Source organism: Tiliqua scincoides, chromosome 3 (assembly GCF_035046505.1).
Source record: "Tiliqua scincoides isolate rTilSci1 chromosome 3, rTilSci1.hap2, whole genome shotgun sequence".
NCBI lineage: Eukaryota > Metazoa > Chordata > Lepidosauria > Squamata > Scincidae > Tiliqua > Tiliqua scincoides.
The window spans coordinates 225,222,864-225,294,952 of record NC_089823.1 but is presented as its reverse complement, the minus strand read 5'-3'; the positions used below and the strand labels follow the sequence as shown (position 1 = coordinate 225,294,952).

The 72,089-nt window shown below is 43.6% G+C and overlaps 2 protein-coding genes across 2 annotated transcripts; both read right to left on the bottom strand.

The window, feature by feature from the left end:
• Positions 1-13,445: 13,445 nt before the first annotated feature.
• On the bottom strand, positions 13,446-27,433 carry CLDN11 (claudin 11). Its single transcript, XM_066620568.1, has 3 exons — positions 27,208-27,433; positions 22,661-22,825; positions 13,446-13,678 (listed from the first exon to the last, which is right to left on the bottom strand). The coding sequence occupies exons 1-3, from the start codon at positions 27,431-27,433 to the stop codon at positions 13,446-13,448; spliced, it is 624 nt and encodes a 207-aa protein (XP_066476665.1).
• Positions 27,434-44,985: 17,552 nt separating this feature from the next.
• Positions 44,986-71,558, bottom strand: SKIL (SKI like proto-oncogene). Its single transcript, XM_066620567.1, has 6 exons — positions 69,824-71,558; positions 61,307-61,404; positions 54,565-54,809; positions 54,229-54,470; positions 48,872-49,096; positions 44,986-45,331 (listed from the first exon to the last, which is right to left on the bottom strand). The coding sequence occupies exons 1-6, from the start codon at positions 70,922-70,924 to the stop codon at positions 45,170-45,172; spliced, it is 2,073 nt and encodes a 690-aa protein (XP_066476664.1). The 5' UTR covers positions 70,925-71,558; the 3' UTR covers positions 44,986-45,169.
• Between the last annotated feature and the right edge of the window lie 531 nt (positions 71,559-72,089).

Genomic DNA, 72,089 nt, shown 5'->3' with positions numbered 1-72,089 from the left:
GAATGCATTGGGGGAATAGAAGCGCATTGAGAGTGGATTAAAGCTGTAGGGCAGTCTTTCTCAAGGTTTGTCTTCTGCCATACCACTTCATGTGGTCCACCTATTCAAAGTACCACCAGAAGTAACTGCTGATGACACCATCACCAGTTACTTCTGGGCTGGGAGGCAAGATGTGATGCAACAAACACCATAAAAGGCTCAGGGGGGGAGCAGGAGGGCTTTTTTCAAGCATGGAAAAGCATGCTTTGGAGCTCTGCCTGCTGAGCCTCCTACCGCTGTTTGTTGCATTATGTTCCTGGTCTCGCTGCCAGGCTGCAGGTGTACAGGGGTCCTGTGCATACCACCAGACACCACCTCAAGTACCACTGGTGGTACCCGTAACACGGGTTGAGAACCACTGCTGTAGTGGAAGTGCTGCCCAGGCCTTCTCCATAAGCACCAACGTGTATTAGTACAATTCAAACATGGGAAAGTGCACCTTACACCTTCATAAAAGAGCTACTAGACCCCAGTAGTCAGTTATGTTCATAAGAACATAAGAACTGGATGCGCTTCTCTCTCAATGCGCTTCTATTCCCCCAATGCATTCTGGGGGGAATGTAGTTTGTTAAGAAATCTGGGACCTGTTAGTCCTATCTTTAACAAATTACAGTCTCCAGTCTCCAGTAGTCGGTTATGTTCATAAGAACATAAGAACAGCCCCACTGGATCGGGCCATAGGCCCATCTAGTCCAGCTTCCTGTATCTCACAGCGGCCCACCAAATGCCCCAGGGACCACACCAGATAACAAGATACGTCATCCTGGTGCCCTCCCTTGCATCTGGCATTCTGACACAGCCCATTTCTAAAATCAGGAGGTTGCGCATACATATCATGGCTTGTACCCCGTAAGGGATTTTTCCTCCAGAAACTTGTCCAATCCCCTTTTAAAGGCGTCCAGGCTAGACGCCATCACCACATCCTGTGGCAAGGAGTTCCACCAATTCATATAATTCCCAGGCCCCACCCTTTCTTCAAGTTCAGTGTTTGTCTAGGACGCGTGGCCTTAGATGAAGTCTACATGTGTTTTGGCATTGTTTGGAGGTGAAATTAGCAGTATGGGGTACAACTATAAGTCCAGAGCACAGTTCTAGAAAGCCAGTTCTTGGATGCCCGTGCTTTGGATGTGGAAGAAAAAGCAAACGAGGAGGATTTTGCTGAGGTGGTAGAAAAGAAACACAGTATCTTTTCCACATCTGATAAACGTTTTGGGAAATTTTTTTGGGAACGGGAAATTGTCCCATTCTGATAAATGTTTTCATTTAGTTTCAATCTTGCTCAGGTAAATTAAAACTGTCAAAAACTTGCTTTAAAATGTAGTAACGTCTTCTCTCTGAAAATTTAGGAAGGAGGGGCAATAGGGCATCTTGCCATGGCCCCAAAGCCAGCTCTCAGTGGCCTGGTTTTCATGGCTTACAGCAGGGGTGTCAAACATAAGGCCCGGGGACCGTATGTGGCCCGCGGAAGCTTTTTATCTGGCCCTTAGGCCCTCAGCTACTGAGCAGTGCTGAGGTGTTACTGCTGAAAGGGCAGCCCACATGAAAACTGGGTTCTCCCAAATCTTGAAAGATTATCAAGATTTGTGTATTTTCTCTTCTGTCATTTGCAACTAATGAGTTCCTTAGTTAGAAAAAGTGGTACATATTTTTTGGTTATGACCAGTTTAATGACATCACTTCTTGCCTAATGACATCACTTCCAACCCTCAGAAGGCATCGTGAATGCTGTTTGGCCCTCTGTATGAAATGAGTTTGACACTCCTGCCTTAAAGTCTAGGTCTCCTGGCCTCATCCATTCAAGAAGGTAGTAAATGACACTGTACACTGCCTAGGAAGCTACTTAATACTGAGACAAAAAATTGGACCAGGGATGTCAAACAAGGCCCTTGGGCCAGATGTGGCTCCAAGAAGCTCTTTATCTGTTATAAGTGGGTTGTCCCACAGCAGCTATTTCAGCAGCCCCACTTCTGCTGAGGCTCTGGGAGGGAGAGGTGGAAGGAGACCTCAGAAGCCGAGGAACACTACAGGATAAGAGGCAGGCCAAGAGAGAGAGGAAGACACCCCTGTATTAGGCCATCCAATATCATCAACACTGTCTGGCAGTGGGTCTGCAGGATTCCAGGCAGTGCTCCTACCTGAAGATGCCAGGGATTGAACCTGTATGCAAACCATGTGTGCTACCACTGAACATTTACTGTATTATTACTCATGAATGTTAAACAATTGTTGGAGCACAAAAGAAGATTTTGAAAGGCTTCAGACATAAGAGATCTGCATATACTCCTTTCTCTAGACCAGCCATTTTCAACCACTGTGCCGTGGTGAATGGTCAACAGGTGTGCCACGGGAGTTTGGGGGTAGGGTCATTTATTAATAGGCCTTTGGGGGATGTGGACCCCCCACCAACAGCATGGTGTGCCTTGTCCATTGTCAAAAAACTGATGGTGTGCCTTGACAATCTTAGTCCCTTATCAGTGTGCCGTGAGACAAAAAAAGGTTGAAAACCACTGCTCTAGGCCATGAGAAATGCAATCAGATTTCTTACTGAACCCCAGCTTTGCAATCTCTTGCTCCATTTGCCCTCTGAAATTTATAGGACCAATATGGTCAGCAATGGAGTGTCCATCATTTTTCAAGCCTCTTTACAAATGTTGTGTTCCAGGAACAATTGCTCTCAAGACATGCTCAACCCCATTCCAGCATTCTGAATGGGACCCATTCAGTCGAAAGCAGCATGCACAAAAACAACAGAGTCCACAATCCTGGGCCAGTCTTCACAAAGCTGCACATCTGTGTGTTACACATTCCTTTGTAGCGCCCACATCTCACAATGGCAGTGCTTATTGTTCCTCTTCAGGGTATACAAAAAGCAACTGTACCCAGGGCCTATGATGTAATGAGCACAAATGTTCTGCCAAGGAGCTGTGGAATTACAGTTCACATTGTGAACAGTGTCAAAGAGAGAGGGAGAGAGAAAGAGAGAGAGCAACAATATGAAATTAAGAACATAAGAACAGCCCCACTGGATCAGGCCATAGGCCCATCTAGTCCAGCTTCCTGTATCTCACAGTGGCCCACCAAATGCCCCAGGGAGCACACCAGATAACAAGAGACCTCATCCTGGTGCACTCCCTTGCATCTGACATAGCCCATTTCTAAAATCAGGAGGTTGCACATACACCATCATGGCTTGTAACCCATAATGGATTTTTCCTCCAGAAACTTGTCCAATCCCCTTTTAAAGGCATCCAGGTCACCACATCCTGTGGCAAGGAGTTCCACAGACCAACCACATGCTGAGTAAAGAAATATTTTCTTTTGTCTGTTCTAACCCGCCCAACACTCAATTTTATTGGATGTCCCCTGGTTCTGGTGTTATGTGAGAGTGTAAAGAGCATCTCTCTATCCACTTTATCCTTCCCCTGCATAATTTTGTATGTCTCAATCATGTCCCCCCTCAGGCATCTCTTTTCTAGGTTGAAAAGGCCCAATGATCTAATGATCCCAAGCATAGAATTGGCCTTCTTTACTGCCACTGCACACTGGGTCGACACTTTCATTGACTTGTTCACCACCACCCCAAAATATCTCTCCTGATCTGTCACAGACAGCTCAGAACCCATCAGCCTATATGTGAAGTTTTGATTTTTTTGCCCCAATGTGCATGACTTTACAAGCGCATCTGCCATTTTGCTGCCCATTCTGCCAGTTTGGAGAGATCCTTCTGGAGCTCCTCACAATCACTTCTGGTCTTCACCACTCAGAAAAGTTTGGTGTCATCTGCAAACTTAGCCACCTCACTGCTCACCCCTGTTTCCAGGTCATTTATGAAGAGGTTGAAGAGCACAGGTCCCAGGACAGATCCTTGGGGCACACCGCTTTTCACCTCTCTCCATTGTGAAAATTGCCCATTGACCCCAAATTAACACAACAAATTACAGTGAGCAACAGAATACACATTTTGTTCTAAATCTGCTTGACTCCTGACAACTCAGTACCAATGTGCTCTGTGACAATACACCAGTTTGTAACTCTGTTCACAACAGTTGTATGCTATGCTAAGTTGAGCACACCTACATCCATTGAAATTAGTAGGACCAGGAGCACTTAACTGTGCATAGGATCAAGCAGAGTGTGTATTTCAATCTACTCTGTACTGCAATTTAGTTACTTTAATTAGTCCTACCTTAGAATTTGATTTTTTCCCCCTCCTGGATGTTTTAATTGTTATTGCTTATATAATGCTGGTATCCTGCCCTTTAGATTTAGAGAAGTGAGGAAAGGTGCACCCTGGAATTGCATGTGCTCAGTGAGGTCTTCTTTGTTTTATGATCTTCTGGCAGTGCAATCCTAGGCATGTCTACTCAGAAGTAAGTTCCATTGAGTTAAATGGGGTTTACAGCCAAGAAAGCATTCTAGGATCCACCTGTTGTCAATGGAGCCTGAGTAATAGGTTCTCAGCAGTGGTTCCCAAACCATGCGTTGGGAGGGACCCACTGCTGGGTTGCAGCCTGATTTTTGGTGGATCATGTTAGGGTGATGGCAAGATCAGATAACGAATTGTCTCAAGGCCTGAAGCTATTCAAAAATCAGGTAGCTGCTAACTGCCCTAAAAGGAGCTGAGCACCTGCAGTTTGCCAGCTTGTGTAAATATAGGGAGATAAAGGTTTAAGGGTCTTTTCTGATTATTGTTACTTGTGAATAAATAAATACAACATTTCTTTCTAGATTTCCTTTAAAAAAAAAAAAGTCGGATATACCTAGATGGGTCCCAACAGAGTGTCATTTTAAAAAGTGAGTCCAGATGCTTAAAAGATTGGGAGCCACTGACCTACAGAGAACGAGGGATATTCTGTATTGCTTCTGAATGCTTGGAGGAGACTAGGGAGTACTCTCCAAAGAGTATAATAATAATAATAATAATAATAATAATAATAATAATAATAAAACTTTATTTTTATCCCGCCCTTCTCCCTAACGGGACCCAGGGCGGCTAACAACATATTAAAAAACAATAGAATTTAAAAAACATTAATACAAACAGATAAAAACATTTAAAAACACACTACAGGGCCATAAAAACAGTAGTCAGATTAAAAGAGTAAAAGAGCAGATCACCGAGGAATCAAGCCTGTAAAACTAAAAGATGTATAAAAAGTTAAGAAGGCCAGAAATCAGAAGGCTTGTTTAAACAACAGTGTTTTCAGGCCTCGCCGAAAGCTCTCAAGAGAGGGAGCCATTCTCAAGTCAAGGGGAAGGGAGTTCCATAATGTTGGTGCCACTACCGAGAAGGCCCTATTTCTTGCAGCCACCCCCCGGACCTCCTTGGGTGGCGGCACTTGCAAAAAGGCCTTCTCTGATGACCTGAGATGGCGAGCCGGATTGTACGGGAGTAGGTGGTCTCTAAGATATCCTGGCCCAGAGCAGTATAGGGCTTTAAAGGTCAAAACCAGCACCTTGAATTGGGCCCGGAAACGAATGGGCAGCCAATGCAGCCCCCGGAGAAGCGGGCTGACAGAGTCAAACCGCCTGGCTCCGGTGACCACACGGGCCGCCGCATTCTGTACTAATTGTAGTTTCCGAACCGTCTTCAGGGGCAGCCCCACATAGAGCGTGTTACAGTAATCTAACCTCGATGTCACCGTGGCATGGATCACCGTGGCCAGGTCTGCACGATCCAAGTACGGTCGCAGCTGGCGCACCAGCCGAAGCTGAGCAAAGGCCCCCCTAGCCACAGCCGCCACCTGGGAATCCAGGAGCAGCTGCGAATCCAGGAGGACCCCCAAGCTGCGAACCTGCTCCTTCAGAGGGAGTGCAACCCCATTCAGAGCAAGTCAATAATCCAGCACCTGCATCGAGGATTTCCGAACCAGGAGAGCCTCTGTCTTATCCGGATTTAATTTCAGCTTGTTAGCCCCCATCCAGATCCTCACTGCTTCCAGACAGCGCTCCAGGCCCTCAACCGCCACCTTGGAGTCTGGAGGAAAGGAGAGATAGAGCTGGGTGTCATCAGCATATTGATGACACCTCACTCCAAACCCCCGGATGACCTCTCCCAGCGGTTTCATGTAGATATTAAATAGCATGGGGGACAGAATTGAACCCTGCGGCACCCCGCACCTCAAGGGCCAGGGTGTCGAACAGGCATCCCCCAGCACCACCATCTGGGACCGACCCTCCAAGTAGGAGCGGAACCACCGCAAAACAGTGCCTCCAACTCCCAACTCGGCCAATCGGCCCAGAAGGATACCATGGTCGATGGTATCGAAAGCCGCCGAGAGGTCCAGCAGGACCAACAGGGACGCACTCCCCCTGTCCAGTCCCCGGCGTAGGTCATCCACCAAGGCGACCAAGGCAGTTTCCGTCCCAAAGCCCGGTCTGAAACCAGATTGAAAAGGATCCAGATAATCCGCTTCATCCAAGACCCTCTGGAGTTGGGCCGCCACTACCCGCTCAATTACCTTGCCCAGAAACGGGATGTTGGAGACTGGCCGATAGTTATTCAACACAGTGGAATCCAGGGAGGGCTTCTTCAGGAGGGGGCGAACCACTGCCTGCTTCAAGGCGAGCGGCAATGTCCCCTCCATCAAAGAAGAGTTGACCACCCTCCCCATCCACTCAGCCAGTCCCCCCCGGGCCGCTCTAATCAGCCAAGCTGGGCAAGGGTCAAGCAGGCAGGCAGACGGCCTCACACTCCAAAGGAGTCTGTCCACATCCTCAGGCTGCACAAGCTGAAAAGAATCCCACAATACTGGACAAGCAGTTGCCAAGGGGACATCAACAGACATTGTCAATGTGGCATCCAAGTCGCGACGAATACGATCGATTTTATCTGCAAAGTGTTGGGCAAGCACGTCACAGCGGCTGACCGTGTGTTCCTCCTGGTCCACTGGCGGGGCCTGATGGAGGAGGCCCCGCACCACACGGAACAGCTCTGCCGGACGGCTATCAGCAGACGCAATGGTAGCAGAGAAGAACGATCTCTTCGCTGCTACCACCGCCACGGAGTAGGCTCTATAATGAGCTCTACTCCGTGTCCGATCGGATTCATCATGAGTTTTCTGCCACCGTCGCTCTAGACGCCTGCCCTGCCGCTTCATCGTTCGCAGCTCCTCAGTGAACCAAGGAGCCGCTCCGAGTCTGCGGCGTGGCAGAGGTCGCTCCGGAGCAATCTCATCCACAGCCCTGGACATTTCCCCATTCCAGAGGTCGACCAGGGACACAGATGAGGCGCCAGTCTTGGCAGTGGGAAAATCCCCCAGGGCCCTCAGGAAGCCTTCAGGATCCATTAGCCTCCGGGGGCGGACCATAGAAAACGGTCCCCCGCCTCTGCGGAGGTAGGAAGTCGCAACAAGCCTAAACCCTACCAGGAAATGATCTGTCCATGACAACGGAGTGATGTTGATCTCCTCTACCTCCAGATCATTGCCCCCATGCCCAGCTGTAAACACCAGGTCCAACACGTGTCCTGCTGTATGTGTCGGGGCCCAGATCTTCTGGGACAGGCCCATGGTTGTCATGGCAGCCATGAAATCCTGAGCTGCACCTGCCACAGGGGCCTCGGCATGAACATTGAAGTCCCCCAGCACTAACAGGCGGGGGGCCTTCAATGCCACCCCCGAGATCACTCCAGTCAGCTCAGGCAGGGAGACTGTTGGGCAGCAGGGCGGGCGGTACACCAACAGAATCCCAATCCTGTCCGGTCCTCTCAACACAACATGCAGGCACTCGAACCCGGCAAACTGCTGGACAGGGCACCTGGTAAGGGAGATGGACTCACGATAGACCATTGCAACTCCCCCTCCCCGTCCCTGCAATCTTGGCTGCTGCAACACCTGGAAACCTGGCGGACACAGTTCAGAGAGACTAACGCCTCCCTCCCCGTCCAACCAGGTCTCTGTAATGCATACCAGGTCGGCTTTCTCATCCAGGATCACATCCCGGATGATACAGGTCTTGTTATTCACCGACCTGGCATTCAAAAGCAGCAGCTTCAGATCCAGGGACTCACCGCCAGGACCACCAAGTACCCGAGAATTGAGGGAAGGACCAGAAGGGAAGATAATCTTCCTACGATGAACTCTCCTTCTCCTGTAATGGCCTGTCCGACCCCCACCACCATATCTCCCCTGGCCCGTCACACTCTTGATAGTGGCACCCTTCCCTTCCCCTAAGCTCCCTCCCGAGTGAACAGACATGTGGCGAGGCCCACCTTCTGAGACTGGCCTGCAGGCAGATCCTCGGCTATTAAAATAACTATTGCTCCACTCTCCCCAACCTCAAACAAAAGGGGAGAATCTCCGACGACTGTTGATTGGACCCTGTTCAAGATGGCAGCAGATCTTCCGGGCACGAGCCCCAGGCTAAGAGCCACGGGCCAAGAGCCCTTTGGCTCTTGCCCTTCGGCTTGCGCCAAAGGCTCGCGCCTCTGGCGAGCCCAGCACTGATGTAAGTACCTGCCAGGGGAAGGGAGGAGGAAAGCAATCAGGCAAGCAGGTGGACAAGCTTGCAGACTCCACCCCTCAGCCAGCCAGCCAGCCAGCCAGACCCCCAGCTGGGCTTGATGGGCCCTTCCAATGCCTTCCAGTATATCTGTCATGGTTGCTTATATAAATCTGCATATGGATCACTTGTAAAATATTTGCTCCTAAATATTTGCCCCTAAATGGCAGTGCAGAAAAAAAAAGAGGTGGGTGGGGAGTTTGCACATGCCTTGCAAATGAGCCCAAACAAATATGTACACATAACTGTTACAGCTCGATCCAGACACGTTTAAGAGAGACACTAAACTCTACTGATTTCAGTGGAAGCGTCAAGGAGGTGCTTTAGGCTGTAACTCTGTACATACACGGATTGGCAAGTAAGAACATAAGAACAGCCCCACTAGATCAGGCCATAGGCCCATCTAGTCCAGCTTCCTGTATCTCACAGCGGCCCACTGTGTGAGGCAGAATCACCCATGTAGTCTGTGGAAAAGCACTGCTGCCATCCCACCCACTTACTCTCGAGGAGGCTCTCCTTACACCCGAGAAAGCAGGTGTAAAGAGAGCCTCCTCAAGAGTAAGGAGAGCCTCTTCAGGTGTAAGCAGGTGGGGCAACTGTGATGCTTTTCCACAGATGGGGCAGGTCTGCCTCACCTGCCACCCCTGCACTGCATGTACCTGAAACACGCTTAGAATAATCATGTGTCCAGTCATTTGTGGCAGAAGGAACCAACTCTCAGTTCACAACTGCCTCCTCCACCTTATAACCCATTAAAGTAGCTCTGATTTCCTGCATTTTCAGCCCAGTCCCCTGGGCTGCTCATGCTGCCGGACCTCTCATCTTGGCAGTATAACCTTCTTTATGGAGGCACGAATGCCAGCACTGAGCACTTCTGTTCACCAGCTTGCTTCCACTATTCCTACTCCACCCCCCCCCCAGGGTCTGGAAATGAAAGAAGGGGGCAGAGGTGTGGAGGAAAAGAGAGGAGTGGGATAGAATGTTGCAGCAGCAGAACTGGTCCATCACGGGAAAAGTCACAGCATTTGGAATGTGACCTCCAGTGGCCAGGAGGCCCTGGGCAGATGAACATCTATCTGCTTATCACAAGGGGCAACCCAATTCTATGTAATTTCTTGCATGGCAATGCAGCAGTTCCAGAATAGCTTCCTTGTTGAGGCCTCCTTGAGCTAAGGCAGGGGTGTCCAAAGTTTTTGGCAGGAGGGCCACATCATCTCTCTGACACTGTGTCGCAGGCCGGGGTGAAGAAAATAATTAATTTACATTTAAAATTTGAATAAATTTACATAAGTTTACATAAATGAACTTCTATGAATTAATGAAGGTCTTGCAATAGCTCAAGGCCTATAAAAGGCCTTGCACAAAGCAAGGCTGGCCTTTCCTTTTCTGCCGCTACTGCATCACAGATGTGAAACAACAAGCAGTGGAGGGAGTTCTCATCCCACAGCTCACATGAGAGGTCGAACAGTCGCCCTCATGCTGACAGCAGTTGCATCAGGCCAGTGTGGGCTCCAACAAATCTCCGGAGAGCCAGAGACTCATTGGAGACTCAGAGGGGTCCCTGAGGGCCGCATTGAGAGGCCTCGAGGGCCACAAGTGGCCCCCGGGCCGGGGTTTGGGCACCCCTGAGCTAAGGGGACATTTGTCCCCTTGCCCTAGGATAATCCCAAGAAGCTGCCATGGTCAACCTGAAACTGCACCAGCTATAGAGTTCTATAGCTGGTACAAGTTCGCATTGACCCATGAAGGCAAATCAGGCTGGAGAGGGGGGTTAGAATTTGATGGGCACCCCTGCTGCTGAATCTGCTCCCAATCTGCCATCCTTTCCACTCTCATCACCATCCTGCCATCTCACCATTACCATCTCATCTACCATCCTGTCCCACATCCCTCGTGGATTGTTGGTTCTCCACCAGGGCATGGGGACCACTCTGGCCTCCCTACCAGCAGCCCAGCACCATCGACTGCTGCTTTATGACTGCAGCAAAACAGATGTCTCCAGCACCACAAATGTTCCAGTGGTGGCCAGCCCACATAGGATTAGTCTGTCAGTCAGTTGGTTCTCTTTCTCTAACTGGCTAGGACTCGCCAATCTCTCAGTGTCTTTCTCAGCTGCATTACAAACTTGAGATCCTTTTAGGTGGAGGTGTGGGGCAAGAACATAGGACCTTGAGTAAGCAATGCTTGCAATCTGCTACTGAATGGTGGCCCCTTGTCTAGATCTTGTCATATCTCTGATCAAATAAGAGTCCAAGCCTAACCATGTCTACTCAGAAGTAAGTCCCATTAGAATAAATGGGGCTTGCTCCCAGGAAAGTGTGGATAGGATTGCAGCTTCTAGTGGAGAAGCTTTGATGGAACTCATCACCCCATGTGTCTACCAATCTAGGGCCCAATCCTATCCAATTTTCCAGCACCAGTGCAGCCACAATGCAGCCCAAGGTAAGGGAACAAGTGTTCCCAGACCTTAAGGAGGCCTCTGGGACTGCTGCCCCACCACAAGATGCAGTGCATGCCCCATTGGCATAGTTGCACCGGCATTGGAAAATTGGGTAGGATTGGGCCCTTAGTCACTACAATGTCAGCTTCTATTTTCTCCTCAACTTTTAAATCAAATGTAGTATGCCCTGCATATTATCAAAATGATTAACAAACTTCAGTTATTTTTTTCCCCGGCCGGCCAAGTTTTAAAAATGAGTTTCAAAAATGAGAAGGACGTATATGATGTGTGTGCTTCACACGTCTGTCTTGTGTAGGCTCTGAACCAACCGTTTTTTCCTCCTCCTACCCCCCCCCAGCTAAGTTCCTGGAAGAAGATAATTGACTAGGCACTGGGCTGCCTTAAGCTGCTCCTGGCAAACCAAAGTGTGTCCCTGTCCATAGAGAAAATATGGCATTGAGTGTAAATTGAATGTACCAACAGAAAGAGAAGTATTTCTTCAAAACCAAGGTGGGAGTGAGAGAAGGCAGGCAAGCTTAGAATCAGCGATTTAGAACTGCGCACATTACAGGCTATCTATGGAGCAGCCAAATTAACAACCCACATTTAATTAAGGAATGGACCACTCTTCGTCATCACTTCTTTCTCCTGTTGCTATACCTGTAGGCTCTGTCGTCTGTGAAGGCTCAATACTGGAAGATGTTGTGGGGTCATTTTTTAAAAATGTGAATATGAATTTTTGCCCTGGTATTAATTTTATGTAAAACAGAATTCTGAGAATGCATATAACATGAGAACCCTGTTTTCATCCATGCACTCTGCCTTCCTGTGTGAAGCAGATATGAGAAGAATCAGTCTGTTTGAGCTTTTTTAAAGATAACAATTTGGATACCAATGGCAACAATTTTTTTCGATTGTGAGCCTCTTCTTCGCTTTTGCTGCTCCAAATGGCTCTGTAGGCAAGGGGAAGAGGCTGCTTTACATGGGCATTCAAGCACCTGAAACGCTCAGCATTTTGCCTCCCCTCCAGGAACATCAGAACTTTTTGGACAGGGAACCATGTTTATTTGATTTGCTCTGTAAACCACTTTGTGAACATTTTTGTTGAAAAGCAGTATGTAAATATGCTTATGCTTATGCTTAATAATAATAATAATAATAATAATAATAATAATAATAATAATAATAATAAACCTGCACCAAAATGGCACCTGCATTCTAGATGGGAGGAGCAGCACATATGTGTGAAAACAGATAGAACATGGCGCAACTCTATGTAAGAGGAACTTGGACCGAGCTCACATGACCCAACCAGTCTGCTGAAGTTAAGTTGGTGTAGATCTAGTCAGTGCCTGAATGAGTAATCATCTGGGAAGTTCCTTCAATTTCAAGATGGAAGAAAGGCAAGATATAAATAACTTCACAAGAATTTAAAAACAAGATTATGCACAAACTCCATTCCCATCGTTCTCTTGTTAACCTCAGTATAAAATTGATTCACCAATTCACTTTTTAAAAAAACCCACATTCTTCTGAATTGCTGTTACGACTGAACCTCACCTGGGAGCAAATACAGGCACAACAAGAAGAAAATAAACTAGTAAAGTCAACATTTATTTCTGTACGTTCTACAGTATTTCAAAGAACAAAGGCATCATCATCATCAGTATTCATTGGATTTTGACTGAACTGGAATTTGACAGATTATAGTATACATTTTAGATAAGTCCCACATCAACAGTGCATGTCAGAATACAAATTAATTGGAACAAAATCAAAAAGAAAAAAAAATAAAGTACATTTAGCAACAAATCTGTACACACAAAGGGGGTGTGGCGATTAGCCCTGTCACATATATTTAAGGCTATGTACAAGAGTTCTGTTATTTATCTTGCAATTAGACACTGTGGGCTTTGTCTCCTTCATACTGATGCATTTAGACAAAAACACTGTTATGAAAGTGATCAAATTCCTTTTTAAAAAAAAATTACAGAGAAAGCAAAGAGAAACCCCCTAATCTCATGAAAAGGAAAACATTTGCGCAGATGGAAAAGTACAGTATCTTTCTCCCTATTTTATCATAACTTTGCCAAACACAAACAAATGACCTTGAATGGGGGGAGGGAAAGGGGAGTAAATGGCAACTTGTTCTAAGAAAGTACTGAGCATTCAGACAATTTGAAACAAAGTGAATTCATCGACTCTTTTTCCTAGAGGTGAGAAGAGCCTAAGCACTTGAACATACATGAGAGCTTACCGGCTCTATTTTTGCTAGAACTTTCTATTGAGATGAACGCACGGGGCTTCTGCTTTCAAATATCAAGCTTTTTTTTTTTTTTTTAATCTTCTGCCAGGGATGCGGTCAACTTGTGTGCAAAGATGCCAAGAATTGCAAAACACAAAGAAAACCCATCCCACCCGTTTCAAAGCATTTGAGGAAGGCACAGGAAGTCTCAGGAGCTCTTTATACATGGGCGCTTTTAGCGTGGGTGGGAGAGCTGGATCCTGAAGCGTAGTAGAAACGGTTTTCACCGAACGATTGAGCGTCACCCGAGCAGCAAACTATGATGCATCCACCAAAGAGGCAAAGAGCAGATCCAATCCAGCCCGTGTACAGGGAGTAGCCAAAGCTCATGATCATGGTTTCGCGATGGGCACTCACAGGGAACCAAATCGTAGCGACAACGCCACACAGAGCTGGGGAGACATTAAAAAACAAAAGTCACTACTGTTCGTCTGGGAGCTTAGAATTCCACACAAGTACAAATCCAAATCGAATCATCATGAAACCCAAGTCTGTAATGCACATCCTTAGTGAGAGTTCAGGATGCTACGATCCACATCCACAGGATGTATCGAGGACATTTGCTTTGTCAGGAAGAGATCTGAAATTAAGTGATTCTCTCCAATGATACGTATGGAGGACTTTTCTCTAAACAATCTAAGCCAGGGGTTCCCAAAGTGTGTACTGCAACACCTTAGGGTGCCATGGCATACTCACAGGTGCACCACAGAATGTTCTTGTTGACCCCACCTACATGTTTCCCCACGTACCACCATTTTGGATCTCACAAAATCCAAGAGGGTGGTGCCCAAATCTTGCAAAATGTAGGCACCGCCATCTTGGATCTCATGAGGTTTTGCAAGATCCACGATGGTGGCATCTGGCTGAGGTGGCTGCAGGACGTCGTGATCCAGATACATTTAGGAACCAATAGTCCAAGCCCTTGACACATACTACCTCATTATGTACTGACCTACCTCTTGACGACCCTGTTGTTGTATGTTATTAGGAATGAGGGCCTGGACAGAAGTTTTTTGTGCATTTCTGACTGGTGGAGTGCTAGCACCTGTTGCCACACTACACCAAGACTCCACAATGCTGTGCTAGTGACATACATAAGGTCCCAATCATTTCCAATTTTCCACTGCTGGTGCTGCTGTGCCAATGGGGTATGCACTGCTTCCTATGTTGGGAAGGCAGTCACAGAGGCTTCCTCAAGTTATGGGAACATTTGTTCCCTTACCTCCGGGCTGCATTGCAGCTGCAACGGTGCTGGATAGGATTGGCCCTGACTCCGCTATACGTTGCATGATGAAATATTTCCCCTTGCCAGTTCTGAAGTGGTTTGTCAATCTGTTTCATCTGGCATCCCCAAATTCAAATATTATATGGGAGGAGTGAAAATGGCTTGTGTTCTCCTCTCTCCATACCATTCATAATGTTCTAAACCACCGAGCATGTCTCTCCCCCGCCTCAGTTTTTTCTTCCCCGCTCTAAACTAAAAGGCATCAACAACTTCTGCACAAGGAAGGCAGCCAAACTTGTGGATCAATATAACTAGCCTTTTCAATACCTTCCCCAGCACTGTGATTTCCTGATTGAAATAGGTCAGTCAGAGCTATGCACAGTACTTGAGGTGTGACAAACTCCTTGTGTCATGATTCAGAACATTATCTTGGCAAAATATTCCAGGGCCTGCAAACAATAGGCTACCTTCATTTCCCATTGAAGCCACAAAAATCAAAGGCAGCGGCAGCAGCAAGACCCTCCAAAGATTAAACTCGCAAACTTTGCTTTCTTATGTAAGGCTTTCCACATCTGAAAAGCATCAAACCAGCCAATATTTTATATCCTGCAGAGGGAAGCTGTGCTGAATCCAGTCACTGAAGCTATCTGAGTAAAACAATAACACAAGCTTTGCAAGAGCCACTGCGTTCCAGAGACCACATTGAAAGATGTCTTGAGGCCGTGAACAAACACGGAGACTACAAGAGGAAGAAAAACACGGGGAAAAGAAAACAGGGATAAAATGTTGGGTTTAAAAGCAATAAACACTCCTCAGAGCCTCCAGCCAGTGAGAGAATGGAACTTGCAATCGCGGCAGCCAGTATCACCAAAAACCAGCAACAAGGGAGGATGCTGAATTAAGATCTTTAAATCTGGGGCCACCATAATGACATGGGGCACAATCCAGCCAAAGTGAAGAACTTTTCCATCCCACTGGCTTCAAGAACAGAGTTTTAATGCTGCCACTGAAATCAATGGGACCTTAAGAAACACATTGCTGTGGTTGAATTGTCCCCCCTCCCCACTTCCATAATACCTACAGGGGAATCTTGGAATCAATCTTGCATGTTGATCTGTTTTTTTACAGCAAGAGGGCCAATGAGTTTGTGGTGTTTTGCAAAATTGCAACACAGATATGTCAACTGAGACAGCCATCTGATCATGCCTGTAAAAGCTCTTTCGTTGCCCAGAAAATCCACAATAATCTTGTTTCATTTCTTTTGGAACTGATCAAAAAATGTTGATACCCATGGTTTGTTAGTGCTTTGGCCCTTGGCGAAGGGCAGAAGCAGCAGCTCTGGTGGAAAGCTGTTTAGAATCCAGAAGGTCTTCTTCCTACCACCACTCTCTCAAAAGATGGAGAAGTCTGCACTAGCCTGAGCTGTTTCCTGCACCCTTTCCTGCCCCTCTAAGCAAGAGCCCCAGACACATCAAAGGGGAAGGGAATAGCTCCTTGTCAACACAAAGGGTCCATAACTTGTTTTGAACTGTGTGTGAAATTCCCCCGTGTGCGTTAGAAGGACTGGTTAACTCTCAAATGGCAAATCTTGCTGCTCCACCAGGAGTCAATTAAGCTTTCTACATAAGCAGTAGTTGTAATGTCTGCAGGACCACCTGATTCCATAAGAACTTGCCTGTTCATTAAAATAGGCTTCACAAGCACCACTGTGGATGCTGCTGCCTTCAGAAGTGAGGTAGATGGCAACTCGAGGCAGGGCCTTGCCAGCTTTGGCACCCCAGTTGTAGAATACTTGCCCTAGAGACACATGGCTGACAGCACCCTCGCTATCCTTTTGGTGCCTGGGGAAGATGCATTTATTCTTCCAAGATTTTAATGGATACCTATATAGCATTAATGTTGCTGACTGCTCCTGGTTTTTTGGCTGCTGTTCTTATTGTTGATTTTTTTAAACAGTTGAATCATGTTAACCGTATTTTTTTCTGTATTGCTTTGTGAGCCATCTTGGAAGCTGAAAGCTCTGGTCTAGAAAGCTTTTAGATAAATAGCATCAGTGGCGTCACTAGGGTTTGCATCACCAGGTGTGGGAGACCATAGCGTCACCCCTATGATGGATCTCCTCCCATGGAGTGGGTGGGGCAACACCCTGTTTGGTGGGCATGGTGATGTACTATTGTCCTACCCCACTGGATTTTTGACTATAACTTTTGGTAGAATAAAGATAATTCAACACAGTTTATTTCATTGCACTCTGCATGAAATGATGCATTGATTGATATGTAACATAATGTTTTTGTTCAAAAATACCAAGATTTTAAAAATTTTGGCAAATAGTGGTGTCACCCCGCTGCGCATGTCAACCGGTGAAGCCCACACCTTCACACCCCTTTAGCCACTGAATAGCATCATTACAGTAATATGTGATGAATTAGATAACATAATTAATTTGATGCTGACCATTATTTAGAACTGAGCACAAAATGCCAATCAAAGATACTGCCTGGATCCAGATTACAGCTGATGTACCTAGGGCAGGTTCATATCTGTTCTCTAACTAGGAATAGCCTTTTATTTCTCTACGGCTAAAAGATTTTCAATATTTTAAAATATTTAAAGTGTCTTTTTAACATTCAAAACAATTTGGTTTCCAGAGAACGTTTAAGCCATTTCTGCCCAACGTTGCATATATGCAACAGGGACCAAATGTGTACACCTGTGGGCTTGGCACAAATTTAAGAAGACACTTTGCTGAACTGAAAGTTGCTTAGGTGTTTCTTTTTTTCCTTTCCTCAGGCTAGTGGTGGACTTACCCAGCCTCCGCCCAAGGCAAAGGTCTGTGATGCCGTCCCCCCACATGCAACGCCACCCCACCCCACTCACCGCAGCACAATGGAGCCTTGTGTGACTCCAGAATCAACTGGGGAAACATTCTGAGTCTTCCCCAGGGTCTTAAACTGCACTTCCGGGAAACTGGAAATGCAGTTTCCGACTGTGTCAGGAGCCTCAGTGAGGCTTCCCGCACAGACCTAGAGATGCACGGACTCAGTGCCTGGGGCATTTGCCCCATTCACAAAGTGCTAGGACCGCTGCTGCCTCAGGTGCTCTTTAGGAAGGGGACAGACAATAAGTTTTAAATGACTTGTAGAAAGTGATTTTAGAGAGGAAAACACACAAAATGTGCACATGTTTCTTTTGTCCTTATTCAAAGGGTACATTCAACAAATGTACAAGCTGCATACAGTATACAAAGGATTGTTGGTCTGTACGTGCATACAGTTATTCGCACATTATGTTCAACTTGCAAATAGCCATACGTGCAATCTGTTTATGATCTGAATATTTTCAAGCCACCAGTTCCCCTGCTGATGTATAAAATGAACACATGTAAGCCACTCCCATGAAAAGATGTGCATGAGTATAGTTGACTCGTGGACATAGAAGACTTGCATGTCTACCGTAATCAAAAGTGGGATTGTGTAGTGCACACCCCACAAGCTGCACTCTCTTTTTCAAACTACCTTTAACGCTCTGACAATAGAGTTCTTCATTTCCAGGCTTATTCAAAACTCACTGTTGGATTTGATGAGGGGTTTGATGAGCAAAATAGGATTAAAGGGGGTGTCACTGAAATATGTCAAACAGGATGGAAGGGTGGGCATTTACATTATTATTGTCAAAATCTATTTTCATTTGTCTATCAGCTGGAAGATCTGAGCTCACAGTTTTCCTGGCAAGCTTTCAACAGCCATTATATACTCCACGTTGTTGTTTACTGTGGCAGAGAATGAGATGTAATTTACCCAATCTCCTAATCATGATTTGGAGATGCCCGTGTTTAAATCATGAGTGGGGTAGAGGGGGCCCAGTTCCATTATCTCTTGCAATAATCCCTTCAGCTACCTTTTAGGAAGACATTAGGGAGTGCAACTTGGCTGTAATTGGAGACGGAGTGGGGCTTCTGGGTTTCATTAAGTGCCCTCCTATCATCTCCCCCCCCCCGACATACTTTGAGCAAAGACTGATATATATAAATATTTACAGTATACGCTGCATGCTCTGCAGTTCATGTGACACTTATAGTGGCTTGCAGTGACAGTAACATTGTAGAATCACAATAAAACCTTAACAGACCTATAGTAAAACAGTAATTAGACCATGAGTAAAGACTCGTTAAAAGACCTGCCTAAGTCCCCCTTTGTTCCAAGCAGCACACTTTTGACCACTTGCAAGGGATAGCTTTCTACAGTATATGTGACTCAATGGAAAAGGTCCAAGCCTATGGTCCTTCTATCCTTTGAAGGAAAGGACAGAGCTCAGGGCCTCCTCCCCACATTTAAGGACACAGATAGGTACACTTAGGAAGAAACAAGATTTATAGCATCAAGACTATTCAGCGAATTCATGAACATGCTTTCCCCTCTCCCTGCCCACCATTCACAGTTTCCCCTCACTTTCATGTCGAAGGTAACCCTGGTACACTGGTGTTTTTAATAACCACAGTTGGTTACACTTCTAACCACAGTTGCCAAATATAGTTTGGAGTTAACTATGGTCAACAAAAATACCTGTATAAACACAATACTGCACTACGGTTAGTTTTGAAAACAAAAGAGAGGGGAAATCCATGCAAGCTGGGACAAGGTAGAGAATGGAAGATCCTTAAGGCATCTGGTGGGTCACTATGAGATAAAGGAAGCTGAACTAGATGGGCTTTTGGCCTGATCAGATGTTCTTATGTTCTTAAGTAGGAAGAAGAACATTTGAGTCCACAAGTCACCACTATTTTCCTATCTATGGTTTGCAGATCAACTAATGCTAGATCTACAGCCGGCTTTTTCCTCCATTTTTATTCTTTTAATTAACTCAGTAGAAAACTCATATGTTTTTCTCAAACAGTGAAGAAGCATGCTGATTCTACAGTATAGCTGCATACCAATGAGTAACTAAAGTAGTGAGCCTAAGGGAGTAGACTTCTGTAAAACACTCATGTTACATCATGGAATCAAAAGTTCTGCCAGTTTTTGCAGATCTCTCATGGTCTCAGCCCAGCCACTGGGGCTCTTCACTCAGTTTGCTATGCGCCATGAATGCTATTGAGAAGCTGTATGAAATGAATTTGGCACCCCTGCTTAACCTTGGCTCTGAAGAGAGCCACCGAAAAAATAGCTTCTTAATTAGAATTCCTGTTCCGCTGGATCCTTTTTGGTGTTTTTGGAAATGCAGGCCTTCATTGTACTTTGTACTTCTCCAAGCTGATGTCTGCAATCCAGAATGCCAAACAAGTCCACAATTTTTGTCTGATCAGAGCTAGAAGCTGTGGCCTGCCTGCCCAAAGTTTGTGAACTGCAAATAGCTTGAAGTCTCTGCTGCAGCTGGACACGTCTCTGACAGCCTCTGGCATGGTGGCAAAAGCGCCCAACATGGCATGATGTCAGCGCTGGCTGCCGAAGGAGGGAGCTGACCTCAGGGCAGGACGGCACAAAGAGGCTAGTCTCCTCACAGCCATCCCCCCGCCTCCCCCTCAGCTAAACAAACTAGTGAAAACAAGACACCAAGGCCTCTTATTATAAGATGAGGAGAGCTCAAGAATACGCAGGTGCTGGATAAGACTGCAAAGCTCATTGTTGGCAAGGGGGTGCTGGCTGTGTCTTTCACCCCAAGGAGAAGAAAAGAAAGACATTCATGGAAGAGAAGCTCCGCCCACACCATACCACACAGACCGGAGCCACAGGGGGCTTGTGGGGACACGTCTCGTCACTGTTTTATACAACATGTTTCACAACTGTGAACCAGACCATCTCTGTGAAGTGGCTGCTGCTGCTATCATCCTCATCATCAAGAGTATTTGTCAACTGCTCTTCAACAAAGAATAGTTCATAAAGTGTTTTACATAGCTAAACGAATCAGTCGATGGTTCCCTGTCCTGAAAGGGCTCACAATCTAAGAAAGATGCAACAGCCATTGGAAAAAGATGACCTGGTCTGGGGTGAAGAGGGACAGTCTCAGTCCCCCTGCTGCATATCAATGGAAGCCGCTTTAAAAGGTGCTTCTTTGCCCACTCAGCAGGGGACTTTATCCTCACAACTGTACAAAAGACCGATAACAAGGATTATAATCCTAAACCCACTTACCTGGAACTGGAAGAAAGTCCCACTGTTCATGGTGAAACGTCCTCATAAACAAACAACTGAAAGTATAGGATTGCCCTGAAAATGTCTTAAGACAATAACCAGCAAACGCTGGTGATTGACCTAATGAACATGGGAGGGAGGCTATGGCAGACTGGGATAGAATGAGCTAGGTCAGTGTTTCTCAACCAGTGGTACAGGTATCACCAGTGGTACTTGAGGTCGTGTCTGGTGGTACTCACAAGTCCCCTGGACACCTGCTGCTTGGCAGTGAGACCAGGAACGTGATGCAGCAAACAGTGGTAGGAGGCTCGGCTCAGCAGGGAGAGCACCAAAGCATGCTTTTTCGCACTTGAAAAAGCCCTCCTGTCCACCCTGAGCCTCTTACAGGTGTTTGTCACATTGCATCTGGCCTCCCAACCCAGAAGTAACTTGCAACAATGTCATCACCAGTTACTTCCGGTGGTACTTCAAATAGGTGGACCATGTGAAGTGGTACAGTGGAAGACAAAAATTGAGAAACGCTGAGCTAAGCAATATGAAACAGACCCTCTGGCATTAACAAGTCAGAAATCTACCAGAGACTACTGATCCCTGTACAAGTCACTCAGATATTCCGACGCTCTCCCAGGTGTATGCATTTGTGAGGCTCTTCCCAGTTCACTTCTCTGAGAGACAAAAACTAAAGATGAAACTTGGTTTCTTTTGGGTGCTACATCTGTGCAAGAATGTTTTGCTATGAAATAGAAGGTCTGGGTTCCAGACCTGCTGCTATATTATTTCATAGCTTGGGTATAACAGTATGATGTCTAGCCCAGAGAGCAGAGTAGGACTGCTCTTCTCATAAATGTGAGAGACAGACAAGACTTTTCTCCAGAGCGATGAGTAAGTATGAGAGAGCCTATTGCCTGTAGAATATGTTTTGGGTGAATTCCCTCCACGCGTTTCTGCAGTGTTTCCAAAACCTGTTTGATCAGAGATAATGATAGGACAATGTCCCAACAATGTAGCAATGCAATGCAATAAGAGCACCAAAGCCCCATCATCAAACTTCCCTTAACAACTAGTAATGCCTCTGGTCCAATAGTGAAACACTGTGACAATAGTACTGTGATAAGAACATTCTCTCTATGAGAAATAAAGTTCCCTCTATATGAGAACATGAAGCTCAGCAAGACCTTGGAAGTGGACATTTCCAGGACACCAGAGTATTTTTGTAGGGACAGGGAAACTACTATGGTTTGGAGTTAACCATGGTCAGCAGGGGTGCAAAGCACTAAGTTTTGCAGGCACCTGAACAAGCTGGGCAAGCAGCCTCTCCCCTTCCCTTTGGAACCATGCCAGGCGAGGGGAGCAAAACGGAGGCAAATGCAGGGAGGCAGGGATGGGAATGCCTCCGTTTTGTTCTCATCACCTGGAATGGCTCCAAGGAGGAGGGGGAGAGGCCGCTTGCATGGCATGTTCAGATGCCTGCAAAACTTAGTGCTTTGCACCCCCTCTAGCTATGCCACTGAACTGAGCATGGGCCCAATCCTATCCAACTTTCCAGTTCCAATGCAGCCATAATGCAGCGTTGAGGTAAGGGGACAAACATTCCCCTTACCTTGAGGAGGCCTCTGTGATTGCGCCACCACTGCAGGATGCAGCGCATGCCCTGTTGGCATGGATGCATCAGTGCTGGAGAGTTGGATAGGATTGGGTCCTAAGTCATTTGTAGAACATGCTTGTTCTTGTGCAGGTTCTAAACCCATGTCCACTTTAGGCTTCCAGCGAAGGCTCACTTAATCAAATGGTCCTCCAGGCAATAATGTTCTTTCCACGTAGCAAAAGGGATCTGCTTTAAGTTTCCGTGGGTAACTAGTTTCAGATGTGTAGGCCAATTGTTCAAGGAAGCCTCCTTAGTTAATATGACCAAGTTTTATTTGAGTAAACTTGAAATGCCGTACCCCTCGAAGTAATATGAGCTATTAGTTAATTAGATTGGTGAAACAGATTCATGAGCCCGATCATCTGTTGCTTACCCAAGAGGATCAGGAGAATTCCTCCCAGCTGTGAACGCCGGTACTTGGCAACCCCAGGTTCGTGTCCCATCCGGATGCAAGGCAGAACGGTCACCAGTAAGAAGACAGCTGGAAGCCCCAAAACGGTGGCAGCAATCATCAATGCTCGACATGCTTGGACATACCCTGTGAGAAGGAAAAGGAATTAAAACTGTGGGTACCTCCAAGGAAGTCCATTTGCATGGGGGAGGAATGGGCAAGGCACCTCTTCCCTCCCTCACCTTCTTCAAGCAGACATCTGTGGAAATGTGTTGCATGAAGGGGCGTGCTCCCAATCAGAAGAGCCTCTTTTTCCACAGAAATGTCCTCCTGATTCTAGTATGCAGCAAGGGCAGTATTGTGTCCGTCTCCTTGCATTGCTTTCCCATGATAAATAACCTCCCAATGGTGCTATTTTCCCCCATAGTGGCAAATAGTCCTAGTGGGGGGGAAAGCAAGGAGCAGCATGGGAGGAATTTTCAGCAGGAAAACAGTGTGGAGAGACAGAATTAACTTTCCCTTCCATGCATATTGCGGTCCTGATCAGAATTAGGTCCCCTGTAGCTATTTTTTTGTGGAAAGAAAAGGAATGCAACAATATGTTGCCATGAACTTTTCCATTTGGCCCACAGTCATTCACGTGCACATATACAGGGTTGCCAGCTCTTTATCTAAGAAATGCCCGTTCCTAAGAGGGGCCTGCAGTGGTACCCAGAATAGATCCAGCAGATACAACCAGACGTGAAGCTCAATGATTTTTTGGTGGGCTTGGGAATGATGCCAGGATAAAAGCAGCCTTCTCCCCTATACTGTACTTTCTTTTAGGTAGGTTGGTAGCCTCTCTCTCTCTCTCTCTCTCTCTCACACACACACACACACACACACACTTTTCAGGTCACACAGGCCTATTACTCCTCAGCCAAACCTACAAACCTAGTTTGGTCCTAAACTGGCCACACAGGAGGGCTGGTGCAGTGTCACAGCCTGGCTCAAATCTCATCTCATCCATGAACTCACATGGATAATAAGTTAGTCCCCCTTTTCCCCTGCAGCCATCTCCCTTTTGGACACCAGGACTGGAAATAAACTCAGTTTAGGTGAAAAAAATATCTCTGGGGAAGGGGTTGTAGAGAAAAATCTGTAGTAGGGGAAGGTTTAAGCACCCTCCTTGCCCATCAATTCCCCTGACACAAGAAACACACACACAGACTATCCAGCAAACACAGGTTCTGGAACATTCCTGCTCAAGGTACTATGTAGTTTTCACCAAAGGAACTAAGCAAAAGAGAGAAGCAGCAGTAGCTTCAGTGGCTTCAGTTTGGGCCTCTTCAGTCTAGAAAAGAGGTGCCTGAGCCAGGACTGATTGAGACACACAAAATCATGCAGAGAATGAACAGAGTGGATAGAGAGATGCTCTTTTCCCTCTCAGATAACACCAGAACCAGGGGACATCCATGAAAGTTGGGAGAGTTAGGGCAGACAGAAGAAAATATTTTTTTACCCAGCGTGTAATTAGTTTGTGGAACTCCTTGCCACCGCATGTAGTGATGGCATTTTGCCTGGATGCCTTTAAGAGGACAAATTTCTGGAGGAAAAGTTCATTATGTGAATAAAAGTGCAGGAAAAGTTCATTACAGGTTACAAGTCATAGTAGGTATGTATAAGCTCTTGGTTTTAGAGGCAAGCTGCCTCTGATTGCCAGATGCAGGAAACGGCACCAGGACGCAGGCTGTGTCTGTTGTCTTGTGTGCTCCCTCAGGCATTTGGTGGGCTACTGTGAGATACAGGAAACTGGACAAGATGGGCCTTGGCCTGATCCAGCTGGGCTCTTCTTATGTTCTTAGCAACCCAGCAAATTGTTCCCAAAAACTGTACAAACAAGCTCTGTTAAAATGGATAGTTAGTACAGTACTAAATATAAGAACATAAAAAGGGCCCTGCTGGATCAGGTCATAGGCCCATTTAGTCCAGTTTTCCATATCTCACAGCAGCCCACCAGCTGCCTCAGGTAGCATACAAGACAACAGGAGACCCGCATCCTGGTGTCCTCCCTTGCGTCTGTGAATTAAACCAAATGTCATACAAAGCCAATATTTAAGTGTTCTCCCCAGCCCCCAAGATCTTATGGCACTAAGGCTGCAATCCTAACCACACTTTCCTGAGAGCAAGCTCCATTGAACAAAATAGGACTTACTTCTGAGTAGGCCTGGTTAGGATTGTGCCCTAACTGTGATATTGCTGGTGTATCACATAGCAGGTAACCAGGCGATACTTCTGAGTAAGCATGCATAGGGCAGGGGAGTAAGACTAACAGACCAATCTCATCTATGTTTATTCAGGTTTACATTTCACTGAGTTCACTGGACTTAATTCCCAAGTGATAGCTTTGCAGCTGCCTTACTAGGAGTACATCCCATTGAGATACAGTGGGACTTACTTTAAAGTAAACAAGCACAGGTCATGCTGTGCAGTTGCCATCCTTTGTATACTTACTACCATTGAGTAAATTCCAATGCAGTTTACTCCCAAACATTTGCACACAAGATTGGGTCTCAAGACTGCAATGTGATACTTAAGCCAAACAACACATTATATCAAACATATCATTAAAAAAACATATTTTAAGCCATTTCTGCCCAACGTTGCATATATACAACAGGGACCAAGTTAATCTGGCAAGAGTCACCTAAGAAGTCAGTTGAAATTTCACACCAGCTATGAACTCACCAAGTGACCTTAAGCAAGCAGACGTGCCTCCTTTCCCTTTCTCATTGGCAGAATGTGGAGGGGGAAAAAAAATACTGGCTTTCCTTATATGGGTATTACAAGGACCACTGAGATATGGGATTAGATCTAATGCTGGCTTGCATGAGCAGAAAGTCACTTACACTTGTGCAAACTTTCCCTCCTCAATTCCCCTTCCTACTACGGTTCCTGTACCCCATCCCACACCATTTTAGATGGGTCCTCTATAAATCAGATATTCGGTGGTGCAGGGAACTGCCATGGGGAAGAGACAAGAAATCTTGTTGTATGAGCAGAACTCAACTCATGCTTCCCTGGATCCAACCAAATACATGTGAAATACTCCAGATATTTAAAAAGCTCTGTATAAATCATATTTTAAAAATCTATTTAAAAAATTTTCAATTTTTTTTATGTAGAAATATTTCTTAGCAATTAAATAAACCATGGTAAAAAAAATCCATATTATTCTGTTTGCTTGTTTGTTTTGTACTTCCTTTTGTTGTAGGGACTTTGAACATAATATTATAATTAATTTCAAGTATTATCCTTCATTTTCTTCAGAAAACTGAAGTTATCAAAATGCCAGTGTTACCCACTGCTTACAATGTTATAGCCTTTATACCATGAACTTTTTAAGAAACCTTTTTTGTCCTTATGACCCTCACAACAACTCAGCCAGGTAGGTCTGTGATTCCAATTTTGTTGACTACACAGGCAGGACTACACAGGCAGTCTGGGTTGCTGGGGTTAGATTTGAACACAATTCTCCAAGACTGACAAATCCAGCACTAGAATGCTTTGGCTCAAGCTGACCTGGAGAGGCATTAACGCAATACTACATATACTATTTGAACATTAACCCCATTGAAAACAGTGGAATTGAATGCCAGCTGATATATGCTTAGAACAAAGTTGCAAGATCTGGAGAAAGGGTGAAGGATGCAGGATAAGATCCCAGCTCTGATCCTCTGTCTGCAAAGTTTCACAGGTTTTCAGCTGTGTAAAATAAAAACAAAATGCTTGTCTGAGCACGTGCAGACTGCATTTTCCACATGGAATATGCCCACTCCCAAAGTACAGGATTAAAGAGCAGCCTGTTCCATGACAGAGGATGTCAATTTCAGATCAGGCTGCGTCTCGGCAACTTTTTTTTTAAAGAATTAAATTCATTTTTTTTAAAAAGGATCTTAACCAGATTCTGTCCTTTCAAAGTTTAATCTGCCCATATGGAGCCCGTTCCCAGAATCCCATGGAGCTCTCCTACTTTCTCTCTTGAAATCCAGTCTCCAATTCCGCCCACTTTTTAATCCCTTATTCTTGATCACGCTCAAAGTCATATAACCACATTTATTCACATTCATCCCCTGCCACCAACACTTTTCTCCTCCTGCTTTTCATTCTCTTTGTTTTTTACCTTACTGTCCAAATTTAATTTGTAAGATCCTTGGGGTAGGGCCTTGGGATTTATCTCTCACACTTGTCTTTCCTCCATAGAGCTCTGGTATACATGGACAACTCATTTTATTCTCACAGCAAAGCTGTGTATGGCTGATCAACCTGAGGGTGCAACTGACCCAAAGTCACCCAGTGATGATTTGAACTCAGGTCTTCCTGGTGTAAGGCCAACCACTTTATCTCTCTGGCTTATGTTACTCTGGAAAGTGCTGTGTATATTGATTGTATTAGATAAATGATAACAAATAATAAAGCAGAAGCTGCATCAATGACAAACCTGCCCTAATACAAGGAGCAGCACTTGAGAGTTGTTGGATACCCCGTACCTGGCAATATGAGGATGTCTACCAGTGGCTTGCAGTGATAGAGTCCCGTAGCCATGACGCAGTCTGCCCAAAGTCCCTTGGATCCCAGCTCATCCATCTTCCGACAGGTGGTGATGGTGTAGCCGCAAGTCACAACCCAGTCATTGGTGGAGGTTGCCACAATCAAGCTAATCCAGCCTACAAAACTAGCCACAAATCCAGTGAGGTGTAAGCAGGTGGCAACCATTTTTCTCCTTTAGCTGGAAGATCAAGCAGCCCAAAGAAAAAAAGTTGTGTGTGTGTTTTTTTTAAAAAAGACCCAGGAAAGTAAAATAACTAAAATAAGAAAAGGGGTGCCTGAAGATCACAACAATAAGAGGAGCCCAGAGGCTGGCCAGCAACAATGTACTGGGATCTGTCTTTGAGCTATCAGCAGAGGGGACTGGAATCAAATGAGATGATGGGCTGGGTGGTACAGAGATGCCTCACATCAGGCAGTTCAGCCTCTGGGAGGAGTCCAGCCCACACAGATTGATGGGAGGCATCACAGAGCCAAGTGTTGTTGTTTTTTCTTTTAACCCCCCCCCCCTTCTAAACAATGACAGAAGTTAAAAAGGGAGGAGGGGAAGAGAAGGAGGGAGGAAAAGAATATAAATAGAGAGTCAATCATTCCTTGTTACATTGCAGGACGATAGCCTAAAAATTGCAGACTCAGGTGGCAATGAACTGCAGCTTGAGGCCAAGTGTTTTCAAATACCTTCACCCCTGTCGGAGAATGACAGGCGATGCCTCGTTTCTTTAAAAGGAGGCTGTTGTGTTTAAAGCACCTGTGAGATCTTGCCTGGAAGCTTGAGTCCTGAACCTCAACTCCATGTGGCCAGGCTGCATTTCTTTCGTACAATAGCACTCATCTCATAAGACTCTGGAGCTCAGGTGCAAGTGAATCCTGATCATGGGGCTGAAAGAAAATGTGATGATCTCCTAATACCTCCTAGCCCTCTTCAATGAATCTGCCTTAACCCAAATCTCCTACAGAAGATCCACTTTTCCTTGCCTGTGTTTTTAGATCACCAATCAACTGTCAAGGATCATCCTAGCCTTTGTGGCAGTCACATTTCTAGGTGGGAGCTTCAAATACACTAATGGGAAATCCACAAGCAGGCCTGGAGGATACTTCAATGCCTGACCAACCCCACAAACTCACTCAGTCACGAGCAAAGGGGTCAGGACGAGAGTGTGCCCTGACTGCATACTTCCTTAATCTGTAGTGCCAGTTGGGTGATTAAACCAGACCATTAATTTCCTCTGGGGCAGTGTTTCTCAAGGTTTGTCCTCCACTGTACCATTTCACATGGTCCACCTATTCAAAGTGCCACTGGAAGTTACTGGCAATGATATCATCACCAGTTACTTTTGGGTTGGGAGGCCAGATGCGACGTGACAAGCACTGGTAAGAGGCTCAGAGTGGAGCAAAGGGCTTTTTTTGAGTGCAGAAAAGCATGCTTTGGAGCTCTGCCTGCTGAGCTTAGCCTCCTACTACTGTTTGTTGTGTCATGTTCCTGGTCTCGCTGCCAGGCGGCAGGTGTCCAGGGGTCTCGCAAGTACCACCAGATGCCACCTCAAGTACCACGAGGGCTACCCATACTACTGGTTGAGAAACACTGCTCTGGAGCACTCAATAGGCTGCATAAAGCCTTGACACCCAGCTAATTGGGGTATGGTTAGTGTTTCTATTAATTTGTTGTGGTTCTATTTCCATTGACAGCAAAGTTATTGCTTGGGAGGAAGGAAAAGCTAGCTGGCACAGTGTGTCAGAGGGGCAGGGTTAAATGTGTATTTGGGGACTGTCTCCAAATGTATGTGCATGTGTACTAATCTTTAAGTACTTCTGAAAAAAAAGACATTAGCTTCTAAGATGATTGTGGGTAACCCAGGGTACATATTCTTAAATTCATTTGAAGTTTCCTTCCCCTCCCCACTACCCCTTAAGCACCACACTCTACTCACTATCATAATTACTAACATGGGGGTGGGTGGAAGGAATAGGATCACATAAGGGTAATTGTGATCATGAAAAATCCACCCTGTGCCAAAGGAAATCTAGAGCATGCAGCTGAGATATAGTGGCCTTTGGAGCACTATTTTTATTTCTTTTTGAGAAATTTATATCCAGCTTTCCCATGCCCAAGAGTATAAATGAGATTTTACAATGGTTCTACAGGTAGCTCATAGAACCCTTCCCTTCCAGATGAAATCCTTCATGGAGTGGTAGTTGCACCTGGGTATACCTTCCAAGGAGCTGTTTCAGGTTTGCCAAGCAGTAAACAGCGACTCCTTCTGGTTCTATTGTCTCATGACAGCTTTATCAGCTTTCAATCCCATCCAAAACTCAGCCAGGACTGTTCCAGCATTCTTCTAGCAGCCTTCTGCTCAATGACCAGACCACACCTACTACCTATTAAACATAGGGCAGGGGGAAAGGCATCACCTGCCATAGAGTTTTTGTAAACAACAGTTTTCCTGCTCTTAAAACAAGCTCTCTTCTTAAAAAATAGAGGCTGTAATGTAACAAATTAACAAGCCATTCCCTCCCCCCCCCCCCCAAAAAAAAAAGTCCTGGTGAAGGACTACGAGTGAAAAGGAGTGAAGTAGTGCTCCAGGTGGGGCATGGTGTACCCACTGACCCCACCCCTAACCAGCAAACATTCATTCAAGATATTACTTGTTCATAGCACAGAATAGATTGTCAGAGAGATTACACAGGCCTACACACATTTTATTGTCTTAAAAGTTAGGCCTATTCTTGGGTATATTTGAGGTGCTGAATCCAAACGTGGTATTGGTTTTCCCTGATTGGCTCTAGTGTCATTGGGCAAAGCCGATGCTGTTTTTGGATTCAGCACCCCAAAAATATCCTAAATTCATTCAAACATCCCTGGCAACTTAAAAAAGAACAAATTTTTTTTGTAGGTAGGCCTGTGTTAGGTGTTCAAAGCTACCTTATATCCAGACCATTACTCCACTGAGGTCAGCACACTGATAGGCAGTGGTTCTCTATGGCAAGGGTCTCTAAACTTTTCGGCTAAAGGGCCACATCAAATATCTGGCACAGTGTCAAGGGCTAGGAAAAAAAATTAAATATAAAATTTAAATAAATACGTTAGCGATGAAACTTAGATGGATGAATGAATGAATGAGCTCAAATATCTAAGATTTCTCCAAGCATCAATGCAGCCCAAGAAATAAAGCACACACTTAAATGAACCCCCATTCTCCCATGCCACAAGCACAACTCTGGTTGTGTTCGGCCAACTGAGCCAGAGGCTCTCAGGGGATCAGAGGCTGGCTGTGGGCCGGATAAAGGCTCGCCGCGGGCTGCATCTGGCCCCTGGGCCAGGGTTTGGAGACCCCCTGCTCTACAGTTTCAGACAGTGGTTTTTCCCAGCCCTACTGAAAAATCAGGGGTTTAACCTGGGCCCTTCTGCATGCAAGTTCTTCTTCTGATGCAATTCTAAGTGCATTTACATGTCAGCAGCACATAAGATCAGTCTGTAATTCATAATTCCCAGGGTAACACTTAAAATTCATACTATTTGAATATGCATACTTTGCACGTTGATGAAAATGTTAAAATAAGAACTTTTGTTTCTTAATATCACCGGTAAAAAATTAGTGTTGCTTGGTTTCCTATTTTCTGAATGACAAAGAAACAAGAACAATCTAGATAAAATACTGTATTTCTATTTTTCCAACGTGTGTTCTATAATAAAGCATAAAACCAGCACCTGGTTTTCTTTCAGCAATAAGATAGGCCTACAGTGACCACTAGTGGAATTTCCTTAGCACTACAGCTCAGGTGCATTATACAATAAACAGTGTTTCTCAAACTGTGGGTCGGGACCCACTAGGTGGGTTGCATGCCAATTTCAGATGTGCCCCCATTCGTTTCAGTATTTCATTTTTAATATGTTAGACTTGATGCTACCCTGGTATGTGACTGCATTTGGGGAAATGTTCCAGATCTGTACTTTTAACAAGCTACTATGTACATATTCTTTTCACAATGTTAGTAAATGGGACTTACTCCTGGGTAAGTGTGGGCAGGACTGCAGGCTAGGGTTTTTAAAACTTTCCTGCTTGATGATGTCACTTCTGGTCATGACATCACTTCCGGTGGGTCCAGACAAATTCTCATTCTAAAACGTGCGTCCCGGTGCTAAATGTGTAAAAACCATGCAATACAGTGAATAAGTACAGCACAACTCCAATGCGCAATTTCAGTGCCCAATTAAGCCATTTCTGCCCAACATTGCATATACGCAACAGGGATCAGATCCATTACAGGTTACAAGCCATGGTGTGCATGTGCAAACCTCCTGATTTTAGAAATGGGCTATGTCAGAATGCCAGATGCAAGGAAGGGCACCAGGATGCAGGTCTCTTGTTATCTGGTGTGCTCCTTGGGGCATTTGGTGAGCCACTGTGAGATACAGGAAGCTGGACTAGATGGGCCTATGGCCTGATCCAGTGGGGCTGTTCTTATGATCAAATGTGTACACCTGTGGGCTGGGCAGAAAATGGTTAAGCATGCTAAAATAGGTCTGGCTCACATATGCAAGTCTCTTGTTCTCCAAACACTTCTGCACCAACTCTTGGTGACTGGCAACAGAATGTACGAGCTGACTCCATTGAAAAGCATCATGTCTTTGGTAATAGGAAGTTCTGATATTTGATCTGCAAAGGTTCACTAACAAACATCAAGTAAAAGGTGTTAAGTCCCATGAACTGCACACAACATGTCAGAATTTGGCTTGTAGTACAGATTGATTAGCATTCAAGCTCAATATATGGCTCAGAATAATCAAAATAATGCTGAATGTGTAAAGAAAAACTCTACAAAAGGGGGGGAAAATAGATGCTTCTGCATGTGGACTCCAGCCCATCTTATCCTTGACTGAAATGTTCCCACCCACAAACATTGTATGGTAGAAGAAAACAGTGTGATCTTGCAGCTTGGCCAGATTCTATAATTTCCAGTTATACAAAAGTTCTGGGTTAGAGCACAAATGGAGAATATTCCCAGGGCAAGCTCACCTGTGACCTCAGGGACAACCTGAGGTGGTAAGAGGTGCCCACCTCTGTCAATCCATTCACCTCCACTGTTCTTTCTCCTCCTCCCCCCACTCCATAGACTGGAAGAGGGGGATGGAGCAGACGTGGAAGCATGAAAGAAAGAAGAATGGTGGAGTGTCCCACCCCAACAGGGAGATGCCATGCCACCCCTGTCATCTCCTCCACACATCATCCTCTGTTTCCAGCCCAGGGAATGGGAGGACCAGACTGGCACATCACCTCATAAAAGGTGGGCAGCATTTGGCCGGCTGGCTTGAGCATGGGGAAGTCTTGAGCCAGCCCTGAGTACGCCCTTTGAAAATACCAGAACCACTCAGGAAATGTTTGTGCTCAATAAATTCTTAATGCTAAGTAGCCTAGGAGTAAAAACTACTTGCCTGGGTCACACCAAAAGGTCTCCCAAATACAATATTCTGGTTCCCAAAGTGGTCAACCAGATGCGTTTAGGAATCCTCAGATGATTTCCCCTGCAGCAGCTAATATGCAACCACATACTGCTTCTGGACATGGACAATACCCATGGCTATCATGCCTAAAAGCCATGTGGAAAGAGGGTACATGCAAATTGAGGGTTAAACAGGTGTAACGCTTGGTGGTTGGTGACAGCCATCCCACCTCTTGCTCCCTCACATCCGTCCCCCCATGTTGTTCTGGGGTATTAGACAGGTCTCTGCTACTGCAACCTAGGTAGAGAAGTCAGGCAGGAAGAGGCCCAACTTGGAATATTTGGTTCCTTGATCTGAAAAGGGGTTCCCACTTACACAAAAGTCAAAACAGACTGTAACAAGTGCTGGGCAGTATGTAGAAGCAGAGCTAACCCAGTCTCTCCCTACTAAACTGGCCCTAGGCAATCAGTAAAAAACAAGAAGGTGTATATTAAAAGGACTTATTATTTTTAAAGCAAGCAAAGACACGGCTTACAAGTGGAAAACAAAATAATACCGAGCACAGTTTGCTAGTTTTCTTTAACTACTCATACTTTCCAAGAGAGTGAGGAAGGGATCCTGTTCCTGAACCTTTATGAGAGGTAAATGAGGCTTTCCATAATGCATGGACTTGATGCATCAGGTTTCTAATAACTCTGAGCATCTGTGTGAGCCCTTAAAAACCTAGCTCTGCTGAGAGTGGTCCAATTGGAGGGAGAGCCACCTGGGCTTCAGACCCCATTCCTTCACCTACTGAAGTGGGCTTGATCACTCAATCAGGGGCCACATACTGATCTTAGCAGGAGAGTTGACCAGAATCCTTTCTTTCCGGGGGAACTCCAGATATGAAGACAGAAATCCACATTCTGATGTGGCTCTTTAGTGATGGTGCTGCATTCAAAAACAAGGACAAGGCTTACTGTAAGAGGTGTCTGAGCTGCTTCTAGGACGTTGACATATCATAGAAGCCTTCAAAAGGTCTGAAAATTTAAAAAAAGGGTTAAAAAGGTCTGATAACAAAAATGATGGAAAATTCCAGGATTTTTGCCACAGACCTATCCACCATGAATGAGTCTAAATACCTTTTAAAGCCAACAAACATGATCATCACATGGAACCATTATTTTGTGATTTTCTTGATTTTCCTGACAGCCACTTTCATTGGATGGCCCAAAGTATCCAGAGAGAAATTCAGTATGTTGCATGGAGAAATTTTATTATACAAGGGCAGGAGGGCTCTGCCAAAAGGCAGCCTAGTCCCACCTAGCATAAGCGTAAAACCTCACCCTCTTACATAATACCATTTCCATAATGTTCTATGCTTTTGTCACAAGTTTTGGTTGAAATTCAAGGCTTGTGTGTGCATGTCAAGAACATTCGTGCACATAGTAGGGAGGATAGCTGATTTCTCCTTCCAAAGGAAGTTTTTGCCTAGGGAGGATACTTCAGCTTTCAAGAGCAGCTTTCCAGGGGCTATGGTAGGATGCAGGGAACCAAAAGCTTTAATGCACTTAAGTATCGGATCCTTTGGAGCCCAGCCTATGGGTTTGAATGCATTTATAACCAATGGAAAAAATATAGATATTGTTTCAGTGAATTTCCAAAAATCTGGTGGTCATTGACATTCAAACGTTAATGCTGTCAATCACAGATGAATTTTATGTCTGAAAAAAATCTCAATTTATATATATTTGACATATGCAAATGAAATTCCAGTGACCAGTATCCCTTTCTGCTGTTCCATGCAAGAACAAATGATATAGGCTCAAGGTGAAATTCAATGGAGGAGTACGTAAAGTCCTGCACATAGCTACAAAAAAATTGTCCTGTGCACAGGCAAAGGAGAGGGGAGACCTGGTTTGCCAGTAGCATGTATGAGAATGATCTATGTGCCTTAGTGGACTGCAAACTGAATGTGAGCCAGAACTGTGATGCAACTACGAAAAAAGCTAATGCGATGCTGGGCTGTTAACAGAGGCACTTAAGAGTCCAAATCACAAGCACTCCTTTCTGCACTACTAAGACCTCACTTGGAAAACTGTAAATTTTTGGACAGCCTGTTTTAAGAAGGATATTAATAAGCTGGAATGGGTTCAGAGGAGGGCAACAAAGATGGTGAGGGGTCTGGATATCAACTCCTACGAGGAACAGTTTTTTTTTTTAAAAAAGCATAATGTTTGTATACTTTTGCTTGAAAAAGGCTGCATTCTCAGTTCTTGCATTGCTAACAAATTCTAGACCTGAGTGTGAGCTCAGAGGCATAATGACTCTTAATTCTGAATGCATATTCACCTGCTGAGCATGACTCTGCATCTGACTCAGTCTGGCATTCCACAGGGTTCTAGTAAACAACAATGCATAAGCCTGATGTCTGACCAACCATGATTAAAACGCCAGCACTAACTGTTGGAGGGCCATAACTCAGTGGAAGAGCATCTGCTTTGCATGCAGAAGGCCCCAGTTGCAATTCCCAGAATCTCCAGGAAGGGCACGGCAGGGCAAGAGACAGGTATACAGGGACTGAATTTGAACAGCAGTATCAACCTCCTGTTGAAGAACTCTTGCTCAGCTTGCTATAGAGCAGCTTCAGCTTTAGCCTGATGCCCTGGTGACTGCACTTCTGTCGTGGAGAAGTACTTCCCTAGCATTGAGTCCACCCCATTTTGTACCTCAACCACAGGCATTGTGATTGCAACTTCAGCATGGCTGCATCTACACAAGTGACCAGAATAGATACATATGAAGTCACAAAAAGGTGTGAATTTTTTAGTTGGACCTCGCAAAGAGGTGCACTTCAAGGCTTTTGGAAGGTCTTTGTCAAAGTGTTTGAAACTCAAAAGAAAAGTTACATTAAACTATTCAGATATCACATCTGATCCTATCTTTTTTGCTACCACATCCTGAGAGCTGAACAACATCCTATTTTAAGTTTGTCATTAGGTGGTCTTAACATTGCATTGTGGGGAAGGGCGGTTCTGATCAAGAGCAAGACATGCAGTGAACAGGTTAACACTTTTGCCAGAATAATCTTTACCAATACAACATAAGAACATAAGAACATAAGAACATAAGAACAGCCCCACTGGATCAGGCCATAGGCCCATCTAGTCCAGCTTCCTGTATCTCACAGCGGCCCACCAAATGCCCCAGGGAGCACACCAGATAACAAGAGACCTCGTCCTGGTGCTCTCCCCTACATCTGGCATTCTGACTTAACCCATTCCTAAAATCAGGAGGTTGCGCATACACATCATGGCTTGTACCCCATAATGGATTTTTCCTCCAGAAACTCGTCCAATCCCCTTTTAAAGGCGTCTAGGCTAGACGCCAGCACCACATCCTGTGGCAAGGAGTTCCACAGACTGACCACGCGCTGAGTAAAGAAATATTTTCTTTTGTCTGTCCTAACCCGCCCAACACTCAATTTTAGTGGATGTCCCCTGGTTCTGATATTATGTGAGAGTGTAAAGAGCATCTCCCTATCCACTCTGTCCATCCCCTGCATAATTTTGTATGTCTCAATCATGTCCCCCCTCAAGCGTCTCTTTTCTAGGCTGAAGAGGCCCAAACGCTGTAGCCTTTCCTCATAAGGAAGGTGCCCCAGCCCCGTAATCAGCTTAGTCGCTCTCTTTTGCACCTTTTCCATTTCCACTATGTCTTTTTTGAGATGCGGCGACCAGAACTGGACACAATACTCCAGGTGTGGCCTTACCATCGATTTGTACAACGGCATTATAATATTAGCCGTTTTGTTCTCAATACCCTTCCTAATGATCCCAAGCATAGAATTGGCCTTCTTCACTGCCGCCGCACATTGGGTCGACACTTTCATCGACCTGTCCACCACCACCCCAAGATCTCTCTCCTGATCTGTCACAGACAGCTCAGAACCCATCAGACTATATCTAAAGCCTATATCAAATAATTACTCTTGCCAGAGCTGTGCCACAAACCATTCTTTGCAGTAAATGGCTGCTTTGCAAGTAAACAGCTGATTCAGGGGTGATTTTCAGTGGAAAAAACAGGATAGAGTGAAATTACAACTGTCTGGGTTCCAATTCATATCAGCTGCAGCTGTATTTCATGGGGACAGACATTTCCGGCTGGCAGATCTAATCATTTCTCCTCCTAATTGACAGTAATTTAAAAGAAACATTACCGCTCATAATGTCAACGCCCTTCCCACATGTATCTCTATTAGGCAGATTTTGTAGGGTTGTATACTGTTTCAAAATCCTGAAAAAATCTGACGAACCAGAGGCAGAAATGGACAAGTGTACATAAAAGGAACTGATGCTTCTTTCAGTCTATTTTCAGCTCTTAGAACTACTGCCTGCGTCTACAGGTGTGCTAATCTATAGTATTATGAAAGCCAAAGTGAAAGGGGCATTGTTGATGCACAAAACTAGCACTAAGAGATGCCTTGCACAAGTTGTAGCTGTGGACAGCCTGCATTAGCAGGGGGCTGGACCTGATCTCGTAGGTCCCTTCCAGTTCTATGATTCTATGAACCGCTAGATTAACAGAAATATACAAAAGACAAATAGGTGAGGTGCTTGACATTAGAACTGTTTATTTGAATGTGGATCCACAATCTATACAGGATATTTACAATGCATGAAAAATGGAAAACTGCACAAAATACAATTGAGGTATAAGCTAAGAGCACAGTATGTCATGTTTCAATAAATAGAATTCAAAATTTGTAAACTAGGTGACCAGATAAATGTATTTTGCTTTTACTAAAACCATATAAAATATCTGTTCGTTTCACATGAGGTAGAGGACAGCTTTGTGTGTCATGTAATGCAACCACAGCAACTCCAACTATAGAACTGTACATCATTGGCAAACACTAAAAACTGTTGAAATGCACCAATCTCTCTCTCAGCCATTTATTCCAGTCATTCCACATTGTCTTGATTGAAGAACGGCTCTATGAACATTTCATTCTAATAAAGTATACTTTCATAAATGATTCTCTGAAGGTTTTGGTCACAGTTCTGAAAGGTACTTTTGCACATGCTCAGTTGGACATACCACATGCCAGTTAGAAAACTAATTTTGAAATGACGATGATTATCAGTTCGGCATGGGGGAGGGCTCCTGCTCAAGAAACAGGCCCCACTGAGCACAAAGCCACCTCTGGATTGTGGCAATATATTGCAATGTCAGAGTCAATAAACTTTCCGAAGCATCAAGAACACACATAAAATAGAATTTTGTCTGTCCCAGACCTGCTCATTCTGGAAGGCAATCTAGCTGCATCAGAACGTTTAGACCAACATTTTGTGTGTGTTCACTAGAATTATTTAGATATATTACACCTGTGCTTCCTCTCTCGCTCTCTCTCTCTCCCCCCCCCCCCCCGTGAGGTATCTGAAAGAATGCAATGGATTGCTATACATCACTGGATATCTATTTTTTTGGAAAAATGAGAACTTGTTTCACTGGGCTTGAAGGTTTCAAAGCACTGTCAAATTAAAACAGTCCTCTAACTTGTGGGTGTACTACAAAGTACATTTGTGCAATTTGTAAATGCGTGACCTTTGCTTTCATAGCAAAAGGCATTTGCACTGAAAACAAAATGAACAGATAGCTTTCCAGTAAAGGAAACTGTAGACTCCCTCACCTTGACACAGATATAATCAAAAAGAAAGATGTAGGAAGTATCATCAAGAGACCAATCTGCCACCTTGTGGACAGATAATGTATAGCTGCAGAATAAATTGAAACATTTCAAGCACATGATTACAAGTGAATTTAAGTATTTGTTGCTTTATCATACTATCAGGGTTTTTGTTTTTTGCTTTTTTTAAGAATACAAAGCTTTAGAAAAAAAGTTTTAATATTTTTGTGTATGAAAAAAACCCCAACATATCTCATGATCAAAATAACTAGAGAGCTGACTTTAAAAGTGTTTTTGAGGTCAGTTGTGTGCTATAGTCCTCTGAACACACTTCCAAGCCATAGCAATAAGCCACTGCTATACCTCTTAAAACTGAAAAATCTGCAGAGCTCTTTCAAACTGAAGCCAAGGGAAGTGTGAAAAGTTCAACTGCTTGTGGCTCCAAGAATATGGGGCTAAGCAGAAGTGAGTAGGTATAGCACGTTGTAGTACTCTATACTCCTTACAGCATAGCCTACCGCAAGGGTTGCAATACGAGGCCTTAACTATATACAAATGATTTTACATCTAGCAATATATTAAATATATAATAAAATTAACCCAAGAATGCAAAATATACCCCCATAACTACCATATTGATCTCAAATATTTAAGCTAAGTAATGTACGCCCCACCAAAGAAAAAGCACAATTTTGTCTGAACACATGAAACTTTGCTAAAGTTTTTCATCTAATGTTAAAGGGCTGTGTTTCCAAATCTAGATGTCCTTCAGATTACCACAAACGGTATGGGTTCACTCCTACATTTTGTGTAGAGCCTACTGCACACTGTTCAAAACTCCTCCCCTCTCTGTTTTAAAAACTAGATAAGCCAGGAAGCATATTTTTTTTCTTTTTCTTTTTAAAGTGCTCTTGGCAGCCTTGCTTCTAAGCATTCCTTAACTGCACTAAAAACGTTTTAGTCCTTTTCAAAAACATTAATGGAGAGGACAATTTGGAAAACAATCTTCCTATCTAAAAGTCTAAATACATAGGTGATTTTTTTGTTGAGCCTTCACTAATAATTAACATACAAAATGAGCATGCTAAGGCTAAAAGAGCAAATTCAAATGGATAAGACAATTTGGGTCCCTGTAAATGGGCATTCAAAGTCTTTGTATGCAGTTCAAGTTATACAGGCTGAGAAATCCCCCTTAATGTACTGCATGTCAAGAGATTAACTTTAAGAAACTATTAGTTGCTGTAAAACATAGAATATTTACAATTTACTAAAAAAACTATTTCTTGGACACTTATGGCACAGTTCTACGTATCGATTATGTAACATCTACATGAAAAATATGCAACGGAGGCTGAAATGAATGGATCAATGTAAAGAAGATAATTTCAGTTCATGATTGCTGAATAAAAGTGAACTTGTTTGACTGGGTTTTTTGTTTTGTTTTTACATTTTAGAAATATTATATAATATCATGTATTATATAAGCAGAATTCTGTCTCTTGTCCCAACAATTAGTGACTACCAAACACATTTTTTTAAAATGTAGTAAAAATTTGCATCACTGGTTCAACTCTAATTTTTGAAAGGTTAATATCTTGACAAAAGCTGACATTGCATTTAATTATTGCATAATTTCTAAACAGAAAGACGACGTGATAGAATCCTTTCCTATTCAAAAGAAAATGAGTTGCCCACTGAGGCATTTCAATTGGTTCTAGACTACAGTTGGCCTCCCTCTGTATTCAGGACAGAAAAGCAATACAGGTATTGCATAAGAGAACCAAATACAAAAACTGAGAAAAACGCTATCTTTTCTCAGTGTTCTACTCTCTCTCCCATACATTCACATACTCTCTCTCACAGAGCCAACTGAGAAACTACATTTATTGCACCTGAATAGCAGATAACTATGGTTATTGGTTGGTGCAACCTTTATGATCACAAGGGCATTTTTCCAGTGGCAACCACAGTTATTACTGTTGGTCAATAATCAAATACATCTTGTTAATGCCTTCCATTTCTACATTTGGAAATGCCCCCAGAGATCATGTGGACACCTTGCATTGCAATATCTGAAGCAACACTCGAGAGCAGAAAGTTACACTGACTTTTGCAGTATTGCAGTATTGGCAGTATTGGTAGCTGAGGTGGCACTTTAGTGCAGGAACAGTATGTCCTTTGCGGTGCTCTCACACAGGTTTATAGTCCTGGCCCAGCAAGAGCCGGCTGTTTTGAGACAGGCATGTTCAGTACCTCAAAGTTCAATGGTATCTTCTGTCTCATATGTAATACATGTGACCGCAATCTCACACAGTCTGAAGTACTTAAAATGCCATGAAATTTTTGAAAGCCTGTTGAATTTAGGTCACTGTTTGATTAGAATACAGTTTTCAGGTTTTGAGGTGTTCAAATTACTCACAAGCAATGAAGATTTAGTGGTTCTATCAGGGTCATTACTCTACCACACATGAATCAGCCATTTCAGAATCCTCCAGTCATTCACCCATGCTGACCACTGTTGGGTCCTTTACACACAATTGTAAGGGGCACTCTGAGGTTAACTGTTTATGTTTTACAGAATCAAACATCCCAGGATGAAACAGATAAACCAACAGCTTCCAATCAACTTATTTCGACTGCTGATTCCCCTTTTGAACATGTAAACAAGCCAGAGGTGGAAATGAATTTAGAGTTCCCATCCCAGGATAACCATTAGCCAATCACGTGTGATGCCAGAATCATTTGAGGCAAAGGAATGCGTCAAAAGCAGATTTTTCATATGCACTGAAATGGCTTCACTTCAGTGCAACTTGCATGAAAGAGGTTTACCTGCTTTAAAAACAAAGGTTAAAGATAATGACATATTCCATACTAAAAAAAGTAAACTTAAGTTGTTATGCCCTACTGTAATATTATTCAAATATGTCAACACTGATTTACACTTTGTGAGCAATATATGTATTTCTCATTATGTTTTAACTGCTTCTTCACCAGCAATGGGCTATTATTGAAACAGCAGATGGAGATGCAAAAAGCAGGAAATTATAAATTATTCAGAAGGAACACAGGTATTACCTCAACGTGATGAGAACGGTCCTTTTAATTAAAGAGAAAAAGTGTTTAACAATAGCATCATTAATGGAGGGAGGGCAGCCAGCTGACAATCCATCAATCATTCTCTCTCCAGGCACTTAGAACAGCTTCACTCCAAGGCAAGCGACCCCCTCCCTTCCCCTTGAGCATGTAAAAGAATGATAATCACTCGTATTCTTTCCCAACGATGCTGTCTGGGTGAAGGAAGGGGTTGCCGGCTCGGAAAGAAGCCTTTCTAAGCACCTAGAGAGAGATTGATTGATGGATTGTCCGTCTAATGACTCTGTCTTACATCCATTTTTAAAATGAATTTGCTTTAATGTGATTTTTGCCATTCATGTGAGTTATGGGAACCAAACCCTTGCGAATAACGAGACTCAACCTGTACGATGTGGTTTCTTACTGGGTTTTGATCACTCTCCAGCAAAACATATACCATTATGGGCACAGACAGCATTTGATTCAATTAACAGGAGCTTAATATCACATTCTACCAATGAACAGGAGCTTAATATCACATTCTAGGCCGCATGAACCAAAGCATTTCTGTACCTGACTAGTCCTGACTTCAGCATTTACTGGGCAAACACCAAGCAACTCACTTTTAAAAATGGTGTGTTGATGCATAAAAGCTAGGTATGTTGAGAATTAATCATGCCAAAGTTTTGCGAGGTCTTGAACTCAGCCCACAAACTCACATCCTTGGCAATTACGTTGGGAACTTCCACAAATGTCTATTCTATTCCCCCAAAGTGTCACAGCTACATGTAACTTCTGGTAGGGGCTATCCAGGGATCTGGAACAAGGGAGTCTTTGCAACAGGTTCAATCTTGGATGTTTCAAGCAAAACTGGATAAAGGTGAATAAACTCAATCAAGATAAGGTGGAGATGTTTTCTGTTTGCTTGGCCTTCCAACAAGCTACACATTTATCCCTGTGAGGGTGTCATATACCCCCTTGAAGATCATGCTTGCAACTTGAGAGCATTCCTGGATCTGACAGAATTCCTGGATTTTCAAGTGGTGGCTGAGGTAAATTTCACCTCATATGTCCCCTTTCTGGATGATAAGGACATTGCGATTCCTTTGCATGCCCTCATAACATACAGCACAATCTGCAAGTGTAGTCTATGTGAAACTGTTCTTGAAAGTAGTCTGGAAACTTCAGTTGGTTCAGAACACAACAGCTTTGTTATGTGGAACCAAAAAGAGGGAGCATATCATACCAATTCTGCTGGTGTAATAATTCCACTGGCTCCCAGTTAATGTACCAGTTAAATTTAAGGTGCTGTTTTTGACTTTTAAAAGGCTGAATCATCTAGACGGAGTGCCCAATCCTATCCAACTTTCCAGCATCGATGCAGCCTTGCCAATGGAACATGTGCTGCATCTTGGGATGGGGGAACAGTCATGGAAACCTCTTCAAGGTAAGGGGACATTTGCTCCCTTACCTCAGGGCTGCACTGCGGCTGCATCAGTGCTGGAAAGCTGGATAGGTTTGGGCCCTGAAGCTGTCTAAACATCTCCCATATGAACTTCACATCCAAAAGCTGACATCAAGAGCAAGTATTATGGGACTCACCACCAGGGAAGGCAAGCTTGTCTCCTACAAAACTGTAGTGTCTTTTCAGTGGGGACACCCAGTTCATGAAATTCTCTCACAAAGGAAGCCTGCCAGTTCTGCATCTTTAGCTTTTTCAAAAGGGCATGAAATGAACAAAAAGAGCAGTAAATAATAAAAACATATTATTTTACCAGGACTTCCCCTAGTTTTACAGTTTAATCCTAGGCATATTTACTTGGAAATAGCACCAATATGCCCAGTAGGAGTTATTTCCAGGTAAGTGTGCATAGGACTGAATTCTGTCTTTGGTGTTCATACATTTTACTGTAGGACTGATATAACTGATTTATACCAATTCATATTGATGTAATCCGCTTTGAAAACTCTCTAAATGTGGCAAATACCAGAAATACTACAATTTAAAAAGATTCCAAAATTTGGTTGTATGATCTGGTCCTTGCATCATAAATGATGCATACAAAAAACACAAATTAAACACAAGTTTCCCCAGATCCTCACATAGATCATAATGGATGATGATAATGGTAATGGATACACACATACCCTCACACATCACCTATAGTTAAATCAGAGTAACGATGTTATAATGTTTGTGAAATATAATGGCTGCTTTTCTATTTCTGGTCTATTATTTTAAAACTTTGGCCTTGGGAGGCAACAACCTCTCTCTATACCCCAGCCACTGTTTAAATTGATTATACTTAATGTGTTAAATTTTGAACCGTTAGGCCACTATTCACCTGCAAACAATCCACATATGTAAATACCTTGTCTTTTGTAGAATTACCATCATCTTTTGTTTTGCCTGATGAAGAGTTCTGAATAAGTTTGCACTGCCTTTCACCAACAAAAACTTTGTTCAATGAAATTCTCTATACTTGAGCATGTTTTTAAAAAATCCATCAGTTCACTTCTGTGAACATACTTCACCAGTTTGACTGTGGATTAATAAAAACTTTGAACTTTTTTCGCTGGCACCAGACTGTTGTCATATTGATGGCAGATACCCTAGTAGCATTTTTTCAAAAGAAATAAACAATTTAAATAACTATGCACTCTCTCTCTGTATGTTTAAACAATGCCTATAAAAAATAAGCATCACATTCACCACATCATAGTCTCCAATGGTTTCTCTTTGACTTTTTACTACTTTAAATGTCAAGACCACCTACTTCCATGCACTCTGAGAAAATCTTACTGCTAATGAAGCAACCCACTCCCTAGATGGTTAAAATTGCCACTCTAGGAAATGACTGACATTTTGATGTTCTATTAGCAATTGGGAATGCTCAAAGAAACATATCAAATGCAAAATTTCCTGTCAGGCTCTCTTGAACAGTACCCAAGATCAAATGGTAGTTTTGAAACTTAAAATGTCTCAGACTCAGTTTCAACAACTCCTTTTCATAACAGCATTCAACAATGTACAAAAAAGAGTTGGCATTTAACAGTTAATAACTGGCATTTAATAACTGCTAACAATATGAAAATCTACATTTGGAAAAATCTTTGCCTATGAAGTAACTTCTGATTATCTGTTCTCTCCCCATTGCAGCATTAACCATCAAACAAGACATAGGAATAGAGCAACTCGGGAACAAATTTTCTTCAGTCCCAGGATTTTTTTTTTTTCCGTTTTAGATTCTGGAAACTATAAAAATGTTCCCTGTAAATGGACTGCATGCAACAGGAAACAAGGATGTGAATGCTGCATATTTTAAATAAAGTTGCTTTCAGTAAAAGGTAAAGCCCCCATACTGCTCATAAAACAAAAATACATTGAACACTGTAAAACACAAAGTTTCAACATTGCTCTTAATTGTTTTGTTTTTTTAAAGCAGCACAAATATGGATTTTTGAGTCTGGAAATGGTACAAATGCATATTGTTACACATTTATATCTATACATTGGGCATGATGTACTAGGAACTTCTCTTGTGCAGAATGTCACTGAAATGATTAGGAACTGCATAACTCCTGTTTAACTGATGTGCCTTGCATAGGAGATGTTCCCATGGATTGTCCCCAATACCTTCGTTGATCCATGGCTTGACTTCTCCTCAATAGGAAAATATATTATGCCTGCTGGAAAAATGCAGACCACACTCTTGTTGGCCCTTTATTTCCCTTTGCCACTCTTTGAAGACTTCTGAATCTGAAGTTTCAATTCCTTTATCATCATCTCTAACTTTTGTCTTGCTTCTCGTTCTTGCCTCAGTTCATCTTGGAGCTCTTGCCTATCTGCCTCGGCATGATCCAGCCTCTGTCTCAGCTCTGCCAACTGCAGATTTGAAAAAGAAATAAGAGAAGTTTTTGATGTACCCACATACTCAAATTCAGTATAGAAATATTTTATTTCTAAAACGAGAGAGAAGAATACAGATTATTCGCTTCTAAAAATGTTATGACTTCTCAGTGCAGATATAAAAAAACTACTAGCAACAAGGTTACATGGCTTAGTGGAAACTATGCTACATTATGTGCAAATTCATATGGAAAAATTGCTTAGTTTTTAAAACATTAAACTCTAGATTTTTACCCAGCCCATTGTGTATTGTCACAAAATTCTAAACTCATTGTTTCACATGGCACACGCACCACAGCTCAGTTCAGACTTATGGTTTCTCACTATGTTCCTGAAGTGTTCACTATGTGAACAAGCCCTTTGAGTGCTTCCACCTCCCTGTTTCCCTTTAAGGAGCAGAGTGAGAGTCCACTTTCAGTTTTAAATTAACTACACCTCAGTATATCATCTGAACTCTGAAAAAAGTGTTTAATTTGAATGATGGCTTGTTCAGAAACCAGAATCCAAAACAAGAGTTAAATCTTGGTTTCCTTGTAAGCTAACAATATACAGTACAGTAATCTAAGAAACAGTATGGTAAGGTACAGCAATACCTTGCACTATCCTCTGATTAGAGCAGCCATTTTCAACCACTGTGCTGTGGCACATTGGTGTGGCGCAACTGGTCCCCAGGTGTGCCACGGGAATTTGGGAGAGGGCCATCAATTAGTAGGACCATTGGGGGATGTGAGTCCCCCACTGACAGCAGAGTGTGCCTTGTCAATTGTCAAACAACTGGTGGTGTGCCTTGAAAATGCTAGTGCCTTGTCAGTGTGCTGTGAGATGAAAAAGGTTGAGAATCTCTGGATTAGAGACTAGAACATGGATGAAAGTAAAAAATGGATGACTGTCAAAGCAGTGCTTTATTTAACTTGAAAATTTATTTTGGATTGTGAAATATGCAAATAACTATAAACACATGCAGATGCATGCGAAACCTAAACAAACAGAAATAAAAGCGAAATAAAACACAAGAATGTTGTGGAAGGAAAGCACATGGACAAATTCTGAAATATGGTTATAATTGAAAAAGGCTGAAACAGCAAAGTAATGAAAGCCAAGGTATAGCTGTACCTATAGCTGTACCTATATATCCCAGGAACCATTAGGACCACACTCTGGGCATTATGATTTTGACAAAAAATAACAACGAATGAAACAGAAGTAAACTGCAATGGCTTAAGAAAGTAAGTGAATAAGTGCTAAGCCAAGGATGGTCAAGGAGGCTGATAGTCTAAAATTAGTGCCCCAATATGCATTTTTATTAAAAACTACACTCCAGAGAGGATTGCTGTAAGTTTGTCGCATGTGCAGACACACACACACACACACACACACACACATACACACACACTTTTCTTGATACTACAACATACAGCTCATGCCTTTAAAGAGAAATAAACTGGGCTTCAGTTTTTCTTGCTCTAAAGCAGATTGTCCATTGGTTGGTTTCGTACAATACCAAGCTTTGCGAGCTTTGTACCATTTCTATTTTGTAATAAGGCACAAATAACATGTTAATTTTCAACTGATAATTCAGTGTTTTTAACAGGTATGATTGTTCTTCTATGGTATGCTACTGCATAAACTCATGGATAAGTCCAAAAATCATAAAATTCACTATGACCTGTGGGTTAGTCCACAGTAAAACTTAGGGGTGTATGAAAATCTTTGAATTAGACAATTTCATCTAATTTTACCCAAGGCCAGATCCTGAAAAATGATTTACCAGTAATTGTTCTGATGCAGCTGTTCTCCAAACAGGACGAAAGGTGAAGTTGTAGTCTTTGTAAGAGCTGCTGTTATGGAAGTACTGTACTCCTCACAAAACCTACTGCTACCACTAGCTCCTTTACCTTCCTTCATGGAGAACAGCTCAATTTCTGTGTTGCTTCAGAACAAAGTAAGGTCCTTTATTCCTCTGCCTCCTCTCCCCCTCCCCACCACATCTCGCTTGTCAGCCTGGTCTCCCACACCCCTCCTCACCAAGCAGCAGCTGTTCTTAGAATTCCAGTAGGCCCTACTACATTGACCAGTGTATAGACCCAGGTTTTCAGGGTCAATTTTAAGGCACAGTTTTGACTTATACACAAGTGTATATGGTAAGTGATTTTTAATACATATATTTGTTGCCTCTGAGAAAGTGTCTTTACTCAAAATGCAGTGGATCCTAACTAAATTGGTTCTTGCATGACATGGCCTATCCGTTAGCTCAGAAACCCATCCAATTCAGTGCTCATGCCAAGCAGAGTACTTGGCTAGTTTGCAGTGTGTGAGGGAGGTAAGACTGTACAGACCACTCAGGGCCCAATCCTATTCAACTTTTCAGCACTGGTGGAGCCTTAATGCAACCCCTAGGTAAGGGAACAAATGTTCCCATACCTTCAGGAGGCCCCTGTGATTGCTTCCCCACAGAAGGATGCAGTGTATGCCCCATTGGCACAGGACCAGCACTGTGCTGTGCATTGGCACTGCACCAGCACTGGAAAACTGGATAGGATTGGGCCCTCACTCTGCTACCAATAATGTGAGATAAGGAGCCTATAACCATCCAGTCACAGCAGGATTCTGCTACAATTATCCATCTTAAGCCATTTTTGCCCAAAGTTGCATATATGCAACAGGGATAAAATGTGTACACCTGTGGGTCAGACAAAAATGAGTTAATGATATATAAAAATTGGGAAGGAATCTAACCAGGGTGAACATAGCACAGAAAACCTGATGCACAAGAAAAGACTAGACTGCCAGGCAGATCTCTACGTAAAGCAGCTCCATATCACCAGCAAACAATGGACCTGTTTAATGCTGCTGACTTTCCAGAGACCCGTCATAATAGTAGAAAACCTGGAAGTGGCAATATCTTGCCTAAGACATTAATGCGCTAATAGAAGGTAAGAGTGTACGGGAGGATCTCCATCATAAAACATTTCAATCACATAGCCATGTTTATTTATGAGGTTTCAGACTGTACTTGACACAGAACCTGTCTGCAACTAAAGTAGTCAAGATAAGGGCTCAAGTTCCATTCAAACCATCAGGAAAAGAAACGAAGGTCCCACTCCATTTCCTCAATCAGAGAGCACTCTGATTTTCTCCAGAACAAACGCCCCAGATATGTGTGGAAAGAAACTACCAAGTGTAATTCGTCTTGAGAAATTTATGAAACAACTTTCACAACACATGTCTCAACTCAATCTACAGTGAATAAGAATAACTCCCTGCCCTTCAGAGTAGGAGATGAAAATTAAAGCTCAGTAAAAATTGAATCAAACACAATAATACCGCCCCTCTTGACAGAATGGTGTAATGCTGTGATGTGATTCTTAGCATTTATGGCTTTAAAATATTATTAAGTTTTGACAGTAATATGCACATGGCACAGCATCCTGTACCGTATACTATGTTCTATTAGCAATTTTGAAAGAAATTAATGAAGGAAATCATACTGCTAATGGGTTAATATTTTCTGCTCACCTGAGCTGCATATTCTGCTTCTCGGTCCTTCTCCAAGTTAGAGTCACAGGTACATTTTTGCTTTATTACCTGCTCTAACTTCTTCTCCAAATCCCTCTGCTCGACATAAAACTCTTGCATCCTTTGAGCATGTTCAGTCTGCAAAGACTCAAGTTCCTTTTGTAAGTTCTGCTGTTCTTCTGTTAATTCTTTCATGGCTTTTGAACTACTTAACATTTCTACTTCCTGTATAAAAAAACAAGAGAATTATTTAAAGTGTTTTCAATAACACAGATACTCAAATAATTTGTTTCTCTATTGCGCCCAAACTCAGGGCCCACTCCTATGCTGCTCACCCACCCCATGGTACAGCAGTGTTGAAAGGAAGCTAGTTAGAAGGAGGTTGAAAGGGAAGGTAAAAAGAGTCCAATCTCTCCAGAGTGCATGGAGGCTGCTTAAAACAACAGTAATAGAGGCCCAGCAGAGGTGTATACCGCAAAGAAAGAAGGGTTCCACTAAATCCAGGAGAGTGCCCGCATGGCTAACCAGCCAAGTTAGAGAGGCTGTGAAGGGCAAGGAAGCTTCCTTCCGTAAATGGAAGTCTTGCCCTAATGAGGAGAATAAAAAGGAACATAAACTGTGGCAAAAGAAATGTAAGAAGGTGATATGGGAGGCCAAGAGAGACTATGAGGAACGCATGGCCAGCAACATTAAGGGGAATAATAAAAGCTTCTTCAAATATGTTAGAAGCAGGAAACCCGCCAGAGAAGCGGTTGGCCCTCTGGATGGTGAGGGAGGGAAAGGGGAGATAAAAGGAGACTTAGAGATGGCAGAGAAATTAAATGAGTTCTTTGCATCTGTCTTCACAGCAGAAGACCTCGGGCAGATACCGCTGCCCGAACGGCCCCTCCTGACCAAGGAGTTAAGTCAGATAGAGGTTAAAAGAGAAGATGTTTCAGACCTCATTGATAAATTAAAGATCAATAAGTCACCGGGCCCTGATGGCATCCACCCAAGAGTTATTAAGGAATTGAAGAATGAAGTTGCAGATCTCTTGACTAAGGTATGCAACTTGTCCCTCAAAACAGCTACGGTGCCAGAAGATTGGAGGATAGCAAATGTCACGCCTATTTTTAAAAAGGGAAAGAGGGGGGACCCGGGAAACTATAGGCCGGTCAGCCTAACATCCATAGCGGGTAAGATGGTGGAATGCCTCATCAAAGATAGGATCTCAAAACACATAGATGAACAGGCCTTGCTGAGGGAGAGTCAGCATGGCTTCTGTAAGGGTAAGTCTTGCCTCACAAACCTTAAAGAATTCTTTGAAAAGGTCAATAGGCATGTGGATTTGGGAGAACCCGTGGACATTATATATCTGGACTTTCAGAAGGCGTTTGACACGGTCCCTCACCAAAGGCTACTGAAAAAACTCCACAGTCAGGGAATTAGAGGACAGGTCCTCTCATGGATTGAGAACTGGTTGGAGGCCAGGAGGCAGAGAGTGGGTGTCAATGGGCAATTTTCACAATGGAGAGAGGTGAAAAGCGGTGTGCCCCAAGGATCTGTCCTGGGACCAGTGCTTTTCAACCTCTTCATAAATGACCTGGAGACAGGGTTGAGCAGTGAAGTGGCTAAGTTTGCAGACGACACCAAACTTTTCCGAGGGGTGAAGACCAGAAGTGATTGTGAGGAGCTCCAGAAGGATCTCTCCAGACTGGCAGAATGGGCAGCAAAATGGCAGATGCGCTTCAATGTCAGTAAGTGTAAAGTCATGCACATTGGGGCAAAAAATCAAAACTTCACATATAGGCTGATGGGTTCTGAGCTGTCTGTGACAGCTCAGGAGAGAGATCTTGGGGTGGTGGTGGACAGGTCGATGAAAGTGTCGACCCAATGTGCGGCAGCAGTGAAGAAGGCCAATTCTATGCTTGGGATCATTAGGAAGGGTATTGAGAACAAAACGGCTAGTATTATAATGCCGTTGTACAAATCTATGGTAAGGCCACACCTGGAGTATTGTGTCCAGTTCTGGTCCCCGCACCTCAAAAAAGACATAGTGGAAATGGAAAAGGTGCAAAAGAGAGCGACTAAGATGATTACGGGGCTGGGGCACCTTCCTTATGAGGAAAGGCTACGGCGTTTGGGCCTCTTCAGCCTAGAAAAGAGACGCCTGAGGGGAGACATAATTGAGACATACAAAATTATGCAGGGGATGGACAGAGTGGATAGGGAGATGCTCTTTACACTCTCACATAATACCAGAACCAGGGCACATCCACTAAAATTGAGTGTTGGGAGGGTTAGGACAGACAAAAGAAAATATTTCTTTACTCAGCGTGTGGTTGGTCTGTGGAACTCCTTGCCACAGGATGTGGTGCTGGCGTCTAGCCTAGACGCCTTTAAAAGGGGATTGGACAAGTTTCTGGAGGAAAAATCCATTATGGGGTACAAGCCATGATGTGTATGTGCAACCTCCTGATTTTAGAAATGGGTTATGTCAGAATGCCAGATGCAGGGGAGGGCACCAGGATGAGGTCTCTTGTTATCTGGTGTGCTCCCTGGGGCATTTGGTGGGCCGCTGTGAGATATAGGAAGCTGGACTAGATGGGCCTATGGCCTGATCCAGTGGGGCTGTTCTTATGTTCTTATGAAAGAGCAGCCACCACATCTTGCGGAACAAGAGAATTAGCTGGAGGACTCCTCAGGGTACAGGATCATCAGAGTACCAATAAATCTTAGGTAGTATCCTGATTAGAATGTCCTCCAGCTCTCGTAAGGTATGGAAAGAGCTCTCAACAACGGAAGTGCTAGTTTGGGGTGCTACCTGGCCTCTGAGCGGCCCGCTTGGAGGCAGGCTGTGCAGCATGGCCTTTCCCAGTTGGAAGAGACACTTGGCCAACAGTCTGAGGCAAAGAGGCAAAGAAGGAAGGCCCATAGCCAGGGAGACAGACCAGGGACAGACTGCACTTGCTCCCAGTGTGGAAGGGATTGTCACTCCCGAATCGGCCTTTTCAGCCACACTAGACGCTGTTACAGAACCACCTTTCAGAGCGCGATACCATAGTCTTTCGAGATTGAAGGTTGCTAACAATGAATGAATGAAAAATGGTATGTGTTTTGAAGTTTTTCTTATTTAAGAAAAAAGGAAATAAGACTGGCTTCTACCATTCATAAAACTGGGTTCAGTTAGACAAATTTCCAAGAACTATTTCAACTACACGTTGTTCAATTCAGAGCCCAATCCTGAGCTTGGCGGTGCCCGCATGCACTGTCGCAAACGCCAGCGACAGTTACTGCCGGGCTACTGCCCGTGCTAGCCCAGAGCTGGCCGGTGATGGGCTAGCATCGGGCTAGTGCGGGGTGGGCGCCCAGCCTTCGCTGCTCAGCGGTCTCACAGACCACCGAGCCACAGCACAGTAAGTGGGGGTGGGGAGTGTTCTGGGGAGGGGGGAGGCCAGTGGGGGGCAGGGAGAGGGCGGGCGGGAGGCATGACGGGGAGGTTGCCTCAATGCTACAATCAAGTAATTTCTAATATCACAACACTCATTTTCCTGCAAATTAAGGCTCCGTATGAAAGATAAGCACCTCAGGTCTCAATGATTGCTTAACACAAGACACATGCGCAGACACATGCACATTCATTACAGTTGCACACTTTTTAAAATACTAGATGGAAGTAAATCATGACATACATTGGACAAGAAAGTAACTCCAGCGAAGCCAACATTAATTTCATGTAGGGAGATGTGCCTAGAGGAACTGTAATAGCTAAATGGTATTTAGCTAAACAGCTAAAACTATGATAGCTGAATGCCAGGTTTACAATAGCCTTCCTGTCCACATATGGGCAGTTCCAATTTACTGCATATGTCTGAGCAGCCTCATGAACTCCTGGCACACACTGGGTCCATTCTCATCGACACATTATTGCAAACATGTCTGTATTGTGCAATTTATTTAAATTATGCAGCAAGGGCAGTTCTGACACTGCAAACACACAATAATGTAGTAGCAGAACAGTGCACCAAATGAGGAGAAGACACATTTTCCAGAGGCAATTTCTAGTGACTATTCATAGTCGGGCAGCCCAATCCTGAGCTGCCCGTTGCACTGGGACTGCCACAGCACTGAAACAGCTGTCATGGCATCCTATAAACAACAGGGCGGCCACCAGTGGCTCCACGGGGGAAGGGGACTTTTGTCCCCTTCCCCCGGGTAAGGCAAGTAGCCTGCAATGGGGCAACGCTTGGGCTGCCATAGAATCAAGAGCCTCCATATCAGACCAGCGGAGCTCCTCTGGTCCCACCTCCCTCCTGTCCGCTCCCTTCCTGCTCTAGAACACTTCCTCCCCACATCTCAACCTACCTCTCCGTCACCTGGCAATTTAAGCAGCCACAGAGTGGTGAAGTAGTGGTGGTCCGCCGGCGCTAGCCCAGCGCCAGCTGGCACTGAGCTAACACCGGTGCTGAGAGCTGCAGATGTGCCTTACGGTACGTTTGCACCACTCAGAGCTGGCTGAGGACTGGCAATAAGAGCTCAGGATTGAGTTCCGAGTTAGATGTCTAATGATATCCTTAATTCTATATTTATGTTATTTCTTGTAAAAAATCCTGAACCACCACTTCCCGTACAATCTTCTGTACAAGACATTTTTCCACAAAATGGAAAACTTCTGCACATGACATTTTTCTCAGAACCTGCCCCCAAGCGGACATATCAAGCACATAATATAACCTTGTATAGTTTTGTAATAATAGTTGACATCTTAGGACCCAATCCTATCCAATTTTCCAGTGCTGGTGTAGTTGCGCAAGTGGGGTGTGCACTGCAACCTGTGGTGGAGGGGAAGTCACTGGGGCCTTCTTAAGGCCCATGTTCCCATACCACAGGGTTGCATTGTGGCTATACTGGAGCTGGAAAGTTGGATAGGATTGGGCCCTTAGTCTCCAGGAATGATGAAAATCACTTCCAGATGGTGACTTGCAGCATTATCTGAAGTTTGGCAGCTGTGGGCCCAATCCTATCCAATTTTCTAGTGCCAGTGCAGCCATGCCAATGGTGTGTGAGCTGCATCCTGTGATGGAGGGGGCAGTCACAGAGGTGTGGGAACATTTGTTCCCTTACCTCGGGGCTGCATTGCAGCTGAACCGGTGCTGGAAAGTTGGATAGGAATGGGCCCTAAGTCAGTAATTTCAGTAGGTCGATTGATACTATACTAAGTGAATTTCATTTGAAATGCAGAATCAAGACCCTACCATGTGTGCTCCTGCATCTGCACTATTTCTAGTAACACTACAATTCCATTTAGAACCACCATGAAAGGAAACTCTGCCAACAGTTTTTGGGCGACACAAAGTTAAAGGAGCCTAATGCTGTACCATTTGAAGATGCTGCTTCTTCTGCAAAATTGTATGTAGCTTTTCTTGCTGTTTTATATAGGTTTTCATTACTTCTTCCATAATTTTCCCTTTGTCATCATCACAACCAAGATCGTTGGTGACAGTCTGAGATGAGGCTTGTGTACCATTGCTTACTGCCACCTCATTATCTTCTGTAATCACTCTGAAAGGGACCTGTTCAGCTTTCCTTCTGTTTGTAGGCTTAATGGATACAGGGTGCTCTATAGGAATCAAAAGGCAGAAAAATACATTAGGTGAAATCTCATGCTGAACCCTGTTGCAGATGTACAAAATGACCAAGATATTTCAACTTACCTGAACTAGGACATATTTCAGTACCAAGTTGCAGGCCAACTTTCTCTTTCATGTCAAGAGAAGTATCCCGATAGACTGTTTTTTTGCGTTTGCTACTGGTGTGTTGTTTTGCTGACTGCCCGGGAAGAGACTTAATTGCCTCCGAAATCTTCTCCACTGTTTTTGTGCCTTCTTTACATTGTGATACAGAAGACGTAAGAGATACATTGGGAGCAACCACCTTATCACACATGTAAAAGTAGTAGCTGCAAACAACAGAATTAAAAAGATTTCAACTAACTGAAACAGAACCAAGTATGAACTAGCATGTCATAAGCTTTAAATCCTGGGAACATGAATTAATTTGGCTTCTGTTACACAAGAACAGATTTATAAAGGAAACTCCCTCATCTTTAGACTGCTTTAAAGCAGTTGTGCATATTCATAATTTAGTGTAACATGATGAAAACCACGGTGTGATGAAAATCCCCAATGCCCCGTTTTGTGCATATTTGCACTGTTTTGGTTCTGTAACCTCAGAGGTTTCTGTGATGCCTTGTGGTGGTGTTTATTGCTTGAGCAACTTGACCAGTAAACCAATGACCTGGTCTACTGGATTGTGAAAGCCACCTGATTTCCAGGAGTGGAAAATCCTAGGGCTCAAGAGACACTCCCCTTCCCAGTAGCCAATCCTTTAGGTTATAAAAAGCAAGCCATGCACCCCACTTATTGTATTTGCCCAGGTCGAATGTTGGGAGTTTTCACAGGTGTGCTTAAGACCAAGACTACATATGTGCTTAAGACCAAGTGCAATAACTAAGAACTTGGAACACAGTGAGTAAGCAGGGTAGGAAAAGTACCCAAAGGCATCATGCCAGGTTTTGTCTGATTTGTCATTTGCATTTCAGCACCATTCCCATATTTTCCACTCCTCCCCCCTTTTACAATGTCTTTTTGTGTGTGTGTGTGTATTGTAGCATTTTCTCTTTCAATGCTTTGATACTTTACAGCATTTTAATAAACTTATTCTTTTTTTACTGTTTTATGTGCCTGGTTTCAGCTCAGCAACATGAGGTTGCTACCCCTCTCAGAATGCCTACATTTTGCTGTTTGATTTTGAGGGAACTCCCTGGATTTTGGAACTCCTTGTGAAACTGGGAAGAAACAAAGTTTGGGGCCCCCTTCCATGTGGGTTCTCTGGCTTTGGGCAGAGAAAACTACCTTTTCTCAGTTCATTCACAGCTTATCTAGTTAAAATGGTAAAGCAGAAAGACCTAATTGCTAAGCACTGCACCTCTTGTTTCAGTCTACTCCTCCATAAATCAACAAGACAAAGCATAAGTTAGTCTTGATACTATCAATGGATTCAAATGTCTTACTAGCAAAGATGAACACAGAGAGCAACATCTGGAAACTAAAACTATTCTCTAATCACATTTTTTTTCAACTCTGTACTCTTGAAACATTACATTTTGAAATCTTAAATTTTTTGTATTGCTTTCTTTAAAGCTGCTTTTCTACTATTTATTTGGATTCAGCTACATGCTGCATACAACTTTGAATGCTTAAATGTACCAAATATACATCTTAAATTTTATAAATAACCTATATTACAGTAATCATTTTAAAAGTTTCTCACAATTTTAACATGAGCAGTATATTGCAATAATAGCCAGATGATGAAGAAAAGAGTAATGACACTCAAAGCAAAACCAGTTCCTTTTCCAATTAACTAAAGACGGTAACTTCCATTTAAGTTTCCACTTACACAGCAGACCTAGAGCACACTCCTATGCATGTTTAGTCAAAACCAAGTCCTATTCAGATCAACGTGACTTACTCCCATGTTAGTATGTATAGGATTGAAGCCCTATACTTCTACAAATACCATGAACTGAATCCAAAAGAGATCTTTTGCTAGTAGAAAGTCTCATTCTCTCAAAGAAGAGTTCCTGAGAGGGGGAATGTTGTGCAAGAGAAGGGAACTCAGAGGGGTTTTTCCATTATTGCAAACTCTGTGAAGGCTCATTTCAAAATATTTTTATGTCACAACCTATATCTTCCATATTCATCATTTTTTTTTACTATAATGCAATCGCCATAGAGATTGGCTCACTACTGCAATGTCTTTCACTAGTACTAGTGCAAGAGTTCACAGACTACAACTAAGAGCCAAATCCTATCCAACTTTCTGGTGCTGGAGCAACCACAATGCAGCCTCAAGGTAAGGGAACAAACATTCCCATACCTCAAGCAGGCCTCCTTGACTTCCTCCCTACTACAGGATTCAGTGCACACCCCATTGGTATGACTGCATTGGTGCTGGAAAGTTGAATAGGATTGGGCATTAAGTCATTTTGCTCTTTGTAGCCAAGTCCAGTTATTGCGCTACAAAGGAAGGGCCACAGCAGTGGTTTTCTGACCTGCTATATACATCTGAAAGCCAGTTTCTACATTTTCTAGAAGATGAAGTCAACAAGCTGAGAAAAGAAGCAATGGAAAAGCCATTTAGTATGTCTCTTTAGATCCAACTAGAGCAGTGATTTTCAACCTTTTCCATCTCATGGCACACTCACAAGGCATTAAAATGGTCAAGACACACCACCAGGTTTTTGACAACTGACTAGGCACACCATGCTGCCAGTGGGAATTCACATCCCCACTGGCCCTACTAATAAATGACCTTCTCTCAAATTCCTGTGGCACATCTGTGAACCACTCGCGGCACACCAGTGTGCCATGGCACAGTGGTTGAAAATGGCTGAACTAGAGATTAGGGCATATGAAAGTATTATGTGGTGCAGTGCCTTTGGTATGTGTAATATTTATAATTTTCCAATGCACAATATTTAAAGTAGGTTTGTTACAATAAAGTGGGGAGCAGCCCTTCAGAGGTACTTTTATGCACTCATCTACTATTACCTTGCAGGGACATTATAACTAAAGATGATCAAGGTAATGTATTGTGAGGGGCTCTGAACAATCAGATGCATGCAAAGTATAATCCAGAAGAGTGATTTAGAGCAAAGCTAGTCTCAACCACCCTATATTCTATTAGTTTCAAAAAGAACTTGAATTCCGATTATCAATTATGTAGCTCAGGGGTGCTCAATATGTCCTTCGGGATCGACCGGTCGATCCCAAGGCAAAATTAGTCGATCGCGGAGCCCTGTGTGTAGGCACTGACACACACACACACGCACGCACGCACGCACACACACACACACACAGAGGGCTGGCAAGCCACAGTCACCCAGCTGGGCTCCCCCCCCAACTCTGCCCCCTCGCAGGAGCCCCCGAGCCTGCGAGGCGAGGCTGCTCAAGGCGCACGAGGATCGCGCTGGCCGCAGGGCGGAGGATCGGGGCCGAGGCTGGCCGGGCAGCTCCGGGCGCCTGGCAGGCTCCCTCCTCCGCCCCGTGCTGGCTGCGGGGCCTCCTTGGGGGGCATCGGAGAAGGTGACGCCGGAGGAGGAAGAGGAGGAAGCCGCGGGAGTCTGCAGAGCCGAGGACAGCCGGGGAGGAGGGAGCGCAGCCCGGCAGCGGCGTGCCCGAGGAGGAGGAAGGAGCGGACCAGAGGGGAGGGGCTCCCCCCACCGGCCACCCCCTGTGGGGCTGTCACAGGAGGCGATTGTGAGCTGCACGCTTGGGTCACTGAGGCTGGCAATCCATGCGCCGCTGAGCCGGGGGGCGCACGGCACTGCTCAGGCAGTGGCCAGGAGGCGCTGTCGGCCTTGGGGGGGAGCCGAGACCCAGAGAGAGGTGGGCACGCGTGGCAAACTTCAGGCACAAAGTTGGACCGGGGTGAGGATGAGGAAGATGGTGGTGGTGGCCTCCCAAATCAGACACTGGGGAGGAAAGTTCAATTGGGGGGGGGGGTCCTGGCTTGGAAAAGTCCCTGTTCACCTCTTGCCTTCTTGCCCCACTCACTCTGCCCCCCACTTGTGCCCTCCCTGTACAGTGCCCCCCCCCACTTGTCCCATCCACTCAAGATCCATTCCCCTGGCCCTCATTCATCTATCCCCCCCCCAGCCACTTAAGCCTGAGTAAGAAGGATGGCTTGGCTAGACCACCCTAGTGTGCCACTAACGGTCCTCAGGTGTGCCCTGGGGGGGGGGGTTTGGGGCAAGCTCAGGCATTACAAAGTAATTACAAGTAATTACAAGTTTAAAATAAATAAAATGTATTGTTATTGTAAAATAAATAAAATATATTGTTATAAAACAATAAAATATTGTTTATTTATAAACAATAAAAATGTTTATAGTTAATTATGTTGTGTTGTGCAATATTGGCTCATGCGGTTATGCAAGGTACACCAACATACATTGTACACATAAATGTTATATGTTATGATTGTGCGAACATTGTAAAAAAACTCTGGTAGATCTCCAGGCCTTGCTGGGTTTCAAAGTAGCTCTCCAGCCAAAAAAGTGTGAGCACCCCTGATGTAGCTATATTTACTGATATTTCACAGAGGGAAGATGCAGAGTTCCAACAATATTAACGTTTCATTAAGTAATGGGCACAAACACATAATGAACACAATTACTATTGTGATGAGGATGGATACATTTTGAAAACTATTTTGCATACGTGGAATGGGCAGGGAAGGAGGAATCCGTTTGTCCGGTAGCTATACTGTGACTGCTTCTGTAATGAAGCAAAGTGCTCAGTTTATGAAATTAGCTGAGGAACAGCACAAGTGATCATTCAACTGCTGCATCAGCACTGTGTAGACATGTCATCAGCAGAGCAAGGTCTCACATGACTATAGTAAACTGAGAAGTTACTCAACTATTCACATGGTTGAAAGCAGGCACTTTCAGTTGTGACTCCAACCAGCAATTACTCTATATTAGCACAATATACATCTTGCAGTTCATTTTTATTCTTAACGCTGTTTTTGAATATATGCTGAAGCTGATATTTTTCCTTTTATTTCACAACAATATCTTCAGCAGAGATCAGGAAGCAGTTGCCTCTGAACCAAACTGAGTCAGAGAAAAACTACAAAATGATCCACTGAAATGGTGATGGCAGTGAAGGTATTTTTTCTTCTGCCACCATTGAGCCCGCAGTCCAGCAAAATCCTTCTGTGTAGTGCAAGGCCTGTTACATCTGGACCAACTGGTGACCCAGAGGACTGTTCTATGACCCTCTGTAGTGAGACATTTTGCAGATAAAATTAATCGCATCCGCCTCAACTAGGATTTCATATTGACAGAGTCTGTGGAGTATTCTGGGCAATAGCATGTCCAGTAATTTGAGATTCTTTTCTGCTTATACAGCCTGAAGATGTGGACAGGATTCTTTGGAGCAGTGCTTTCCAACTCCGGCCTGAGGCAGGATCTGGGGCTTGGAGAAAGCCCTCCACTCCATGAGCAGAGCTTATCATTTTGCCTCCGCACCGCATGCATTCCCAGTAGATCTGGGTACCAAGGATGCCCTGGGTAGCCATGCCTGCCCGGATGTCCTGATGCAGCCTTCTGAGATCTGGGCAACAGACGTGACTGCCCACAGTATCCTGGTGTCCAACCTACTGGGAATGAACACAGCACAGAGGCAGAACGATAAGCTCCGTTCCAAATAGGGACCGCTTTTTACAAGGATAGCAGTCACAAGTTTGGTGATTGCTGCTTTGGAGTATGAGACTGGCAGCTGCCAGCAGGAAACAACTGGGTCTTTCTTGGGAAGCTAGATATAGTATCCCAGGGCCAGAGAACAGAAAGAATGAAGGTCTTGGCAGGTTCAGGCTATGTATCCTAAACAGAGCAGGACTCTGGGACTTCTGCTAGTGGGAAAATGGATGTTAAAGATACATGACCCAAGGGAGCCAGACATCAAGAACCATTTAAGTCAGAAGCATAAGGGCCTCAGAAGCACTGGGAGCTGCCTAATGGCTTTCAAGAGCATCCAAAAAGGTTTGAAGAAAACCAACAAGTTGTGGAAACAGACTGGTTCCTGACAATCAAAAGTGTGGTAGTAGCAACACCACTGAATGCAAAAATGTCCTGATCAAGTGCTGGCCCAACATCCTAACACTCAGCTCTAGACTGTAGACCTCTAGACCAGCATGTCTCAAACAGTGGTACTTGTATTACTGGTAGTACTTGAGGTGGTATCCAGTAGTACACACAGGATCCCCAGACCCCTGCTGCCTGGTAGTGAGACCAGCACTGCAAAGCGACAAGCAGCCGTAGGCGGCTTGGCTCGGTGTGCAGAGCTCCAGCATGCACTTTTTACTCACTCAAAAAAACCTCTCCCATCCATCCTGAGCCTCTTACTAATGTTTGCTGCATTTTGTCTGGCCTCCCAAACTGGAAGATACTGGTGTTAATATCAGCACCAGTTACTTCCAGTGGCACTTCCAATAGGTGGACCATGCAAAGTGGTATGGGCGGGGACAAACATTCAGAAACACTGCTCTAGGCAAGTGTTTCTTATCCTTTCCTGGTCATGAACCCCTTTGAAAAACTGCTGAAAACTATGAAAACCTCATCCCCCCCCCCAAATGCACACACACAAAATTTTGGGTATCTGGTTCACAAACCCCCTGAAGCCCATCTATGGACCCCAGTTTAAGAACCTCTGCTCCAGATCAACCAATTTCTTAAATAATGCATTACCAAGCCCTAGACAATTCAATTTCCTCATGCAAAAATGAAGAAAGAACACCTGCACTTTTAAACTAACCTCTACAAGCATTAAAATGAAATGCAAATTGCACACTTGATGATCACATTTCTGGACAGAAAATTATTACCTGGGATGCATGAATGAATGTGACTGATTAATAGTGTCTGCTTCTTGCTTTATAAGTGGATACCACTGTTGGAATTCTAGATTAAACTGAGAATCTGCCTGAAAAGAAAGGAAGAAAAAAATCAGCATCTCTATTTTGTTATACAACATTCCAGCTATAAGAAATATACTCTGAGGGAATTATAACATAATCTTTCTCCACTCATATCAAACTGCACAGGAGAGTAGAGAGTAGTAGGGTAGATAATAAATCAACCTAAAAGCCAACTGTAACTTAATTCTAGAGTGCATGCTTTGCATGCAAAAGATCCCTGGCATCTTCTGGAAAAGTCTCTTGACTGAAACCATTGCCAGGCACTGCCAGTCAGCACAGAAAATTCTGAGCTAAGTGGACCAATGGTCAAACTTAGTACAAGGCAGGTCCACATGTTCAATACTGTCTCATTCCAATTATGGATAAAACAATAAGCAGATTTCTTAAAAATGGGTAATTCTCCTCATTTTCACTTTAAATCAGTTACAGAACCTATAACCACACACAGACTGTTGGGACAAAACAGCACATTATCAAGTTCAGTATTCCCACTGCATGTATGGCACTAAATCCCCATAAAGAAAATCATTGATAAGTACTTCCTGTTTGCAACTCTAGTTAATCTCATATGCAGACTGCGGCTATCTTTTATCCAAATGAGAAAATAAAATTTAAATATAGTTTGTAAGTGCACACACAGGAGGTTTGGAAAAGGAAGGGTAACAATTAAAAGAATAAACACAAAATAGCAAATACACATGTTTGGGCACAAAACTGAATAAACTGGAAACCAAGAGACAGAAGAATCACCACAGTTAATTAAAAAGTACCACTTTTAGTATAGCTATAATTGCTACATTCATGAATTCTACAACTAAAATCCAGAGAAGTTCATGTATACACACAAAGTTCTTTACATGTGCACGACAAGCAGCTAGGAAAAAACCCTCATGCTACATAGGCTTCAGTTCTAGCAAGGTTCTCAAGATGGGTGTGTGGTGAGAAGGGAGAGGCTGAAAAACCTCTCATGAGTGACCAGAAGTAACCTTATGTGTTTCAGTCCAGGTCTATGTTTCAGAAATTTGATTCATTTATATGCTGCATTAACAATGACACATGATATACCACATCCAAGAGAGTAATTTCACAACACATACAGCTGGCATGAAGGTATAGCATTGTTCTATAGGTAGGGAGTTGAAAATTTGTAAGACTGATGTGGTTACACAGCTTTTAATTGTAATCTCAAATACAATATCTTTAAAAGAAACTTAAGAATCTCAACTTCAATTTTTTTAAAGAAATAGGATGATTGCAGAGAAAGAAATTAAAAATGTTGACAATTCTTGATAAAAGGCAAACCAAGGGATGACACCAAGAAACCTTTTCTTCCTCAGCAGAAAAATGCTCATGAAAGAATAGCTGAGAACAGAAAGTCTAATGTTCTTATCAGAAAGCATTTTTCACTGAGATTTTGCAGGAAACGTTGATTCAGAGGAGCCAGCAGGGATCAAAACATCTGCTTGCAAACTTCTCCACCCAAACCTACATGGCACCACACCTTAGTTCCCATTCCTAACTAGGAGCCCACACCAGCACAAATTCCTGCACAGCAATGCAGCAGGGCCAGCGCAGGCTCAGCTACATTCTGTGCACGAATTTTGGCTGCTGGAGGTCTTCTTGAGGTAAGCAGACATTTGTTCCCCTCCGTCCCAGGGCAAGACCCAGCAGCTCGCTTGCTTGCTCACTCACTGGTGCAAGTCCACATTCCCCCATGTCAACACATCAGGCCTGGGAAGAGGGATAGATAGGATGGGGCATGCGCTTCTGCCATCGATCCTGCTCCCTCATGGACCTCATTCACGCTCCCTGCCCCGTTATACCCCTTCGTCCCATTCTATGCTGCTCAACACAGATCATACCTTCCACAGTGTGTACTGCTCCTTCTGACCGTGTGCACAGGCCAGTACCAGCTACTGCTATGTCATCACAAAATGCTATATACACTTTTGCAACTGCAGGCACCATTGAGTGTGTGCTATAATTCTATCTAACCTCAGATATAGCACTACAGAGTCAAGAAAATAACCCAGAACACAGAAAAACTGCATGCTGGAAAAATTCTTATGATCCCTGTTACAGTGATGCATGCCTTGGGGACATCATGCTTGGATTATTTAAATGCACTCTACATGGGACTGTCTTTGAAAAGCATTTGGGAGCTTTGGCTGGTCCATAAAGTGGCAGTTGGCTTTTGGGACCATGTTACCCTGTTGCACCATATGATCCTGCCCTGCCAGCTGAATTCTGTGGGTGGAGACCATCCTGCATTTCCCACCACAATCAGAAGGACTCAAGAGAAAGCCTTTTTCATTGTCACACCAAGGTTCTAGAACTCTTCCCTTGAGGGGCGCACCTGGTTCCCACACTGCCAGCTTTCACCAGGGAGACAAAAAGGGTGTATAGTGTAACTGCTGGTTTTTGAACTGTGATTTTATTGCTGTCAATTATTCTTTAATTGCTGCTTATGTTGGTTTTTCCTATATTTGAATTTTGAAATGATGCAAGTATCTTTGTATGCCCCTTTTGGGACAGAAAAATGGAACATGTTTATAAATAAACAAAATATTCCCAAATCCAGATGAGATAAAATTGTTCCGACACATGTAGGCTATACTAAATATAAATTAACCATACAATCAGAATGGTCCAAAAACAAGTTTCAATTACCACCCTTTTATCTTTAATTATGTTTCAGTCCCAAATTTTCTACTGCAGTGCCTTTTTTTAAAAAAAACATCAAAGAAACTTGAGACACTTAGATTGTTGCCCACAAAAATGTATGCTACAGTAAACTTAAGGTGTTAAGGTGCCACAGGATTCTTTGTTGCTTTTGCCATTGGACAGCTATCCTTCTGGAATTCACTTTTACATGGCAATTCTCCTATTTTTACCTTCTGTTCCTCCCTCCCTCCCCCCCCACCATACCAAAGTCAGAGTTAAGAGCAGTTCAGAGTTTTAGAAGGGCATTCCTCTAGCGCCCCCCCACATGCCAGCAGTATCCCAATTTGCTTTTCCCTTGCTCTTCAAAATGTGAAGATGCACAGAATCTATGCATCTGAGCTACTTTTTGCTACTTTGCTTTTCACATCTCAGAAGTGTTAGAAGCACTGCTGAAGCAGCAGACTGTGTCTGCAAATTCTGCATGTATAATGGGGATGCTCCTATTTTCGTGCATATATTTTCTTTATAAAAGCTTTAATGAGTATTTTACATTCTATTTCTAGGTCCTCTCTGAATTGTTGGAAAAGAAGGTGGAACTCTGGAGACAGGACAAAAAGAGGACATATTACATGGCAAGTATTCACAGTTCCTATGCAGCTTGCTCTGCAGAGACAACTTGGTAGGGCTAGAGCAATCATTTTGAGGCTAATGATTCTTATCTAAACTTGCATAATCCTGAGAGTAATCCATTGCCTTGCATTTTTACGGATGAGGAGAAATTCATCTAAGACCAGTGGTTATTGAGCTCCTTTGCTGCCAGCCCTCCCCCTCCCCATTTCACTTGAGAAAACAGCAGCATATGGTTCTATAGAACTGAGGCTTCCCTGAGACGCTTTGAATTCAGCGCCATTGCAGAAAGACTGCATGGCCAAGCAGATAGGTTCTTCAGAGGTTATCTGGGTTCAGCAAAGACAATACCCCTTGCTAGCTAACCTATTGGGACTGACAAGCATCAACTGACTGGGCCTCCAAGTCCAGCCTACCAGGACAGAAGACAGGTAGGGATGTCCAGGCACTTGTAAAGTACCCAATCATATGGACCAGTGATATCAACTACCCTAGATATCTTATGTTCAAGTCCAAGGATGGTCAAGTGTGTTGCAGCTTGTATGATTAAGCTAACACCTGCATCCTTGGGAGCAGAGAGATGCAATGGGCTCTTCAAACTGAGAGAGTTCCACAGAGGGAACAGTGAAAGTTAGACATGTTAGGGCATTCTTTGGTTTTTCAATATGCCTGTACCTACCTGTTTATAATGTTGCATCTGGGCACTGCCAAAGCTATTTCCCAATCCTGCCTGGTTTCATTCTTTCTTTTTTGCATTATCCACTAGGCAGGTGTGTGGATAACCAACCACACAGATAAAAAGTTAAAACACAAAAAGGAGTTTATTAAAAATGCAAAGTGGAAGATAGCTTTGGTTGAATTCAGAGTCTTGCCCTCATCCTCCTACACCCTGGTCTACATGCTACAGTATAGCTTTGGGGAGTATAGTTCACATAACTGGAAGAAAGGCTTTTGAGGGTGGTTTCTCTTTACCTGGCTTTTTCTCACAATGGCAGCAGTCTCTACAGATTTTGGTCCAGACATTAGGGACAGATCTAAGAAAAGAATGGGGACACTAGCGGGATCAGCCAGCCCATCCATGAGGTCAACTGTAGCAGGTCACTTTAAGCAGCAGACTGGCAGGGGTGCCCACTTCTGTCTACCTGATAACCTCCTATAGTTCTCCTCCCACTCCCTGGATTGCAAAAGGAAAAGGGGGACAAAACAGATGTGTGGGGGAGCCAGCTAGAGTATTGGAGTAACAGAGGCTGGCACACAGCGTATGGGAGGCACCATTTGGTGTGCCATCACAGGAGCCAAGAGGTGGGCACCAACATGAAGGCTCTTCCCAGATCAACACATCAAAGGTGATCCATCTGTGCAAAAGAAGGAAGGAACTTGCCTTCCATTCATATTCAGATGTAATTGGCTCTCTTCCTCCACTGAGGAAGAGAGGAGCTAGAAAGAGTATCAGAAACAAGGAGTTTAATATGCATAATGATTTGCCTACTGCTGCCTCTGGTTGTTGCTGATGCACAAGTATACTCTCTCTCTCTCTCTCTCTCTCTCTCTCTCACACACACACACACACACACACACACACACACAAAATAGTTTAAGAAGAAAGGGAGAAAAATGAATGAAAATGATCTTTTAAGACTCTAAACTTTTCAGCTGAAAGGCCACATCAAATATCTGGCACAGTGTCGAGGGCCGGAAAAAAATTAAATATAAAATTTACATAAATACATTAGAGATGGAAGAGGAGTGAATGAATGGGCTCAAATGTCAAGGATTTCTCCAAGCACCAAGCAAGTTTCTCCAAGCAAGTTTCTCTATGGAGAACTCGTGCAAGGAAAGCACCCTACAGGTAGACCACAGCTGCGATACAAGGACATCTGCAAGAGGGATCTGAAGGCCTTAGGGATGGACCTCAACAAGTGGGAAACCCTGGCCTCTGAGCGGCCCGCTTGGAGGCAGGCTGTGCAGCATGGCCTTTCCCAGTTTGAAGAGACACTTTGCCAACAGTCTGAGGCAAAGAGGCAAAAAAAGGAAGGCCCATAGCCAGGGAGACAGACCAGGGACAGACTGCACTTGCTCCCGGTGTGGAAGGGATTGTCACTCCCGGATTGGCCTTTTCAGCCACACTAGACGCTGTGCCAGAACCACCATTCAGAGCGCGATACCATAGTCTTTCGAGACTGAAGGTTGCCAATACCAATACAATACCAATCTCCAAGCACCAAGAAAAAAAGCACACACTTAAATTGACTCTCATTCCCCCATCCCACAAGCACAACTCTGGTTGTGTTTGGTCAACTGGGCCAGAGGCTCTCAGGAGATCAGAGGCTGGCCACGGGTCGGACAGAGGCTCGCCGTGGGCCACATCTGATCCCCGGGCTGGGGTTTGGAGACCCCTGTTTTAAGAGATCTGTGGTAAGAATAGATTATGTCCTTAATTCAACCCTACTCCAATATTTTTAGGTTATCATCCATTATTTCTCAGTATTCTACTCCTAAGGTTGAAATCTCATTATGTGAAATTCAAATTGAATGTACTATTCCACTACACAGAATAGGCTCATTAGGCAAGAAGGAGTTATAGTCTATATTTTAAGAAGCTTGGCATAATATCAACAATTCTAAAGTCTCAAAACAGTCTCTCTGCCCTTATCCGAGTACCCTCCCTTCCACAAATCACTCATTAAAACTCAGGTTATCAAGACTCTTGAAAAGGTTATCTGTATTTATATAGCAAGATGTAAATGCAGCACAATATTTGGTAATTCATAGCCCTTCATTAACCATATTGCAAGACTGCAACAAGATGATAATGAGGTAGTTTATATGCCTCAGGACACAACGTCTCTCTCATTTTCATTAAGGTAAGGCAAAGAATTGTTTATTGGGGTACACTCTTATGAAAGTTACATTACCTTAAGCAAGCGCAGTTCTGTAGCTGAATGCATAGCAAGACATCATTCAACTGATTAATTCACTGACTTATTCTGAATATAAATCAGACTGAACTTTACAGATTTAATAAAGTTTGAGCTAAAATAACAAGCTCAGCTTCTTCCTAAATTGTTTACCTAGTGCTCTCAAATCCAAAACCAGTGTGGTCTAACACTAGTTTAGAGGTATATTATGACAAGTCAACAGCCAATCCAAGGTCAAGTCAGCTTGTCAAGGTATGACCCCATGTGAACTTTATTTCTTATTGTCTTATTTTACTTAAACTTCACTCCTCCAGTGGAAAGACAGCACAAGGAAATAGGAAGAGAAAGTTTAAATAGTTTGAGCTATATAGTAATCCATAAGCATTAGTTGATTCATCAAAAGAACATCATTTCATTTTTATGTTTTGTGAACAGTCATGAACATAGTATAGCAATATCTCTATGGAGAGGACAGTAACTAGTTCTTCTCCCTCCAAGTTTTCCCCTTTAGAAAAAAATCTGGTCTTCTAAATGGAAAAGATTGGGAAAAGCTAGACTAATGTTTCTCTTTTCAGTTATGAATCGTGCAGCAGATACTGTAGTCGTGCAATATCAAAGCATGATGATGCAGATTTTGAATTAGCCATGCCCAAAATGGGTGACAACAGAACGAGATAGCTACTTTTCAGGAAGTGCAATTCTAGGTATGTTTATTTGGAAGTACCTTCCATTGTGTTCAATGGAGCTTATTCCCAGGTAAGCATGCATAAGATTGCAGCCTTAAATTCTGAAAAAAAATACAGTGTGCTCGGGGGGGGGGGGGAGGATGACACAAAGGCTATTCAGAACAAAGAACAATTCTCTAACTAGAGAAGGCAAGGACACATGTTTTCTGTATCATTAAAATTAGTGGCGATACTTATCTGCAATGTGAAAGTATTTAATTAACACCCTATGCTTCATAATACAGCAAAGGTATCATACAAATGCCCCCCTTGTCCTTCACTATGAAAGCAGAGTACTAGAAGAATGCAAGGAACAGTAGCTTCGGTCTTGTTTCAATCGCTTTTTTAGCAATGCCTTCCACTTGGAACTCTCTTCCATTTGATACACAGATTTCCTCAGTCATGGGACTAAGAAGTGCCTTCCTTAATCTCTTTATCTGAACATTCAATATGATTGAGCCACTTGCTTCACTTTTGCCCCTCTCTCTTTTCGGTCTCATATGTTGTATAGTATGAACAGGGCTGTATCTTTATTTTTTACCAGCACTTTGTGCAATGCCTACCTATTTTTAAGTGTTTAACAGACCAATCCTAACCTGAGTGGTAGGCCAGCCGGCCTGCACTGTATCCAGCGGAGTGGAGGTGGCTGGAGGGCAATTTGGGGTAAGGGGTTATTTTTCCCCTTACCATGGATAATGCCACAGCCACTCTTTTGGGAGTACTCAGATCTGCACAAGCAAAATTGCTGGTGCAAATCCAAGAAGTCCATATAAGGCTGCTCAGGCCAGGGATGGGGGTTAGTATTTGGCACAGGCTGCCACGGCTGACCCCACCCCTTCCCAGGGACGATCCACCTCCTGTTCTGCCCTCCACAGAACCTCCTGCTGCCCTCCCCTGCCCCCAAGATCCACCTTGCTGGCCTGTTATGCCCTCCCACCACTCTCTCCCACCCCCTGCGCTGGCCTGTCTGGGCTGGAACAAACCTACCCCCTCCAGGGCTGAATTCAGGCTCCAGGAACTGGAGCTGGCTTAGCATGCTCTCAAGTAGCTGTGAATGTGCTTTATGGCACATTCGTGACTCTCCTAGATTGACACTGTGGGCCTGCACCAGCCTAAGTCAACCTTTGGATTGTGTTTTTACTATTATAATGAAACAAAATCAAATAGGCATCTTTTCGAACCAATGGTAAGCCATCAATGTTATCTATAATCAAACAGTCAGGGTTACTTGGAATGTGATAGGCACAATAGTTCAGAAACAAGAAGTAAAGTTCTAAATTTAGTGGCTTATGGCCTTGAGTATTAAGCATTAAGGTGTTGTTTTTTCAATTTTGTTTGCCGCAATATGGTGACACCTCTGGCTAGCAGCTGAACTTATGAAAAACTTTAAAGGAACAGATTCACATTTATGAAACACTTATGAGATTTAAAAAATCCTCTTCTGCACTACGTAAACTCAAATATTTTACAAACATTAAAAAAAAACTTACTTTCTGGGTTATTTTCTGATTTTTCATGCTAAATTTCTCTTTCATCTCTTCTAGGAGATGCTTCAAATCTCTTTCTTCCGGAGTTCCTAAATATTTTTGGTTAATATGAAGATAGCAGTGCCACTTGGCTGATTCAAAGCCCCAGTGACAGGTTCTCTTGTCAGGGGATCGATGTGAATGCATAACAAATGTCTGGGGTGAGAACATCCCATAGCACTCTGAACACTGGATACAAGGAGAATCTGGCTGAAGGTAAAACTGTGGAGCAAATAATCCCTGGCACTTCCCCAAACATTCATGCTCTACTTCAAAGGCACTGCCAGTCTCTTTTAGCTGTGCCAGTGAGTTTTTAGCATGAAGGAGGCTGCCATTTTGAGGAAAAGTGCGAGGGCGCAGCAATGCATTGCAGAGTCTCTGAGCATCAGTCAATGTGATCAGACCACAAGATGGAGCATTGAAAGGAAGGATTCCCAGCACCTTTAAGATATGAAGCTGGTCAGAAGTACACCTCGAGCAATAAATGTAAAGTTCATCACATACTGTATTAATCTGCTGTAGAGAAAAGTCACGGAGCACAGAATTCAAGACTTGAGGCAGGCAAAGTCTCTTTTCCCCTCCAACTTTAAAACATGATATGGACTCTCCTTCCAATAAAGTTTGAGTCAGCTCTGTAGAACTGTCTGACGGAACAAGCAGTGGGCCAGGAAGAATCTGAGGAGATGGAAGAGGTACAAAGACCGTAGATGTGCTTTCTTGAGAATGGCGAGCAGAAAATGCTGCTGGTCCGCCAAGTGAACTTTGACTGCTTAAGTGGAACTGTGCCAGCGTATGTTTTAATCCAGGATTCAAGTTCAAAGGGTCAGATGCCACAGCAACGTTCGGTTTGGAATCTTCCTCTCTGTCCTCCATAGGGTTTTCTTCACACTCCTCCAAGTGTTCCTTCTTTATTGTTGATAACTTGCTTATCACAGTTTGTACTTTATCTTTCACATGTGTATCTATCATTGCTTTTTTGGCTGGAGGGTCGCCATCTTCTAGTATCACAGTACCTTTTTGCTTCGCCTGGTGTCTCAGTGGGAAATTTGTCTGTGAAGCTTCCATAGCCAGATTTTTAGAAGGCGAATCTGAGATATCCTCTTCGGTAGCTCTTTCAAATCTCAATTTCTACTTATTTCAAATATACAGTGCACAACCACTGTGACTGCTTTTGTCGCAGTTACCATTTAACAAGACACCAGTATTTTTAATACTATGTATTTAGCAGAATAGCATTTCAAAATGTAGGAATTACCAAAAATTCTGTTATATTCAAAAATATCCCAGTTTACTAATATAAAATGTACAATTCAATGCACATACAAAAAAGCTTTGCTCCTGCCCTTCTGTCAGTGATCTTGAAAAGGATCCAATGATTTCATTCATTAGAAAACTGCAATTCAGTACAAAGTCTAGTTCCCATTTTTACAAGCATATAGGCTCTTCAAGTCCTCTTCCCTCTTAACAAAAAAAACACAGAAGCGTCAATATTCTTGTAGCCCAAGACATTTAAAGTTGTATTTCTGAAGTTCATGGGACAGGCACTTTTATAGTAGATTCCTTTTTATTTTCAGTATCAAAGACAAAGCTCTGGTTTTTATTTATTGTGCAACCAAGTTTTCCAACTTCAATACTGCTGATGGTAATTCACTAACATATCCCAAATCAGAAGATGATTCCATATGCTGGCTGCAATTATATCTGTAAGGATGACCATTGTGAATGCGAGTACTCCAACCTCCAGATTGAACAGTGAAAACAAGATCTTGGTCATCAGCAAAATTAACTTCTTGGGCTAATAATGCACATCCCTGTCCATGCTTTCACAGAATCTGAATAAGGAGAAAAACAGACAAGTATTCATATCTATTACAGCCAGAAACGTACTGAAATGGTCAAACATTTTCAAGTTAACATAATACATTCTGAAGAAACATTGCCATATTGGACCCAAAGAAAGACATACAGCACACATTTTAAGGGCAACATCTTTGATTGCCCTTTAAACTGCCCAAATATTACATGCCCCATGAGAATGAAAGTCTGAGTTAACAGAGACTTCATCTCTATAGAATACTCTGGGACTTACCTGCAGAAACCATTAATAAGAGACAGTCTATGACCTTACCTATTTTCTTTCAGGGTCAAAACACACATGATGCAAGAGATCAGATTGCCCAACACTTTTTTAAAGCTACAATGCAGCTACAAAGTGACCCTACATTTGTTT

Excerpts from the sequence above, each read along its gene's own strand:
- SKIL (XM_066620567.1), bottom strand. The coding sequence starts at position 70,924 with ATGGAAGCTTCACAGACAAATTTCCCACTGAGACACCAGGCGAAGCAA. Across the intron at positions 61,405-69,823 it reads ATCAGAAAATAACCCAGAAA|GCAGATTCTCAGTTTAATCT; the intron begins GTAAGTTTTTTT and ends CTTTCTTTTCAG. Across the intron at positions 49,097-54,228 it reads AGAAGCAGCATCTTCAAATG|GAAGTAGAAATGTTAAGTAG; the intron begins GTACAGCATTAG and ends TTTTTTATACAG.
- CLDN11 (XM_066620568.1), bottom strand. The coding sequence starts at position 27,433 with ATGGTTGCCACCTGCTTACACCTCACTGGATTTGTGGCTAGTTTTGTA. Across the intron at positions 22,826-27,207 it reads AGACATCCTCATATTGCCAG|GGTATGTCCAAGCATGTCGA; the intron begins GTACGGGGTATC and ends TCCTTCTCACAG. Across the intron at positions 13,679-22,660 it reads AATTCTCCTGATCCTCTTGG|CTCTGTGTGGCGTTGTCGCT; the intron begins GTAAGCAACAGA and ends ATGTCTCCCCAG.